At 52.2% G+C, this 54,071-nt stretch overlaps 2 protein-coding genes, 2 long non-coding RNA genes and 2 other non-coding genes across 12 annotated transcripts; 3 read left to right on the top strand and 3 right to left on the bottom strand.

The window, feature by feature from the left end:
- Positions 1-1,765: 1,765 nt before the first annotated feature.
- On the bottom strand, positions 1,766-8,268 carry LOC135280790 (uncharacterized). 3 transcript variants are annotated; one of them, XR_010347632.1, is made up of 4 exons: positions 7,187-8,268; positions 3,370-3,592; positions 3,228-3,275; positions 1,766-2,494 (listed from the first exon to the last, which is right to left on the bottom strand). It is a non-coding gene; the product is annotated as an uncharacterized LOC135280790 (long non-coding RNA). The 3 variants fall into 3 exon arrangements; XR_010347630.1 differs by lacking the exon at positions 1,766-2,494 and having other exon boundaries at positions 2,638-3,275; XR_010347631.1 differs by lacking the exon at positions 1,766-2,494 and having other exon boundaries at positions 2,638-3,275; positions 3,397-3,592.
- Positions 8,269-8,648: 380 nt separating this feature from the next.
- TRNAH-GUG (transfer RNA histidin (anticodon GUG)) lies at positions 8,649-8,720 on the top strand. Its single transcript has one exon. It is a non-coding gene; the product is annotated as a tRNA-His (tRNA).
- Positions 8,721-9,565: 845 nt separating this feature from the next.
- On the bottom strand, positions 9,566-9,637 carry TRNAH-GUG (transfer RNA histidin (anticodon GUG)). Its single transcript has one exon. It is a non-coding gene; the product is annotated as a tRNA-His (tRNA).
- An 884-nt stretch (positions 9,638-10,521) lies between these two features.
- On the top strand, positions 10,522-20,593 carry LOC135280596 (sodium/nucleoside cotransporter 1-like). 2 transcript variants are annotated; one of them, XM_064388666.1, is made up of 19 exons: positions 10,522-10,617; positions 11,470-11,591; positions 12,169-12,295; positions 12,552-12,643; positions 12,992-13,083; positions 13,459-13,648; positions 13,965-14,106; positions 14,847-14,960; positions 15,337-15,414; positions 15,744-15,824; positions 16,155-16,235; positions 16,367-16,492; positions 17,645-17,775; positions 17,948-18,116; positions 18,274-18,471; positions 18,959-19,040; positions 19,537-19,635; positions 20,076-20,187; positions 20,280-20,593. In XM_064388666.1, the coding sequence occupies exons 3-19, from the start codon at positions 12,227-12,229 to the stop codon at positions 20,401-20,403; spliced, it is 1,980 nt and encodes a 659-aa protein (XP_064244736.1). In that variant the 5' UTR covers positions 10,522-10,617; positions 11,470-11,591; positions 12,169-12,226; the 3' UTR covers positions 20,404-20,593. The 2 variants fall into 2 exon arrangements, with proteins under 2 accessions (XP_064244736.1, XP_064244737.1); XM_064388667.1 differs by lacking the exon at positions 10,522-10,617 and adding an exon at positions 10,703-10,823.
- Positions 20,594-20,861: 268 nt separating this feature from the next.
- Positions 20,862-53,577, bottom strand: ALPK3 (alpha kinase 3). Of its 4 annotated transcripts, none has more exons than XM_064388662.1 (13): positions 53,375-53,577; positions 40,447-40,568; positions 33,847-33,964; positions 31,817-32,831; positions 26,966-28,805; positions 25,949-26,096; positions 24,819-24,946; positions 24,524-24,559; positions 24,132-24,406; positions 23,336-23,424; positions 22,883-23,100; positions 22,638-22,686; positions 20,862-22,471 (listed from the first exon to the last, which is right to left on the bottom strand). In XM_064388662.1, exons 1-13 carry the CDS (start codon positions 53,515-53,517, stop codon positions 22,150-22,152), a joined length of 4,503 nt encoding a protein of 1,500 aa, XP_064244732.1. In that variant the 5' UTR covers positions 53,518-53,577; the 3' UTR covers positions 20,862-22,149. The 4 variants fall into 4 exon arrangements, with proteins under 4 accessions (XP_064244732.1, XP_064244733.1, XP_064244734.1 ...); XM_064388663.1 differs by lacking the exon at positions 53,375-53,577 and adding an exon at positions 44,047-44,229; XM_064388664.1 differs by lacking the exon at positions 53,375-53,577 and adding an exon at positions 42,002-42,607.
- On the top strand, positions 33,790-38,272 carry LOC135280597 (uncharacterized). Its single transcript, XR_010347470.1, has 3 exons — positions 33,790-33,898; positions 34,142-34,238; positions 38,061-38,272. It is a non-coding gene; the product is annotated as an uncharacterized LOC135280597 (long non-coding RNA).
- Positions 53,578-54,071: the final 494 nt, after the last annotated feature.

Genomic DNA, 54,071 nt, shown 5'->3' with positions numbered 1-54,071 from the left:
AGATGAAGAGACTTATTAAAATGCAGAAAAGACAGAGATTCTCAATAAATTTGCCTGTCCAGCATTTGGAAGGAAGCAGGGCTAATGGCACTTGAGATTGAAAGTGCTTCCACCCTCTATTAGTAACCAAGGAGGATGTTCAGCAGCAGCTGTAGGAGATGGCTCTTGTTAAATACTCAGGCCTGGAAAACACACGCTCAGTGTCTCCAGAGAGGGCACCGAGGAGGGATCTAGCTTTGTGGTGGTGTTTGTTTTCTTCCTTCTCATCCAGTCCTGGCACATCTCCCACATCGCTCCCTCCTGGGAGAGGCAGCTGTGCCAGGGCCATGCTGGGATTTGACAAAGGTCTGTGGTCATGCCCATGTAGGACCCCAGCACCTCCTCACCATTTGCTGGGCCTGTTTCTCTTTCAGGTTGGCCCAATGTAGCCCTGTTCTCTGATCTCTGCCTCTGAGGCATCACCTTCTCACCTCAGGCTTCAGCAGAGCTTGGAGGGGCATCAGAGTCTCTGGACTCACCTGAGCCCTCAGATTTGAGCCCTGGGTATTGGCTTCCCCTTGGCCCAGCCACCCAGGCAGCAGGTGAAGAGAGCACAGCTGAGGTGGGAGCCTCCTGGGACACTCCCTTGTGCTTGGGGAGCTTTCAGGGGCCTCCAGAAGGAGACCAAATGACCTCACCACCTGCATGGCTTGGCACAGGCTGCTCATATTCTTTTCTGCAGTCATGACGAGAGGCTGGTGACATCGCTGTGTTCACAGTGGCTCACTTCAGGTTTGGAGGAGCAGTGGCAGATTTCTACATTCCCACCGCCAAAGCCAGAACCTGTCTGCTGCTCATGCTGCAGCTGGTGCTGCTCCGATCCCAACTGTTTACACTCTCCACACCTTATTCCTGTCGGGACCCAGGTTTGATGGCTGCGCTGTAGAGACTGACCCCCACCACAGGGGTGGCTGTGATGCCGCTGTGCCTGCGAGTCACCGCGGCTGACTGTGACAGATGGCTGCCGTGGAGGGTTGCGGGTGTAGGGACTGGCAGGGGACACGGCGTGGGACTGGAAGATGGGAGAGGATGGGGGAGCACAGGCTGCACCGCTCGCGTGCCAGACTCCACATTTTAGCTTCTCTCTCATGCATCCCCAGGTGGGATGTGCAGCCCTGGGGGCTGCCTGCTGCTGGCACTGCCCACGGAGGCCCCAGGAAGGAGGGAAGGATGGCCATGAAGCCGTTTGCACACAGTCCTCAGATAGGAACATAACAACCCATGGCTGTGCAGAAGCGATTTGTGGTTCACTCTGAGGGACCACGGGAACAGGGGAAGCAGAAAGGCTTTCTGCAGTTATGTGCAAGGATGCAGGGCTGGTCCTCTGCACTGGAATCTCTGCTCTCACCCTCCTCTTCACCTCTGAAGGTTCCAGGAGCTCTTTGCTGAGATCTCCAGGCTGGTGCTCACAGCATTGCCCTTCCTCCTACCAAAGGAGCTGTTTGGCTGGGTGAATTCAGACAGGTCAGAGCACGCACCAGGAAGAAAAATCCAGGTAATGTCTTCCGGGCTGCTGCCAGCCCAGCAGAGAGCTGTGTGCATCCTCAGCCCTCATCCATCCTGTGGGGCCTGAGGAGCTGCTTTGGCTGCCTGAAATGCTCCTGGTACTCACCCCCAGCTGGGGACAGGAGCCCTGTTTGGCAGCCGCGCCAAGAACAGCACACAGCACCTTCCCTGGGCTGAGGAGGGATAATGCCACGTCTTCATGGCAAAGCTTCCCCTGCAGTTTAACCTTGGGTGGTGCGGACACAGCCCAGCGTCCCCCAGGCAGCAGCATCCGGTGACTCAGAGCAGAAGGTCTCTGCCCCTGCACACTCCCGCTGACTCAGCCCCAGGTAATGTGGGGGCTGATCTGACACTTCCCCACGTGTCACTTGAGTCAGGTGCTGGGTGGACTCCTTCCCCTGATGCCAGCATCGACCCTGGCTTGCAGGGAAGCCTTGAATCTCCAGATGCTTCCACAGCTTCAAACAAAAGCCATTTGCAGGAGCTTTGGAGTGCCTGTGTGCCTGCTCCTTTCCTCCCGGGAGCAAGCCACATCCACCCACTGTGCAGCACAGCAGGGACCAAGGGGATGTCACATCTGCTGGGTGACAGCCGAACCAACTCCAGGGTCTGGGTACAGCAGGGGACGTGAGGACTGGAAGGTGGCAACTGTGACACCAGAATTGCTTCCTGGGAGGCAGCCAGGGAGTCCCAGGCTGATAAATGACACATCTGTTCTCTGCAAATGAACAAAAATTGGCATACGGAGGAGGAAACTGGCATCGTTAGGGAACAGATGGATAAATATGACATATTGGGGAAGAGTCGATACAGCTCTCTTGCAGTGAATTTCTCTTTTTCATAGCTGGTGCTTTCTTGGAAAAAGCCAGCAGGCCCCTGAGGTGATCCAGCAGAAGTCCCTGCATTTCCAGACGCAGATCTTTTGACAAGATGAGGTCAACGGCAAAATCTGCAATAATATTGAATTATTCTGGAAATTGTGGATGCATGCTAAGCATTGCAGGAGGACTTTGAGAGGCTTAGGAAGTTGGCAATAAAATGAGACAAAAGCCAGTGTTAGGGAAGGGACACAATGGGGAAACCAAGCCCAGGCTCTTGTCCAAAGTGATGGGTTCTGAGATTGGGAGCTCTGACAGTCTGTGAAACTGTCCCCTCAGCAGAGGTCAAGACCTCAAAGACTCTCTGTCAAGCTGATAGGAAGGGTCAGGAAAAAGGAGAGATGAAATCAGAGATATCACTATTCCCTAGCCAGTCCCAGTCTACATGCATTTCTGATCCCCCTATTCCAAGGATACAGCAGAGCTGGAAAAGGTGCACAGAAGGGCAACAGGAGGATCCAAGGTCTCTGCACATGGGATCCCTGAAGGACCAGGGCTTTTTGGCACAGGGAAGAGACAGCTGGGATCAGAGCAGAGATCTGCACAGCTGGGGGAGGTGGGAGAGGCTGAAATAACAGTGATAACACAAGGAGGAGACAGCACACAGCAGCCCTCCCTGCCAGGGGCTGCTGCAGATGCTGTGTTCCTAAACAAGACCACACAAATCCACAGAAAAAAATCCATAAGTACATATTAAATACAAGGACTAGCACAAAGGAGACTTGTGAGATTTTAGGGGCAGGGATCATGTCCAGGGGAACCATCAAAGCCTGGGCAGGATATGCACAAAGCATGTGTCTTTACCAAATGGAGCAGATTTCTACAGGCACTTTTTGCAGCTCTCCAGCCTTTCTGTAAAAAAGAAAAAATCATTATGCAGTTGATAGTATAATTGAGCTAATTGACCAAAAGAAGAGATGACAACTTGCTGAAAGACATCTGCCACCTTGGAGCCAGATCCATTGGTCATCACCTCAGCCATGGCGAGTCTGGTCCCTGCCTCTGCTCTCTGCACTGACAGCCCTCTGCACATCAGGAGCCCGAGTGTCACAACTGCTCTGTATGTGGTCCATCATCTCATTAACACTTTGAGGAGGTGTGGAGAGCACTGGGGAACTTCATTTCCACAGGTTCAGGTGCAGCATCCTGGAGACAGGCCAGTGAGAGAGCTGGGTGACAAGAGAGGAGAGAAAAATGACTGCAGGACTGACACCCAGAGCGGGGGGGAAACACTTCTTTCACTGACAAATGCAAGGTTTGAGGGAAATTTCCAAACAGCCATTATGTAAACTCTATGATTTTTTTTTTTCAAAATCATTTTGTGTGGGCTCAAGTCCCAGAGATCTGAATTCTCCCCTCTCAGGTCTCATGAGGACAGGGGAACCAAGACACAGGAGGTTTCCTGTAACAAAACCAGGATAATGACAGGAAAACCTCATGACAGATGCTGGCTTGGTGGCAACAGCTCTATTATATCATGCAAATTGCATGGCCTCATCCAGCCACCCACTCCACACTCTGACAGCCAGGTGGATGCTCTTGGGGCTTCAACCATAGCACAAATTCAGTCCCTTCATTGCTGGCCCTCCATTTTTGGGTTTTATTTGCTTCTGCCAAAGGGTTTGATCCTGCAAGGACAAAACAGCATCCAGCTGGGATAAAATGCCTGAATCCCTCTTCTGAATGAATGAAGGAAACAGGACCAGCTGCGAGAGCATGGATCTGAACTCAATAGCAAGTGCTAAAGTGGAATTGATTGGAGCTGCCTGCCCTCATCGATCTGAGGCTGAGCAAACTAAGGAGCTGGAGCATTTGCAGCTCAATCAGAGCAATGTGCTGCTGGGGGCCTGTGCTGTGGGGCTGGCAGGGGACCCGAGTGCCCTGGGAAGGGGTTAATGGTGGCTTTGATTAATCCAGCTGCAGCAGCCATGCTCACACAGCTGGGTCCTTCTCCACACAGCTTTATGTTGCCTGTGGGCAACACCCACCCTGCTATCCCCTTATATCTCTTAACAGGGCTGTCATCAGCTGTCAGGAAGATGGGCTCAGTGCACAAGAGCAAAACAGTGGCCATTGCTCCCACAGAGAGGGGATCATTGCAATTGCCACCAGCCCAATTTCTCTGAAAGGGCTGAGGCACAAAATGAAGGTGTATTCAGAGATGAGTGCAAGAAATGGGGAGGTGAGGGCTGGAGGCTGCCTGGCAGCTCATGGTGGCCTGTTTTCTGCCCATGCAGCAGCACAAGCCTGGGTTAAGAGGTGGCTGTGTGCAGGCCATAAATCCCTGCAGCGGGAGGAGGCTCCTGCTGTGCACAAAGGCAGAGTGAGAGCTGGGGCTGGCAGCTGGAATCAGGCAGGGCACACACAGACATGTGGCAGCATTTATTTAGGGCTGCAGGATGGCTGGTTCTCCCCTGGGACATTTTCCTCACATTCCATCTTCAGCTGGATGCTGGACACACAAGGGAAGAGCTCAAGAGGCTGCTCTGAGCTGTGCTCCCTGGGTGTTGGACAGGACAGCTTTGATAAATCCCTGCTCCATATATTTTGGGTACCATTTTCTTTGATTTCTGAACGTTGGAGCCAGGCAAGGCAGGGACAGCTTCCACTATCCCAGGTTGCTCCAAGACCTGTCCAGCCTGGCCTGGAACACTTCTTGGGATGGGACAGCCACAGCTGCTCTGGGCAACCTGTGCCAAGATCTCAACACCCTCTCAGCCAAGAATTCCTTCCCAATATCCCATCTAACCCTGCCCTCTGGCAGTGGGAAGCCATTCCCCCTTGTCCTGTCCCTCCAGGCCCTTGTCCAAAGTCCCTCTCCAGCTGTTTTGGAGCCCCTTTAGGCACTGGAAGAGGCTCTGAGGTTTCATTGAGCCTTGTCAAGGTTAAGCCCCCCACTTCTCCCAGCCAGGCTCCAGCCCTCAGACTGTTTTTGTAGCCCTAGAAGAGGATGGTGGGGACAGTGTGAGGTCAGGTTGATTGCAATTGTCTCCCAATTCAGTTGTTTTGTCCTTTACTCCTGAAACCCACACAAACCTTCACCTTCAAAGTATCCCAGCCCCAGAACCTTTCTCTGCTCTTGCTTCAGCATCCAGCTCTGCCCCAGCAGTGCCTGTGGGCGAGTTGCTCTGATTTCCTTAGGAAGGAAGGAAGGTGGGATTTCCACAGCAGAGCAATTTCCAAGTTGGATTAATGGCCTCTGAATAGCCAGAGGGGACAGCACTGGCCTGCACCGCTGCTTTTCCATCACAGTAAAACACAGAGCACCTCCTCAGTGCTGGCATCCATCCTGCCTCCCCAGCACCAGTGCTGCTCCTGCGGCTGCTTTAGCAATCTGTGAGAAAAAGAGGAGGTGGTGGGGATTCCTCTGCCTCCCACTGCCTTCCTGAGAGTGGGGAAAGGAGACCAGGGGCTGCCCCGGTGAGGGAGCAGCTGGAGAGGCTGCTCGAGGGGCAGAGCAGCCAGGACAGCCGTGCAGTGATGAATTGCACTTGTCCCTCTGCCAGCTGCAAGATTTATATTTGTGCCACAGAGTGGCAACGTCTGGGCACAGCAGCACTCTCTGTCTGGCTGCACTGGTGTTTTGACATCCCAGGCACCTTTAAAATGCAACCCACAGGCATCAGAGGGCCCAGAGAAAAGACATGGAGGGGCAGGGCAGGATGGAAGAGCAGAGGAGCCTGGAGCAGCCATCCTGCCTGGGTGCTGATCGGTTACCCAGCAGACAGATGGGGCTCTCAGTGCCCCCACAAGCTCATCTCTTTTCCTTCATCCTGGCAGGTCCAAACCATCAGGACTAAAAAGCACGTGGCAAAGGGTGGTTTGGGCCGTACAGCCAGGCAAGGATCCCTTAGGAGTGCTCTCACCCCAGTTCTGTTGGGGAGGGCAGCCTACGGCAGAAAGTTGCTGGGACAGGCCATCACTGATGCCAGCGATGGGTGGCAGCAGTTTCTTGCCTCCTCCTTCTCATCCACACCCGGTTCCTTATCTCTGGGTCCTTTTGCTCCTCCCTGCTTACTTCCATGTTTGGCTGACTCTCCTGTATGGCTGCAGTGTTATCTCAACCATTCCTGCTCCAGCAGTTGAGGTCATTGTAATTCTGTCAACTTCCACATTCTAGAAACATCTGCCAAGAAGCCAAATCACAGGCCCCGCTGCCTCCTCCAGGCCACCAGGGAGCCCACACTGTGTGCCCTGTGTGAGCCGTGCCCAGCATCCCCCTACCCAAACATGGGCTCTGCGTCCTGCCAGCCCAGGAGCTGGGAGAGCTGACACCAGCCCCAGGGGTCACACTCTGCCTGCACATGCAAATCCCCAAGGAGGAATCTCCTGCCCATCTTGTGTGCCTCTGTAGGTTCCTTGTCCCCACCAGCCACGGACAGCATGTCCTGCCAGAGCGTGCCCCACTATTCCCGTGGGTCCCACCACCCTGTCCTGCCCAAAACAGAGTTGTCCAGACTAACATGGAGCTGGGCTTATCCCTTCACCAGGGACACGGCCCAGCTGATGGCACTGTGCCACTGTGGAGGAAGGCACAAGAGGCCACGCACAGGGCAGCACAAGGAGTTTTTCCCTTTACAAGCTCATGAGCTGGGATTCAGAGGGTGCAGTGATCCCACCTCTGCAGCTCAGCCACACCCGTCCTGCAGGAGTCTGTTGGCTGGATTTGTGTCCTTGGTGCAGTCAAGGGGATGATGATGATCTCAAACTCCTCGGACATGGGAGGAGAGCCATGTATCTCCTTCCAGTGTTGCTGCACCTACCTTGTTCACAGATGGTGACAGGGTTGGACACAGATGAACAAAAGCAGCATCCCTGCAGCCCCACTAGAGGCATGGGCTGGGATTTTGGCATGTGGTCAAAAGAGGGAGAAAGGTGGGGCTGGAGCAGGACAGTAGCACATGGACACTCAGGCCATTCAGACATCTGTTCAGCATCTCCTGGTCAGCCAGCTTGACATGGGGGAGCATTTCCCACTGCAAAGGATCCCACCAGTTCTGAGGGAGCACTGGTGCACACCAGCAAACTCACGAGGACAGGATGAAGTCAGCATAGACAAAGGCAGGACACAAAAAACCATTCTGTCTTCCTCTACCACTCTGAGATCTTTTGGGCTGGTTATGAGCAAAATGATCTCAGGGCGGCAGGAGCAATTACTTCACAGAGTAATCAAGGCACACAGGGCATTTCTCCAGTTTGCCCCAAGCCTCAGGAAGACTGTTCTAGATTTAGGATTTTCCATCTGCAGCAGATACACCAGGATGGATGGGGTGCAGGGACATGGCCAGCAGGGTTGCAGGAGTCCCCTGCCCCTGCCTGAACCCCCTTCCATGGGAGGTGCATGTGTATGACAAGCGATGAGCTCATCCTGTATGAGGGAGCTGATGTTTCTATGGCCAGCTCCAGCTCTTCAGAAAGAATGAGTCATGCTGCAATCACTCTGAAATATTTTATGTCAAGAAATCTTTTTGATCCCAGGTGCTTGGAATTCTTTGCATATCTGTGAAAATGAAAGAACCTCAATACTGGGAGCAGGAAAGCAGCAGCAGTGATGAGAGCAGAGCCATTAGGTATTGATATGTGCTCCAGCAGGAGAAACAAGGAGTCTGGCACAGACTGATACCTGTTGCTGTTTCAGGGGCATAAAATCCTTAGTCCCCCTATTTTCTCCCATCCCTCTGTGTCCAGTCGTTCATTTATCCTGTGGTTGGGAGAAACTTTACTCCCTGAGAAATACGCAGGGGAGTGAGAGGTTGCAGCTCGGGGAATGGTGTTACCCCAGGATACAGAGGGCTGGATGAGGGGACGAGTCAGGATCAGGGTCAGAGCAGGGAGCCGGGCCGAGGGCAGAGGATGAGGTGAGGGCTTCAGACACGGAGCGAGACTCGGGCTGGGGCCAGGGCGCGGCTGAGGGCCGTGACAGCGCCGGGGCCTCGGCCCGGGCCGGGATGGCGGGGCGGGCGCAGGGCCAGGCCCAGCCCGGGCCCATCACCAGCGAGCGGGGAACACGGGACGGGGCTCGGGCGCTGGGCCCTGGGAATGCCCGGGGGGCGAAGTGGGAGCGCCAGAGCCACCCCGCGTGTGGCAGGGGACAGCCAGAGCCACCCCGCGTGTGACAAGGGACACTCACGCCTCACCCTCACGCGGTCCCGCCCCACCTCACGTCAGCGCCCTCAGCCCCAACTGCCGCCGCGCCGAGCCGCCGCCACGGAGCCCCGGTAGCGCGCCGTGATCGTATAGTGGTTAGTACTCTGCGTTGTGGCCGCAGCAACCTCGGTTCGAATCCGAGTCACGGCATCGCCCGGCGATACCACGGCACACGGGCTCCTGTTTTTTGCCCTTTCCCAGAACCACCGCGTGCTCCGTTTTTTTTGTCTCGTCGTGCCAATATTTCATTTTTCTTTCTTTTTTTCTGGCGGTTGCCGGCGGGGCTGAGCTGGGCCCGGCGCGGGGGTCAGCGGGCGCCGGGGAGAGAAGGAGCGGAGGGACGGAAAACAAGAAAATAACATAAGATGAAAAAAACCCCATAAAAGTAGAAATAATAATAAATAAAATAATAAAATTAAATTTTAAAATAGACCAAAAGAAGACGAGAGGAGATGAGAGAATGAGAAACAAAGTAAGAGTAAAATTGAAACAAAAATATAATTTAAAAATTGAGTTAAATAAAACATGTATTAAAAAAATAATAAAATTATACCACTAGATTAAGTAAAATAAAAGTAAATATAATAAAATAACTACTTAATTAAATTTAAAGTAATATAAAACTATCTATTAAAATAAAATGAACTATTAAAATAAAATAGAAAAAACGAAAGAAAAATAACAATTGATGACATAAAGGTAAATAAATGAAAATTTAAAATAGAATAGAATAAAGAAAATTAAAGAAAATATTATTAAGTATAACAATAAAACAGTAAAAATTAGAAACTAAAATCAAAATTAAGTTACATTAAACAGATAAAATGCAATAGGATTAAACGAAAATAAATGAAATTAAAAAAATTAAATAAATTAAAATTAATACAGTTAAATTCAAAATAATAAAAGAGAACTATATTAAATTATTAATTTAACCAATGAAGAACCAGCGGTGGCAAAAACAGGAGCCCGTGTGCCGTGGTATCGCCGGGCGATGCCGTGACTCGGATTCGAACCGAGGTTGCTGCGGCCACAACGCAGAGTACTAACCACTATACGATCACGGCGCGCTACCGGGGCTCCGTGGCGGCGGCTCGGCGCGGCGGCAGTTGGGGCTGAGGGCGCTGACGTGAGGCGGGGCGGGACCGCGTGAGGGTGAGGCGTGAGTGTCCCTTGTCACACGCGGGGTGGCTGTGCCTGTCCCTTGTCACACGCGGAGTGGCTCTGGCTGTCCCGTGTCACACGCGGTGCTGGCTCCGGGTGAGCCCTGAGTGGCACACGCGGGGCTGGGGCACCTTGCCCGGGCGCTGTGAGGGCGCTCAGACCAGCGTCGCCCCGCAGCTCTCGGGGTTTGCCCCTTTGTCACCCGCACGCCCGTCCCCGAGCCGGGGCAGCTGTAGCGGCGGGATTGGCCGGATCCGCAGGGAGAAGGCGCGGGGCTGGCACTGCGAGGTTTGTTGTTTGTTTACGGCGTGTGGCACGTGGTGGCCCGAGTGCCCCGTGGTATCGTCGATCACCAATGTCTGAACTGATTCCTGCCAGCCCTGATTTGGCACCCGCGGAGCCACATCACCCCTCCCTGTGCAAACAAAGAGCGGGAGGTGCCAGCAGAGCGCACAAACCTGGGCGTAGGATTCCCTTCATCCCGCGTGAAAAGGTGGTTCCGGACACGCAGTGCTAGGGGATGTGTTTGTTGGCTTCCACCCCGAGGGGACCAGGGGACATGACTTCATGCCACTGAAACCTTGGGGCCACCCTGGTTTTCTTTGGGAAACATTTCCCGGGATGGGGTTTGATTTTTACTTTCAATGTCTCTCCTGAAGGCTCGTTTTGCCAGGGGGGAAAGTCCCGCGGCTGCCCTTTCTGTGGATGGCACGGTGCCCTGCACGGGCACGCCGCCGGGTCCCTTGCCCGCCCTTCCCGGCAGCCGGGCGGGAGCCCGGGAGGAGCCGGAGCGGCCCCGGCGCCCAGCCCAGCTCTTTGGACCGAGCTGTTAATGGGTAACCGGGACAGGGACCGGGCGCTGCGGGGCCGGCGGCGCTGGCGGGTGAGTGCCGGGGGACGGCGGCTGCCAGGGCGGGGGAACCGTGAGGCCAGGGAGGGCACGAGGCCACCGGGGCTGTGAGGACGCGGGGATGAGGCCAGCGGGGCTGTGAGGACGCGGGGTGCAGGGACACAGGGCACAGGGTCCAGCGGCCACGCTGCTCCAGAGGCTGCGGGGGACACAAGGAACAGGAGTGCGCGGGGACACAGGTATGCAGGGGACACTGCGGGCACTACTCCGCTCCCTCCCTCGTTATCTGCCTGTCCATGTGGTCCCGCTCCTGAGGGGACGGCAGCCAATGAGGCTGCACCAAAACAAGAGGTTTTGGGGCTGGCTGGGTGGGGGATAAGGAGGTGGGATCAGCCCTGGCAGGCACTGAGCAGCAGCACTGCCAGGAACCTGGGGTGGTCCTGGAACTCTGTGAGATCCTGGAGGGGTCACTGAGGCCAGATGGGCACTGGGGACTGTCCTTGGAGTGGTGGTGGACTCGGGGAGGGGGGATCAGCTCCTGATCTCTGCCAGGGTCCTGGAGAGACATCCCTGAGCACCAGGAGCACCAGCGATGCTGGAGGCCCTGGAGGGGGTGTGAGCTCCTGGGTTCCCATGGCCCTGGGTCCTGCCCTGCTGCTGAGGAGCCATGAGCCGGGGACACACGGGGCCAGGACACCCCAGTGATTCCCTGTGGTGGCTCTGCCAGCCTGTGGAGCCCTGGCCACTCCACCTTCAGCTGCCATGAGGTCCCATGATGGGGGGGATGTTCTCAAAAACTCCCCACCTTCACCTGTTGCATTTGGGGCTGAGTCTTTCCCTTCAGTGGGCACTGAGAGAAACTGGTGATGATCTTTCTCCACACAGAGCTCTACAATTCTCCTCAAAGCAAAGACAACATCTACTGCCTCTGTCCTCACACAGAAGTGCTTCTACAGTCAATCACTGCCTTGCCTGCAACTGTCTGCTCTTCCCTCATCCTTCTCCAGGTAAGGGAACTGGGAGGGTGTCGAGATGGGATGCTCGAGTGGTTCCTGCCCTGGCATAACACTGGTTCTTCTGGGTTTGCTGGACCAGTTCTCCCAGTTCTCTTTTAGGACCAGTCCCTATGCAAACTACCAGTCATTCCTACCCCTCATTCCTCCACTGTGTTAATTATCAGCATGAAAGGATCTTCTTCCTCATCTTACTTGGTTGTACCAAGACCTTTTGAGGATGAAGGATACTTTTTGAAAAATCCCTCTTGCAAAGGGGCTCACAGAGGCTGGTGGACACTGTCACCAGCTTGGAGGAGGAGTACCAGCACTCCCTGCTGCATCCAGTCCTCTCCTATAATTCCTTGGAGGCATGGCAGAGTAAAGACCTCTCTAGAGTTACAGGAGAACAAGGAATTCAGCCCACCAGCACCATGGCCTGAGGACCCCACAGCATGGTCCCTTGATGTGCTGGGGCAGGACCTGCTCTGAATACTGACTGCAAGGGGTGTTCTCCTCTCAGAGACCCAAAACTGAAAACAGAGTGGGACATTTGAGCTTCCCAGAGATTATCCCATTTTGCTCTCCCCAGCCAGCATTAGACCCTCCCAAGGTTTCTGACATACACTGAAGCAAAGGAGCTTCTGGAGATGGAAGGAAACCAGATAACCCTGGACAGCCTTGACAAGGGCAGAGACAACCCAGCTTTCAGCTTCGAGGTAAGTTCCCCTTCCCTTCCCTTCCCTTCCCTTCCCTTCCCTTCCCTTCCCTTCCCTTCCCTTCCCTTCCCTTCCCTTCCCTTCCCTTCCCTTCCCTTCCCTTCCCTTCCCTTCCCTTCCCTTCCCTTCCCTTCCCTTCCCTTCCCTTCCCTTCCCTTCCCTTCCCTTCCCTTCCCTTCCCTTCCCTTCCCTTCCCTTCCCTTCCCTTCCCTTCCCTTCCCGTTGGAGTATATTTCCAGTTAATGATGTTTTCCAGGGAGAGAACAGACACTATGAGGAATGTGGTGGTCCAAGTGAGAACCAAGAGGAGAGAAGAGAAGGGAAAGGGAGATTCTCCTCCTACTGCAGGTGGGACAATCTGCACAGATGTGTGAGCTCTGCCAGAGACAAACCTGGTTTGGGAGCAGAGCAGGGTGGTGTTGAGGTGGGGACAGTGTCTGATGGCTCCGTGTGGCCTTGTAGGGTGCCACTGGCAGGTGTCTGTCCCCAAAAGCAGGTGATGGTGAGTGCTGGGGCTTCTCACCATGGCCCACCTGCACCACCTCCTGCTGCTGGAAGTGCCCAGCAGGAGCCATGCTCATGGCCTGGCTCTGGTGGGTTGGCTGCACTTGGGGTGGTTTGGCTTGTCTTGGCTTGGGCTGATCTTCCACGTCCATCTCTGTGTCTCTCCCGTCTCTGGCGTGTGACTCTCCCCAGGAAGGCCCTGCAGCCGGCATCCAAGGCAAGGCATTTCTGCAAGGCTCATGCCAAGGTGTTGAGAAGAGTTGTCCTGGGGCTCCTTGGAGTAGGTGAGGATTTGCTGTCACTGAGACTCCACGTCCCCACCCCTTTGGCTGGCTGTGCCTCCAGACTCCACTGATTGAACACTGTCAAGTGTGTGGGGTTGTATCCACTCCCAGCAGCCTCACTGCACCACTGCTGCCCAGCTCTATCTTCACCTCACTGTCCCCCTGCCCTTCCTCCACCTGCCCAAAGGTTTACTGTGCCCCTTCTGCTCCCTGCTGGGGGGGTGCTCTTAAGGCCTCCTCACACAAAGCTGGGATCCTCAAGGGTGGCCAGGGAAGGACACTGGGAGGAAATGAACCTCGTGGTTGGCCCCAGTGAGTTATGAACCCATGATCCTACAGCCCTGATGTTTCTGACTCTCAATGTGCCTTCTCCAGCCTACCTGTGCTACTTCATTGCGGCCTGTTACCTCAACTTCCAGCGAGCCCTTGCCTTGGTGGTCATAACTGCTGTGGTTGTCTTCTTTATCTGCTGGGAGGTCTTCCAGAAGCACTGTGGGGCAAAGGTTCTGCTGCTCCTCCGCCCCGTTGGGAAGTGCTTCCAAAAGTGCTGGCCGTGGCTGAAATGGTGAGTCAGGAGAAGGAAGGGCCAGATCCTTCCCAGCACCTGGGTTCCCTCCCATGGCTCTGCGTGTGCCATGCTGGCACCTCACAAATGGTGAGCATGGCCCAGCCTGGGGACCACTTAAAAGCCATTGCAGAGATGTCTGTCTGCTCTGCCTCAGTAGTGGCTGTTCACAGCCCTTGCTTGTGGCTGAGCTCCAGGTCTCTTCAGATACATGGACCCTGGAGTGGCAATTCCATCACAATCAGCTCCTGCCCTTCATGAGCTTCTCTCCCTATGGAAACATCATCTTGCTGACAGTCTGGGGTTTCCTCTGCAGGATCCTGTGGGTGGCCCTCCTGGCAGGCCTGATTGTGTGGCTGGTTTTGGACACTGGCAGAAACCCAGAGCAGCTCATCTCATTAGGTGGCTTCAGCTTTTTGGTGCTGTTCCTGTTTGCCTGCTCCAAGCACCACGGAGCGGTACGTGTTCCAGGTGTGACCTGACCATCAGTCCCCTCGCAGGAGTGGCCACCCAGCACTGGAGCACAAGTGCTTTGTTCCCCTGGTATCCCCTTCTCTGGAGGAAGCAGAAGCCCAGCAGAGCTGGGCAGAACTGGGTACAGCCTGGGGAGCTGAACTGGTTGGGTGGATAGACCCCAAAACCACCTCACTGCTCTTCTTCCCATTGCTCTCCTTCCCACTTCCCACCCCAGGGCTGCCCTGCATTGCCTCTGTCCTGTTTTCTGCCATGTCCCTCATAGTGGTCAGACCCAGAAACCCAGCACCAGACCCACACCTGGGCTTCAGGTGCCTTGGGAGCCTTGTTCAGAAGTGATTGAAGTCCTGGTGCCTTCCAGCCCAAACTGCTGCAATGCTTTGGGCAGTCCCTCCATCCTGCTCCTCCAAAGGGTTATTGAACAGACAGTTTCAGTCTAGCAGGTCTATGCTAGTAGTCATCATAAGGTCTTTGTGCTTTTATCCCAGGTCAGCCTGGCAAGTTATGTGCCAGCCAGTTCCAGAGTCTCACCAACGCATTTCTGGCTCTGTCACCAACCCACGTTTGTCAGTTTCTGTGACACTCTATCCGTTTCCCCATGATTTTCACCCCTGGGCAGTGTGTGGTGTTTGTCATGTGCTGCTGTTGCAGCACCTGGAAACAAGAAGGGGAAGCCTGTAGACCTTGAAAACATTTCAGCTCCTGTTCTGCTTTTTGTCCCCAGGTGTCCTGGAGAGCTGTTTTCTGGGGTCTTGGTTTGGAGTTCTTACTCGGACTCTTTGTCCTCCGAACGACTCCTGGCACCCAAGCTTTCCAGTGGCTGGGAGACCAGGTCCAGGTACTGCATCTACTCATCCCATCCTGTGCCTGTGCCCTGAGATGAACAGGAAAAGCAGTGTGGCATGGGGAGGGGACATGGCAGGGATTGCATGCTCACAAACACTTTTGTTCAGGACTGGAGGGGAGCCAGCTCTTCTCTGGTTGTCTGCAGCAGCCCAGAGCTCTCGGTGTGCTCTCCCTTCCAGGCTGTAGCAGAGCCCTGTGGCTTTGGGACAGCCCACCAGTATCCCCATCTTAGGTCTGAGGGTCATTGTCTGGTGTGCAGTGAAGTGAGCTGTGGGACTGGGGGCACAGCCCCTCATTAGGCAGAATGAGATACCAGGGAAGGACCTGATGGAGATCGCTGTCCTACAGTGTAACTTCCTCCCTTGCAGTACTTCCTGGGCTACACCACAGCTGGCTCCAGCTTTGTCTTTGGGAACACACTCATTGAAGAAGTCTTTGCCTTCCAGGTCAGTCAAGGAATGGGGCATGGGGAGGTTTTCTTGTCTGCCTCTTTGCTGGGTCCTGGAGAACACAGAGCTAAATGCAGCCAGATGTGCTGTGGTAGAGCTCAGCCATCTCAGAGATGGATCTCCCTCAGCTGTGTATCCACCTGTGGACTTCCTCAGTGCCATGGAGGACTTGCAGTGGTCCCCGTCCCTCCTGCCAGCCTGGCTGAGTGTTGTGGCACCCCAGTAGTGTGGGCTGGCAGTGCAGTACCACACCATGCCCAGCCCGGTGCCCAGAAGTGCTGGGATGTGTGGCTCAGCTCTCCTTTAACCCTGTGCCTTGCCTGCAGACCCTGCCCATCATTGTTTTCTTCAGCTGTGTGATGTCCATCCTCTACTACCTCGGTGTCATGCAGTGGCTTATTCAGAAGGTAGGGCCTCATTCCTTGATCTGGGATGGCAGTGGAAAGAGGAGGAACCTGTTGGGTTCTCTGTCTATTATGGTCAGCTGAGAGATGTCCTAGGAAAATTGTCATGGTACTAATTTGGGATGATTAAAAGGATAGACACAACCCCTGTCTTTCTAGCATGTCCTTCTCAGAAAGCTGAAAAACCTGAACCTTAGAGCTGCTGTTTCCACCTGGTCTGGGGGTGCTTCCCAGGATCACCTCCATGCAGGGGCCAAACAGTGCCTGGCTTCGTGGGTATGGTGGCAGGGTGCCTGGAGCCTCTGCCAACACAGTGGCCTTGTCTTTCCCCAGATCTCCTGGCTGCTTCAAATCTCAATGGGCACCACTGCCACTGAGACTCTCAGTGTGGCAGGCAACATTTTTGTGGGACAGGTAAGGTCCTGGTCTGGCAGCAGATCCAGCTCCTCAGTGCTTGCAGCTGAGCCTGCCCTGGAGAAAGGGTCTTCTCCCTCTCTGTGAGACCTGTGGCCATGCTGAGGACAGCAGGGTTTTCTCTTCCACAGACAGAAGCCCCACTGCTCATCCGCCCGTACCTCACGGACATGACCCTGTCAGAGATCCATGCTGTGATGACTGGTGGCTTTTCCACCATCGCAGGCAGCGTGATGGGAGCCTACATATCCTTTGGGGTGAGTGCACGACCAGCTGGATCCAGCTGCTCCCTGCCACAGGGTACTGACATGCAAGAACTGCCCCGGACTTGGGGATGAGGGAAGACCCCCAGCAGGTGCCTCATGGTCCCCTTCCGTAAGCAGGATGAGAGCAGGGTGTCCAGGCTCACCTTGTCCCAAAGACACCTCCTCCAGCCCCACCTTTGCTGGCCTGGCCAGAGCCCTAGAGCCCTGCCAGGTAGAAGGCAGGACCCTTACCGTGTGTCCCTGCACAGAGAGCAAAGCAAATCCCACAGAATAATGAGATAATATAGCCTGGAAAGAGCCTCTGGTGGGGGTTCTCTGGTGATCCACCCTCCTGCCAACTGAGGTAATGGCAACTGAGGGGATGTCCAGGTTAGTGGTGAACATCTTATGGATGGAAATCTCTCCCAGCCTCTCTGGTTTCCCCCACAATTTTTCCTTATATTCAACTGAAACTGTGCCTGTGATTCTCACCTTTTCACTGGCTATCACTGAGCAGTGTCTCCCCTCCAACCCCCTTTTAAACAGAAACAGCAATGCCCACCCCCCTTCCTCTTCTCCCAAGGGAAGAATCCCTGCTCCTCCAGCACTGCCTAGGCACTTCTGGCACCAAGCCTCCAGGGATGCCCTCTCCAGTTCATCAGTGCTCCAAACAAACCTTTCCCTTAACCTGCTGCCTGAGCTCCTGCTACTTAAACATTAATTAGTCTCCTTAAATGGGGAACCAAAGGTGAAAGGTCAGAGAAATGAGACATTGCCAGCAGAGGGGTGAGGCTGGGAGCTTGGCCCTTGGTCAGCAGGTAGAAGGTAACAGTGTTATTCAAACTATTGCTCTGATACCAATAAAAAGGGACAAGGAAGGGACAAGAACCATTATGATTAAGTCAAACAGCAGGAGAGATTAACATCACCAAGGCTACAGTTGCTGCAGCTCCAGCAATTGCCTCCATGACAGCAAGCTGCCCCACGTGCACGGCTGCTTAGATGGGAAAACAGCCAATTTTCCCACCTTCAGCAAGAGGAGAGCCCTGAACTGCTCTGAGTGTCGCTGGCTGATGGCAGCCACGTGCTGGCACGCCCTGGGGTGGCAGGTGACGGGCACAGCCCTGCGCAGAGGTGCCTATGCCTCTGGTGTGCACGTTGCAGATTGATGCAGCGTCACTGATCGCAGCTTCTGTGATGGCTGCGCCCTGTGCCCTCGCCATGGCCAAACTTGTCTACCCTGAAGTGGAGGAGTCCAAGTTCAAGGGCAAAGCAAGCATCCGCCTCTCCCGTGGGTGAGTGTGAGGAGAGGGGCAGTGGAGTGGGGCTGCACGTGTCCGTGTTCTGCAGGGAAGCCGTGGTGGCACTTTGGGGTGCCTGTGGTGTGCACACATCCATGGAGCGAGCGCTGACCTGGCACGGGGGATGCCCAGCCAGATGAGTACCTTGGGGTCTTTTTCCATGCAGGGAAGAGCAGAACATCTTGGAAGCTGCTAGCAACGGGGCTGCCGCCTCCGTGGGGCTCGTGGCCAACATTGCGGCCAACCTCATCGCCTTCTTGGCCGTGCTGGAGTTCATCAACGCTGCCCTCCGCTGGTTCGGGGAGATGGTGGACATCCAGGGTCTTACCTTCCAGGTATCCCCAAGAGCTGACAGAGCTGCATCCCCCACCCATCCCCACCCTTGCCTGCTGCCTCAGTGGGCTGCTGAGGCCCTTGCTGGGTTTTTGGCAAACGCTGGCAGTGGCTGCGTAGGTCAGCTCTGAGTCGTTCCCTTCTGGGATGCTTTTCCAGGTGATCTGCTCCTATGTCCTCATGCCTCTGGCCTTTCTCATGGGGGCAGACTGGGCAGACTCACCGCTGGTGGCTGAGCTCCTGGGGATCAAGATCTTCCTGAACGAGTTTGTGGCGTACCAGCAGCTGGCCACATACAAGAAGAACCGTCTGATGGGCCTGGAGGAGTGGGACGGGAGCCGGAAGCAGTGGATATCTGTGAGGGGCACCTGCCACCCTGCCAGGCACAGGGCAGGGATAGAGCCAGCTGGAATGGGGCATGGCACTTGGCTAGACAGGCGGGTGGTGGGCAGGCAGAGGATCATTGAACCATTTAGTTTGGAAAAGTCCTCTAAGATCATTGAAGCAGGATGATGGTGCTGGGAGTGGGAGGGCACCTATATCCAGCTGGACTTAGATGTTTGCTAATGGCTGGGTGTGGGAGGAAGGAGTCAGTGAAGCCATTTCCCATTTATCCTGCTCCTTGATGGACAGATCATGGTGCTACAGGGCCCCTTGTTCCCCCAGCCCAGACTCTTCCAGGAAGAGCCTTCATCCTTGCTCCCAAAAATAGCTTACAGAGAAGGGGTTGGGGTGGGGGACTTCTCTCATGTCTACCTGGGAGCTCCAATGTGGTGCTCAGCTGTGAGTGCTCTGGGGCTGCTCCTGGCCAGAAGTGACTATCCCCTGCTGCTGTGCCCTGCAGGAGCGAGCCGAGAGCATCACCACCTTTGCCCTCTGTGGATTCGCCAACCTCAGCTCCATTGGCATCACGCTGGGAGGCCTGTGTGAGTGTGACTGACATCCAGAGTGCCTGGGCACTCAGGGAGTGGGGTCCTGGGTCAGGGAGCAAGAGCTCAGCTGAGGCAGGAGGAATTTGCTGTCCTCAAGCCTCCATGTTCAGTCTCTGCCAGATAAAAACCAAGATTTGCATGAGGCGACCAGGATGATTTTGTACTGAGCTCATGGGCAAGAGCAACACCAAGCCTGGGTGTCACCCAGCCACAGGGGAAGAGCAGAGAGTCTCCAGTGCTAGGAGTGCTCAGGGCTCTGGTGGATCACCCATGGGTGCAGGGTGGGCACAGTGCTCTGCCAGGACAGACACTGGGTGCTGGCTGGGATCACCACATCCTCCAGGCAGCAGGAGTTGGGGTGGGCAGGGCACTATGTGGCAGAGCCAGCTCAGGACTGAAGAAGCTATAATGATATCCCTATCTGTCCCCCACCCAGAGTAGAGCTGGAGCAAGGATCTGACTCACCCCCCTGTCTGTTTTGCCCCCACAGCTTCCATGGTGCCCCAGCGCAAGAGTGACTTTGCCTCCGTGGTGCTGCGGGCCCTGCTCACTGGCATGTGTGTCTCCATGCTCAATGCCTGCCTGGCAGGTAGGTCTCTGCCCACTGGCAGCAGGGCCAGAGGGATGGAGGGAGGGACAGGCACAGGGCTGAAGACCCCACGAATGCAGCATTCAGGGATGGAGGTGGCTGGCCTGTCTCCCCATGGCTCTGCCAGAGCCTTCAAACCCTGCTTCTCCTGTCATGGCTCTGCCAGGGCAGCCCAAGCCCAACAGCTCTCCTGGGGCCCCTCATCCTTCCCTGGGCTGGAACATTTCAAGGGCAACTTTTGGAGTATGGCAAGGAGCTCCCTGAATTCTTGTGGGGTGAGCTGGGACCTGCACAGTCCCAGGTACAGGATTTGCAAGCAAGTATAGTCAGGATGTGGGACTTGTGAGCAGGCATGGGGTACAGGGCTCACAGCTTGCTTGGGGTATGGAATTTGGATCCATGGTCCCTCTTAAGTCCCAACAGAAGACCTTGTCCCCCAGGTCTCCTCCACGTGCCAACAGAGGTGGGTGACTGTGCAATGTTCTTCAGCACCACCAACTTCAGCTCGACCAGCTACACCATGTACACCTGCTGTAAGCAGCTCTTTGCCAGGTGGGTGTGAAGGGCCCCAGAGCCATCTGGTCCTGCCCAAGGAGCCAGGTGGTGGGCAGCAGCTTGTCCTGACCCTGTGTCTCTCCTTCCAGCTCAGTGCTCCAGAATGGGACTCTGTCCTTCACGGGATCCTGGGCTGAGCAGACACAGAGCGTGCTGTGGCACAAGGAGTGCTGCACGTATTACAACCACACATCCTGTGCAGGGACATTCTAGAACTGGGGGAACACCAGGGACTTCAAGGCCTATCCCCAAAAGCAGAAAAAGCCCCAACAGAAACCTGAGCATCTGGTCTTCTCCACTCCAATGCTGATGGACAGCTGCGTGCCCCTCGCAACCTTCACCCTTAGTTGCTGGCCCTGTGGACACAAGGGAGCAGCTCCCAAATAAATTATGGCAGCCCTTATGTGCTTGCCCTCAGACTTCTTCTGGCCCCTGACTATCACACACAGCACAAGGACCTTTGCTGGGGCTGCACCCCATGCCCACTGCAGACCCTGCAAGCTGAGCCCCTGTCTGCTGCCAGCCTTAGGGTCTGGCCCCAGCCCCCCTCTTCTCCCCCAGGGGGCATGGATGGGGTAAAGCCAGTGCTTGAAGGTGTTTCCTTTCCTCAAACACAAAGGCAACACATCCCACTGTATTTGGGTGCACCCCTCCTAGAGGGACCACAGTGCCAGGGAACAGGCCAGTCCTTCTTGCTTTATTGCACTCGAGAGCACCCAGTCCCAACGCAGGCGCGTTATGTAAATCGGTATTTTACAGTCACCAAGACAAAGGAGCCCAGAGCCCAGAGCACGGCACGCTCCCAGCCCGGCCCCTTCCCTCCACCAGGCTGCACTGAGCCACTGCTTGGGACCCCATCCTGCAGGGTGCTGGCACCCAGCACCCTCCTGCAATGCCCTGAGGAAGGGGATGCTCTGCAGGGTGATGGAGCAGACAGCTCCTGTGCCTGTCCATCTCTGCCTCGAGCCAGGGGTAGCAGGATTTGGAGTGGGTGCTGCCAGCTGCCACTGGAGTCCAGCATGTGCCAAGCAGGGGTGATGCCGAGCACCAGATTGTGCTGTGGGGCTAGGGCATACAGGGTCTGTGTATGGCAGGGGGGCAAGGAGGAGTGATTCCTGTGGGATAGACACCCCCACGTACCAAGGTATGGAGGGGAAGTCACCCCTTTGCCCTGCTCCCTGGTATCCCATGTGAGGTAGAGCATCCTTACCGTAGCACCAGCCACCATCCAGAGCAGCATGGCCACTCTCAGCAGCCACCCAGCAATGGGGTGGGAGACTTCCCTGGGATGCAGGGAGGACAGGGGTGCAAAATCCCATCCCTATGCAGCTGCTGGTACCAGTGGCAAACACCCTGCCCTGGAACCAGCCAACACCCCAGAGCCCCACACCACAGCAGAGGAGTCCTGCAGCAACTGCTGGAACCCTCTGCAGGAAAAAGGGTGTGCCAGGGCACAGGGGACTGCCTGGGCACTGGTGGGGTTCTCATCCTTGACAGCACTGGCAAGGCTTGGCCCGGTCACTTTATGGGGACAGAGAGAGGGACATGAGGTGCTGGGAACCATGAGGGTGTCCATGACTCCCAGTTTGCAGGGGAGCCAGGCAAGGACGTTCTCCCTCGAGCCTGCAAAGCTTGAGGGAGAAGCTCTGCCCCTGCCTTAAGGAAGGCCTATGGAAAGTTGAGAGAGGAAAGCGAGTCCGAGCATGGAGAGGCACACGGCCCCGCAGGCTCCAGCAGCAGCTCCTCTAGAGAGGTACTGGGGAGGTGGCCTGAGGCTCACAGCCCCCGTGGCCCCGGCCCAGCCACTCACAATTAGCACACACCACACAATGCAAGCGCTGCGGGCCGGGCAGGAGCCCCACGGAGAATGACACTGCCAGGGTCTCCCCTTCCCACACCGGTCACGGGCTGGGCCCAGGCTGGGGGCCAGAGCAGGAATCTCAGCTGCAGCAGCTCTGACTACTGCGGGCAGCCAGCTCTGTTGCTCTCTCCTGACCTGGGTTTGCAGGCTGTTGAGGCCTCCCCTGTTTCTGCAGCTCTCCGGGAGCTCTTGGGGCTCACAGAAGCCTTGCGGGTGCTCTGAGGACTTGTCAGCACCTTCTTCTGGAGCTGGGGGCTGGACTGGGCAGACTTCCTGCCCAGGCAGGGACTCCTGGAGCCCTTGGGCTTGGCTGGCTCCAGCATCTTCAGGCCCAGGATGCTGCAGTAGTGATTGCACCTGTGAGCAGCTGGGAACTGCTCCAGCAGGGAGGGAAAGCAGCTCTCCTTCAGCCCCTGGTACCTGCCAACACAGCTATCCTCAGCTCCTGCTCTGCACCAGGACATGTCCCACCAGAGCAGGGAGGCGAGGATGGAGCCTGACCCATTACCACCATGGCCCTTGCCAGGTAAGAGGCAGGGCTGGGGACAGCCAGGGCCACCCTGCTCCAGGGCTGGAAGTCACTCACCCTTTCAGGTTGGTAGCAATCCGCACGTTGGTCAACTTCCAGCCCACTCCTGTAATTTAAGAGGACAACCAGTCTCTGTCCAGAGAAGAACAGCCACCAGTACTAAGGGCAGGTCATTGCCCTGGGTAGAGGGTTCCATGGCATGGGGTGGGAGAGAGGCAGGAGGGCAAGACTGGGGCTTTTTTTTCTTTCCCAGGCTGGAGGGTGGTGATGGGCCATGGGCAGCACACAGGAGATCTCCTTACCTTCCATGTCAGTCACGAGGATGTTTCCATTTGTCCACTGGTAAACCCAGTGCTGGAAGGTGCAGCATTTGAGCACAATCTCCGAGGTGCCTCGTGCCACCAAGCTGCCATCTCTCTCAGTGACACAGTACTGCTCGCAGGGCCTGCCAAGGTCCTCCTCCATTGTGGCATAAGGGATGTTGTTGGCAGGACGATAAATCAGGTACAGAGGAATTATCCTGTGTGGGAGTTCACAGACAATGTCAGCATGGTGAGCTCTCCCTCCTCTGCACATGGAGATTCACACCATGGCCTGCAACCCTGGTTTTTGCCTTCCTCCCAGTATCCCTTCCATTTGTGGGAGTAGAGTGCACTGCCTTGGGGATGCCCCAACACCCACAAGGAATCTTCCCACCGTCCCCTGAAATGCTCTGCCAGGGCATCAAGCCAGTGGAGCTGCAGCACATCACTTACTCAGGCACTGCTCCAAAATCAGGGACTGCTCGTGCCTCAGCAGCAAAGATCTTGCAGTACTCACGACTGGAGTTTTGGACTTTGCATTCCTGGAAGTACAAGCAGAAGAGTCAAGAACCTGTCCCATCGTGCACCACTGCCTCCCTGGGACCACTGCCAACTGTTTCCTTGTCCTGGTGGTCAAAGGGTGATGGGAAAGTCCTGAGCAGCTCCACATTGCTCAGATGGAAGAGCTGAAGCTAAGAATGGCAAGGACATGTCCAGCCCTATGGAGGGGCTTGACAGCTAGCTTGCAAGCAAAGCTGAGTTAATAGAAGAAGTAACAATTGATGATTTTGCAGTGCATCCATAGCAAAGAAGAAGACAAGGCATGGAAACAGATTAGAAAAGATACATGAAAATTTTTGTAAGCCAGACTACGTGCATAAGTAGATGTGTATACATGCCTTATTAAGTTTCTGTAAAACTTTTGCCAATTATATTGACACTAATTGCTTTGCACTTATGAATATAAGGTGTAGTTAATAACTTAAGATCATGCTTTGTTAAGACTATATAAGCTGGAGAACATGCAGAATAAAAACTTTTTTCTTCTTAGACTCTAATCATGTGTGTGTATGTCATGTCCCACCTACCAGTAACACAGCCCCCTGGCTAGACCACCCCAGAGTATTCCAAAAGTGGAAGGAAATAGCAAAAGTGGGCACAGAGCTGGGGACTGTCTGGGGACCAACGCACACACAGGTGGGAAGGGTGGGAGGGAGAAAGGTGGATGATGGCCCGCAAGGATACCCACCTGGATGGTGATATCATAGTTCTTCTCGACAAGGCTGTTCTCATTCTTGGTCCCAAAGACGATGAAATTGTGCACTTTGATGACGCAGGTGTGGCCGGACTCGAAGACAGGCTCCAGGCCGTAAATGGCTCTGGCACGGCAGGCCTTGCGCAGGAAACCAGCACCCACCTCCATGTCCTCACTCACCACGCGCCCGAAGAGCTTATCCCCCCAATAGCCTGCATCAGCCAAACCCTTGGCAAACACCATGGGTGTCATCTCGATCTCCTCTCCAACTGGTGGGAGGAAGAGCTGGTGAGGGGGGGACAACATGGGCACGTCCTGCTTCTGCCCCAGAGCTGCCTGCCCCACTCAGCAAGGGGCAGAGTCACAGCTCATCATGTGGCCCTTACCTTCCATCTCTTCCCGCAGGATAAATCCTGACAACACTGGAGGAGACAGAAAGCAAAGAGGAGTCAAGGTCCTGACAGGATCCCACCTTGCCCCATGCACTTGCACAACTAGGGATGGCAGGTAGGATGGTGGGAACCAGCTGGCACACAGAGGCAGAAGCACCTCACAGAGGTGGTGTTACAGAATGTGCCAAGGCTCCCCCACTGCAGCCTGGCACCAAGCCTTCTCTGCAGTTGGCCACACCACCCCACAGCACACCCAGGAAGCTGTGAGAGGCTGCTGAGGGCTCCTCACCTTCTGGGCTGAGCAGGAAGTCTGTGGAGTCGGTGCCATACTCGTTGCTGATCACACAGCGATAGACTCCGCAATCCTTCTGGGATGCCTGCACAACAGCCAAAGCTGCCTGGCCCTCATCGCCAGCACTGGAAGAAAAATGGAGCATGGCCACATCCCCGTGGGGTGGGGGGGCCACAGGGGAGCCCTGTGACAGGCACTGGGGGTGGGCAACATACTGCCCTTGGGGGCATGGAGGAAGGCTACAAAGCCATCCCAAGGGCAGCCCAGCTGCTCCCCCCGCATGTCACAGCACCAGCAGTCCTGCCCTGTGGTTTGTACTAACAGAGACACTTATCCTCCAGACAAGCCCAGCAAAATCTGGCTGGGATTGGGCTACAGACTGATAAAGACTTGTCCCTGAGTGAGGCTGGGTCAGGGCTTCACAGAGAGAAGAGGTGGGACCCTCATCCTGAGACCACTGGCTGAGCAGGCTCTGCTCTGATCTGCTGGAAGGCAATGGCCACTCCTGCCCATCTTCCCCAGGTCAAATATCTGCCCCAGGAGACAATTTCTGCCACAGAATCACCTAATTTATCATCTATTCATTATAAAGGGAGCTATGGGGACACTAACAGCATCAGGCAAATCCTGACTGATGTAGATGATGTTCCTGCACAAATCCTCTGGGCTTGAGAACAAGCTGCTCTTCACATTAGACCCAAAGGATACAACCAGCAACCCAGCTGTCTGAATATGTTCTCTCTGTGCAAGGGCAGTGCCAAGGGATAGAGGCACAGCCAGAGCTGCTTTTTCCCAGTGGTGGCTGCAGAGTTGGGAGACTGCCACCCTCACATGGATTCTTTGGGGCCCCAGTTTTGCAGTTCACATCCAGCTCTTGATTTCTGCGATGGCCATAACACCTTTTCTGCTCTCCCCAAAGCAGACACTCCAGATGGAGCATCAATAAGCTAAGTTTGTCAGCAACTCCCCATTGGGGCAATCCTTCCCTCTGTGGGCACTGATATGATAAAGTGCACAATGTGCCACGCTCTGAGCTTCCCATGCTGCCTTAGCAAGAGGAGCACCTTCACCCCAGGCAAGGCAAGGAGCAGGATGTGACAGGTGACAATGTGGAAATGACAGGTTACCTCCTCTGGGCTTCAGCCACAGGGATCTCATCCTTGTACCACGTCAGCTTGGAATCACTCAGTATATTGAAGAACTGGCACCAAAGTTTCAGGTTTCCTGATGCGTCAGAAAATTGTTCTGCCCTGATCTTACGGACCACCTGTGGAGCTAAGGGTGCAAAAGGATGGGTGGTGAGACACAGAGGGCTGGCTGCAGCTCTGGGGACAGCCAGCCTACGCCCATGCTGCTGCTCAGGGCTTTGGGTGTCATGTGTATGTCAGTATGTGTAACACTGCCTTCCCAGGGAAGGTCTCAGAGCTCCACTGGGATAAAGAGATGGGATACAAGTGGTATAAACATGTCCAACAGTGCAGCACTGCAATATCCAGTGAGGCCAGAGGGAAGGCAGAAAACCACTAGGGAATACTGGAGGAAATATTCATCTACTGAAGGAGGGATTTATCATGGTTACCCTTACTTTGCAAGAGTGCTGATTCCTGTGAGAGTATCACCTGGTTCCTTCAACCCCAGGATTATGCCTTTTTAATTCGATGCCACAAGGAATCAAATTAGTATTTACCACAGATGTGGAAGAGAAGTGTGTGCCCTGTGATGTCCACTGAATCATGGAATCACAGTTCGGGTTCGAAGGGACTTTAAAGACCATTTCATTCCAACCCTCTTGCCATGAGGAGGGACACTTCCCACTCAACCACGTAGCTCAGGATTCCCAACCAGCACCAGGCTTGATGAGGCCCAGAACACAGAGACCAAAACCAAGAGTATTCTATGATCCCTGGGGCTGGGGAAGCCCAGCTGTAAGAGACAGCCAGTGTCAGAACTGCTGCCTCTTGCATTCCTCATCCCTCTCTGTACTGGGATAGAAGTCTGGGGGAGACTTTTGGCTTTCACATAGCCAAAGGCTGATGCTGAAAACCCTACAAATGTACAAACTCATGTGGCCCCAGCTGACTATTACTGGTTCCCTTTGTAGGCAACAAGGGAATGAGCTTCATGGGGATTCTCCCTTCCCTCACCTTTAAATGGGTTATTTGTACTCTGGGACTCTGCTGGCTGTGCTTCTGGCTTAGCATCTCCAGGGCCCTCTTCATCACCACCGGTGTCACCTGCAGGCTCCTCGTACAGCTTAGGAACCTCCAACGTGGCCATCTTCCTCGTGAGGGTTGGAGAGCACTGATCTGAGGGAGAGGATGGAGCTGGGGCTGGAGAATGCAACAGGGATGCATTCTTCCTGGACTGCCGTGGTGAAACAGTCGGACTTCTTGTGTGCCCCAGGCTCTCTGGGGTTGCCTCCTCTTCCACCCCCACCTGTTTGGGTTTTGGCAGGTATATTTTGCGCCGGGCCCCCAAAGCGAGCTCTTCTGGTGTGGCACAAGGCAGCACTGCCAGAGGGTCAGCAGGGCCCTCTTCAGAGCTCACTGGAGGCAGATCAGAAGGATGAGGAGCCACTCCTGCTGCGGGCATGCTGCCCACCACGATGGAGGGTACTGAGAGCGGGGGCGGCCCCTCGGCCTCAGGAGCCCCCCAGGTGCGTCTCTTTGGTGGCACAGGCCTGCAAGCCAGCATCTCCTGGCTGGTAACAAATTCCTCATTAATCATTCCTGTGATCCGTCTGGACGTCCTGGGGGTCAGAGGCAAGTTCTCTGCTGTCTGGAAGAGCTGGTTGTTTTGTACTTTTTCCAAAACTTTCCTTGAGGTGCGAGGGCTAAGGCCAGCAATGCCTATCTCTGGGATCATGCCTTCCCCTGCATTCGGCTGCTCCTTGTCCCCAGAGTCAGTGTCCCCTTTTGTGGCATCCTTACTGCTATCTGACATTTTTAGAAGTAGCAGCAGGTAGTTCTTTAAGGAGGAAACCAAATTTTTGTGCTGCATTTTCTCCTCCACAGACATCTCCTGAGATCTCTCAGAGCCAGGCAGGACCAGCGGTACCTGTGGCTGAACCTCAGAAACTCCCTCCCAAGTCCCTGAAGATGCTGCTGGTTCCTGGCATGGAGCTGTGGCTGTCGGGAGTCCTCCCTCCTTCCCTTGAGGTCCCATGGGCACCGGCTTGGCATTCTGCTCTGAAGTGATAGCTGAAAACACCTCTTGTGGGGCAGATCCATCTGTTGTTGTGATTTCCGTTCCTCCTCTCACAGGAGGCAGCAGCTGGGCTCCAGGTGGGACCTCTCCTGCAGTGGCCTCCATCCCTGGGCTTCTATCAGATGCCAGCAGTGCCTCCTGAGCCACTGATGGCCTCACTGCAGGAGCAGGAAGCGGCTCTTCCTTGGCAAGAGGAACTGAAGCAGGAGCTGCTGTTTCATTTTGGGTGCTCTGATGGCCCAAAGTTGTCCCTCCTGCCTCCCTGTGCACAGCCCCAAGACACGGCTCTGCTGCATCACTCCCTCCTGTCCTCACACCAGGATGGCTCCCAGACAACTCTGCTCCTGCCTCTTTGCTCTCCTCATCCTTGACTGTCTGACATGGGATTTGTTCAAGAGGAGTGTTTGCTCCAGGTTCTGGAGGAGTCAAATTTTTTAGCAATGACTCTTCCCCACTTTGGCTTTTGTTCTCTTGATTTAACAGTCCTTGCTGAGTCTCTCTGTCCTCAAGAGCACGGGAATGTCTTTCTGCCTGTTTCCTGGGGGGTGGGTGCTCCTTGCCAGACTGCACATGGTCTGGAGAACGTGCTGGTGGCTTTGGTGGCTCCTGAGGCCTAAATCGAGGATTTGTCCTTTTCACAGCTCCCCTGGTTTCCTGGCAAGCAGGCACCTCTTTCCTGACCTCCTCTATCTTACTGGCTTGCTGACTGGTCTCTTTCGTTGGACTGGACACTGGATGCTTTAGGTCACCAGGAGACTGTCCAACTCTTGCTGCAACCTAGTTTAAAAAAAAAAAAAAAGAAGGAAATTAGCATCATGTTACTGCCTGGGTCTGTGCAGTCGTACTTGTGGACCACCTGTATCATATGGCACTGCCCAACTTCTTGAATCATGGGAATTACCCTGATACCATTGTTACTCTGTCATCCAGGGTCTTCTGGTTTCACCATCATCCCACAGGAGTGGGTCCCACCTGTCAGGCTGTACAAAATGTTTCTTCCTTTAATCAGCTCCAGCCCTTCTGCCTTTCAACATCCTCGCTGTGCACAGAGGCAAGAGATCTGCTTTTCTAAATCATTCAGTGGCTTTTAATCCAATCTCCTCTGACTCCATGACTTCCCAAAGAGCGAAACTTTCCCATTTTTACCAGCCACTGCTGACACCTTGCATAATTCCCTTGATGTTTCTAAAGACTGAGTGCTCCCCTATCTGCACAGTGAGATGGGGCAGCTGGCATGTCACACTCTATCAGGATAACACTGCCTAAATGATTTATTGGGAAACCGTACACCCTGACGTTATCAGCACTATTCAACCATTCTGTTTCTCTGACGTTTGGGAAGCTCAAATGTTTCCGACCGCAGCTGCACCCAGCAGACGTGTCAGCGAGCTGCCTGCTGTGATGGCCAAGCTTTATCCTTAGGAGAACTGCCCAGATCCTCCAGCCAAGGAGCACGGGCTGTTTTTGCAGGGGAGGCAGTGATGCCATGGTACACACTCTGCCAGGCTGATGCTCTGTGAGCACCACCAGGACAATGGCACAGGGAGGAGCTGCTGCTAAGGATTTTCTCCTGAGGTTCCTGACTTGAACATTAAGCCCCCCAAAATGAATGCCATGGGAAAGGAGGGCTGTGACACTTAGACCTGTATTTTGTGCTGCTTTTGCTTCATTTGGTAGCTCAGGGAAAAGAGGAAAGGTAGCACCATTCTCTCAGCAAGCCCATTCCCAAGCAAATAAATAGAATGGTTTGTGTTGGATGGGACCTTAAAGCCCATCTCATTCCAATCCCTACCGTGGGCAGGAACAACTTCCACTGGACCAGGTTGCTCCAAGACCCATCCAACCTGGCCTGGAACACTTCCAGGGATGGGGCAGCCACAGCTGCTCTGGGCAATTGGTGCCAGGGCCTCACAACCCTCTCAGCCAAGAATTTCTTCTCCATATCCCATCTGACCCTGCCCTCTGACAGTGGAAAGCTATTCCTCCTTGTCCTGTTACTCCATACCCTTTTTTGAAGTCCTTCTCTAATTGTTACAGCAACATGAGTATTGCAGGCCGTTAGAGGCCATTCTTACCAATACAATTCAAGAAATATAATCAAATAATCAGTTTAAAATTTAGGCAAGAGTGATTACCATGCAAAACTAGTTTCTTCTCTGCTCTTGTAGAGGATGATGTTCAGAGCCTGGCTACAATTTGGCATTTTGCTACAGATAAATCCAGCTCAGATGAGAAGTCCTGAGCACGAGGCCCAACTATGTCTCAAGGCTAGGAATACACTCACCTATGACCTTTCTTGTTTTAAAAGAAAGAATATAAAAGAAAAAAAAACAAGTAACCCCTGTCCTGGGGGGTGAAAATATCTTGAAACATGCCTGGAATCCGCCTTAAAGCTTTAAACCAGCTTATTTGCTCTCACAAAAGCTGAGGACAGCAGCACCAACCAGCTGAAGCATTCAAATTCAAATCAGAAGCATTCCCTTTTGTCTCCTCAAAGGCACACCAGCTGACAAGTCACGGGTTTCCTTCTGTGAGTGGGGCTTTTAAAGAGAAAAAAACCTTGATGCACGTCAAAGGCTCAGGGATGACAGCCCAAGTCTGCTGCACACCAGCATTTTTCCATCATTTTTGAGAGTGAGAGGTGTTAAAATGAGCACAGAGGGGAGAAACTAATGGCTTTGCCATGGGCTGGCCTGAACAGCAATAATTTGCAGCAGTCTGTGATACTGGTGGGTCAGGTTGAAGACGAGTTCAGAGCACTGTGCAGCAGCAAGGCCAGAAACCAGGTGTGTACTGCATAACACAGCAAGTTCTGAACAGCAAAGCTGCACCCACCAATGGCTAACGAAATTTATGAGAGGAAGAAAAGAGGGGTTTTTTTCCACTGGAGCACCCATCACTCCCTTAAGCCTTGTGGATTTTTCCACATTCTGAAATATGTGCATTACCTACCAAATGAGAGGTGCTGCACCCAGAGCCTTGTCTTTGCTGAGAGTGTGCACCTACCAGAGCCCAAACTCCAAATCCTGACAGCACCTGCAAACTGGACTCAGAGAATCCTTTATGATAGGAGTCATTAAAGAAAAATGGGGGGGAAATAGCCCGGTAGCTTCCAGTCCAATATTTTCATGGCAAATACTTCAGGTTAGGTGACAAAAATAGCAGCTGACTAAGAGATGCTCTGAGGGTCAGAAGCAGGTGCTGTGCCCTAGCACTTCATCACCACCACGAGTCTCCCAACAGAGTTTTTCCAGCAGGGATGGGTGAAAAAAATAGCCCAGACCTACTGTATACACGCTGCATTGTAAACAAAACTCGAGGTCCTGAGGGTGCAGCTCACACAGCACCTCATCTGCATGGGGGGCTCCTTAACTAAAGCTCCCTTGTTAAACTGAACAGATGCCATCACAAGGCACCCACTCCCAGCTATAAATACCCATTCAGTGCTCCCTGCCGACCTGATCTGAAAACATTCCGCATGAGGTCAGCCTGCTGATTAAACCGGAGAGCCCCAGGCCACCGGGACCAGCTGCTCGAATGGCCCCGACTTACATCTCTCACCACCTCAGCTGACATTTGCTTGGAGATGGGGTGGAAGCTCTGCTGTCTGGGCTCACAAAATCCAAAAAGCCCTTGTGGGTGCTTTCACCAGTGGAGACCTGCAGAGCCTCAGCAGCAGATCCCGTGGTGTACACGCAGCCTCCCAGGCCCAGTGCCACAACACAAATGCACAGCACAGATATTTTCTTGTTGCCACCCCTGTGTTGGCTGTTGTCTGTCCTAGTTACCTCTTTGTTTCCCTCCAACTTCTGCTCTTGCTGCTGGCCTCTCTGGCCCTCGGACAGCACAGGTCCTGCCTCCAGCACCTCAGAGGCCAGTGGAGCATCCTCCGTGTGTCTGCTGGTTGCCACAGGCTGCAGGGCAGCCTGACTCCCGGCCTCATCCTTGGCTCCCACCGCCTCCTTCCCTGCTGCTGGCTTCACCTGTTTATCAAAATACATGTCCTTTAAAGAGAAGTACATGTCATCACTAGGTTTAATGTCCTGTTTCACAGCTTTCCCAGCCTCTTTGAGTTTTGGACTGGTTTCCACTTCTTGATCACTTGCTGCTCGCAAACGTGCATTCCTGCGTAAGGGGACAGGAGGAGCAAACCTGGGATTTGAAGACTGATTGGCCCTGTCCCTCCCACTTTCTTCTCGCTTAGAAACCTCCTGTTTTGGTGCTGAAGGAGCCTCCACCTTCTTTTTCTTTTTAGCTGCAGAGTCTTTTGCCCCTGGCTTGGTCGCCAAGTCCTCCACTGTCTCATAGATGTACGTGAGAAAGTTGTTCTCCTCCCCACTTTCCAAAGTGGCATCTCCATTGGTGGTCACCTCTGCTTTCAGAGGTGCCACCAGTTTGTTTGGGAAGCCTGGCACGGCACTGAGCGGCTGCTCCTTCGTCTCAGCAATATCCTTGTGTAACCTGGACTGAGAATCCGCGACGTGCACTTTTGCTGCATCTTCCTTCTCCCATGAAGAGTCTCCTGACTGGAGATTCTGATCTCTAGCCAGCCTCCGCTTCCTCTGGAGCCGTTCGGGGCTCATTCCTTGCAACCTCTCCACTTCCACATTTTCTTTTCCTCGTTTCTTGCCCTGTTCAATTTCTTGCATCTTTTCTTCAGCCTTTCTCTTGATTTTGTCAAACCACTTCTGATGGATTTTGAACTCCGTCATGGTTCCCACTTCCAGCACACCGGAGCAGGACACGATGCCTTTGTTATTTCTAGCTGAGGCCTGGTAAATGCCTGCATCCTCTTCTCGACACCTGGAAATCAAAAGCTGTGTGTGAGACCTACCCATCTCCTCAGGATGCCCGCTGGACACACAGGCATGCATGTTCTCCTACTTCTTGCTCCACAGAGTCCAGAGATGTGGCCCATGAGGTGTCCACAGGACATCTGGAGGCCTTGGGCTGGCCTCCCACCCTGGCTCTGCCTGCTCTCCACACTAACAAACAAGCAAGTTTTATGATAAATTTGTTCTAGCTCCACCCTGGGCTGTAACTCTGGTATGAGGGCTGTGATGGAGGAGGAACAGGCAGCACCAGGCTTCCCAACTGCTCTTGGTCAGAGTCCTTTGCAGGATCTTTTTCTCTCAGCTCTACACAGCCCACAAGACACTCCTGTTCTTCCTCTACCCTACCACATTACCAAAGTCTTCCCACCCCATGTCACAGGCACCAGCACAAGCACCTGCCTGCATCCCTGTTGTCACCCCTCGAGGACACCTGACCCACAGAGATCCCTGCTACTGGAAGAGGTGAGCCAGCCTCTGATGGACACCTGGAGCACAGCTGGGGAAGCAGAAAAGCTCAGGCTAGAAGCACAAGGATGGCAGGACTATCAGCAACAGTGATATTCTGCATTTCCAGTCAGTGCCACACCTGTCTGACACCCCAAATCCAGGACTCAAGGTGTGACAGGTCTGTGCCTGCTGGGGACAGGGTGTGCCTGGCTCTCCAGAAACCTGATTCCCTGGACCATCATCTTAGAGGCAGACAGTGCTTTCCCCTTGCTCATTTTTGTCATCCCTAATGCTCAGCACTGGAAGGCTCCAGAGACAGGGATTTCTTCTTCCCTTCCTCTTGCTTCCAGCATGGCAGCTATCCTTGAATGCAGTAATGGATCTCATACTGGTGTGACTGGGGAGCCACAGCGGGAGGGGAAAGGCCAGCTGTGAACTCACAGTGGGGAGCAGAAGGGGCCAGCTTATCCAGTCACTGAGAACACACTCACAGCTCCCACGACCAAACGCAGCCACTCTCCAGCTCCTTTACTCACTTGTAGAGCTGCAGGGTGTGGCGGTTTCCATGACGGAATATCTCATACTTGGGTAAGCCACAATAGCGATCCATCTCCTCATCATCCTTGTACCACGTCACCTCGGGCTGTGGATACCCTGGGGAGGACATGGAAGACATCAGAGAGTGAAACATTCCACACAGAAGCACAGACAGCATGGTATCAGCAGCAGCACACCAGGACAGATGCTATTCTGGGCTCACTACATTCCTAAACGACACAACAGAAACAGTGGAAACTTAATGGGCTTATCTCAGACTTTTATCACTCCTAGGAATAGGGCTATTTTTGAGAAAAAAATCCCAGCACTTCATTCCTGAGCAGAGGGGAGTGGATCACACGCTCATCTCCTGTAACACTGGCTGGAGAAGGTGAGCATGCCATCACTTTTATGTGAAGAGGGATGTTTTGATGAGGCCAAGGCTATGGCTGGAGAACAGGCGTTCGCCCCTCCATGGAGCTCTCAGCATTTTGCACAGTGTCACAGCCTGTAAGCTGATCTGAAACTTTCCACTGAACAGAAACAACCTTGATTGCATCACAGTCAGCTCAGTGTCCTACAAATGTCACTTGACAACAGATGTCACCTGCCTTTTCAGTACAATGACATCATGATGTGTGTGACTGGCTGGCTGGCAGGCTGGGCACACAGCCACGTTCTCCACCGCTTGCAGAGGTGTTGGATCAGCATGTGAGTCCCATATGGACCAGTGCTAGCCACAGCCTTCACTGCTCACTGACAGCAGCTCTAGTTCAGATTAAGTGCAGTTTTCATGCAAAGACTGCTCAGCCCAGCAGCCAGCAGGGGTTGCTGCACTTCACTCAGGGCTCACCACCCAGCCAAGCTGACCCCCAGACATGGGGTGAAAGTGTTAATGATCACATCATGCCTTGGCTATAGGCTGTAGCCAATTGCTCAGGAGCTTCTCTGCTTCAAATGTCCCTGCAGGCTTTCTGTGGGGCCAAAGAAAGGAGTCCAGCACTCTCCTCAACTCCACCAGACCCCAAGCATCACCCACAGCACCCCAGAATCTGGCAAGGGTCAGCTCCTATGAACATCCCAGGCATGGGGCTGATGAAGGCTTTCCAGGAATATCCAAAGGTCCCAACCCAATGGCTCTGGAGTAAGGAGAAAGCAGGGACAAGGTGCTCTCTGCATACCAAGCCACAGGTTTCAAGGCTAACCAGGACCTCAGCTGTCCTCCTTGCACCAGCCAAAGATGTTGTCAGCCCATAGTAATGCCTGAGCCCAGCTTACTCCTGGTCTTATGAAGGTCCCAGAGCAGAACTGACAGTCCAGAAGCAGAGACTCATCAGCAGGAATTCACCCAGGCTTTGTTCAATCCAGTATGCCTTTGCCCAGAAAAGCAGCATATGCCAAATCTCCTCTTGTACTGCTTTGGCTCCCCCGTCCCCACCCTTTGCCTGTGGTGGCTCCTCAAGGGATTTAGTCCACTGGGACCAGACAGGGCTGGGAAGATGAGTCTCAGCAGCTTTTCTTTCTCTGTGAGAAGCAGTGACCCCCACAGCCCAGACACCTCACAGACTGGATTTTACCCTATTGCTCCTTCTTCTCTAAGGTCTCTTACTCTGCACTGCCCCAGCATCCCTGCAGTCTGTACATCTCCCACATGCTTTGCTGCCTCAATCCCCTCCCACTGCTGCCATCAGCAGCTTTGGCTTTCTGTTGGGTAGTGCCTCATCTCTCCTCTTCTACAGGAAGCCAAGCCATGACTTTCTCCCAACACCCTTCCTGCAAGGCTCTCTGTCCTCCCCCTCTGCCCCACTCTTGTCACATCCCGTTCTTTGTTGCTGCCCTGACCCCCAAACCAGTTTCTAGAGACATGCAAAGCCCTCAGGTACTTGTAGCTGAAGAAAGTGAGCCCTGAACTGGGAACTGGAGAAAGCCATGAGAGCATTCCAGGGATGGGATCATCAGGGATTGACACTGCTGCTTATATTTTTCATAAAACAAATATTGGCAGCAGGAGCCTGGGCTGAATGAGCCTGTGGTGAATTCTTTCTGCTCCAGAGATGACCAAAACAATTTCCATACACAAGCTCATGCAGTGCCCAGAGCAATCCAACCCTTCCCAAGGGCTGTTCTGCCAGCAAGATCTTCAGAAGGCCCCCACAGTCCATCTTGCAGGGAGCTGGCAGGTAGATTTTCCTGACCCCCTAAGAAACAGCAATCACAGCCCTTCATTCTGGGAACTGCCAGCAGACAGTTTCCGAGAAGCTCTGCGATGTTCTGTCCCCCCCTCCCCGCCGTGGCCTCCACAGCTGATTTCCATTCCCAGCTGACATCTGCCGGAAAGAGCTGCCATTTCCACAGCTATGCAGTGTCTCGAGGAAAGGCTTTTCCTCCTGCTAAGCTTAAACTCCCTCTGACTTGCAGCACTTGTGTCCTTGAGCTGCCTGCTCCCTCTGAGGAGCTGTGGCCACGAGAGCCCAGCGCCAGGACCAGCTCACACTGCACGGTGTCGCCTGCAGCCCAAGAGAGCTGCAGGCAAGTTCTGGCTGGAATTCCAGTCTGCAGGCAGGCGGATGCTGAAAGGCTTCCCACCTCCCACGCAGGTACAGTGGCCCCAGCTGCCTGTCCAAATACCATCCATCTCTCCCCAGGGGCTGTAATCAGAGCCAAGATGGAAAGATGCCTGGGCAGGGATGAGTCTCCCTGGCACAGGGAGGGGAGCTGCTGCTGATGCTGCTGACATCCATCTTTGGGTTGCTGAGTGAATAAATTCCCCCGGTGCAGGGTGGAGGGGAAGAGGAGTCAGGCATCATTTGCAGTAAGGCACATCCCCTGCAGGCACAGCATCCACAGCTTGCCCAGTGGGATGAGGTGGAACTGAGGGTTCCATCCGTGAGCATTGCCAGGCTGCAGGCACCAGATGCCACCCTTAGCATGAGACACCCTGACACAGTCATAGATCCACACTCATCCTTCCCAACCCTGCCCCTGCTGCAGCCCCCAGGGATTTGGGGCAGCTGGGCCCCTGCAGCCCCCAGGCAGAGCCCCAAAGCTGCAGACAGAGTGGGGCTGGGTGTTCCTGGAAGAGCAGGCAGCCTCTCCACATCTTCAGTATGTGTGCCTGCCAGCAGCACTGCTCCAGCGGGATGGCCAGCCACCACAGCATCCTGGAGACTTTTCAGAGCAAGGATATTATTTTCATGGAGATTGCCAGGTTTAGATCAAACATTCTTTTTCCTAAAACTGTCGAAATCTGAGAAGTCTTCAAAGCTTAGTGATTGTAACCAAAACAGTTCTTAAAATATCTATCCAAAACAGTTCTGAATTTATCTATACAAAATCACCCAGAGATACTCTGTTTCAAGTTGCTTTCTATTTTTTTTTAATTATTTTTTTGGGAATGGAGGGGGAGTTAGTCTTCTGAAACTTGGGAAGGTGCTAAGAGTTTAGAACCATTAAACAATATCCACAGTTTCTGCTCTACACAAGCTAAATAGAGTAGGGGCTTCAACAGTCTTAGGAATACAATTTCTGGTAAAATGTTACCCTTCCTGGCTTCATGGATTTAAACCCCTCCAGTACAAAAATACAAGGAATCTTCTGGCAATGCTGACAGAAGGGATAAATACTAAGAGCAGTAGCTCCCCATGCAGCTGTGCTCATTCACCATCCTTCCCTTGTCCTCAGCCCCAAAGCCAAACCTCCTCATCTCCCAGCAGCCTACTCTCTGCTCTTGTAGTCACTATCCCATCCCCAAATCCCTCTCACAGCCCCTGCATGTCTCCAGACATTCTTCATCCAAGAACTTCAGTCTCATCCTTCAAACATTTCCCTCAGGGGGTCACCACAAATGAAAAGTGGAACTCCTTTAACCTGATTAAGAACCACATCTATAAGCATGTGACTGTCTACTCACCCCACCCCAACTCTCCTCCCTCTCCCCTCTGTGCTCTGCAATAAAACCATGGAGGCAGTGATGGGATCAAGCTCCCAAGACGATGATTTGTGAAGGCAGATCAGAGGGGTTGAACCTGGCTAAGGAGGGCTGCAATGGCACTGAAGAGGCAGCTGTACAGCAGTGGGCTGGTGCTGACATACAATGGTCTTGGCTAGATCCAGCCATCCCCTGTCCTGGCTGGACTCATTCCCTAACAAGAGGTCCCCTCAACCTCCTCATCCAACTTCCCCCATTTCATCAGTTGACATCTCTCCTTCCCAGGCAATGCTACACAGAAGTGACTAAAATGCTGGAAAATCCTTGTGGCAGCACCTCCATGAAGACCCACCCTGAAGAGAGAAGCTCAATATCCACTCAGTGCAAATGAGCTGTGATGACCCTTGAGACCATGAAGTCCAGACAGAGTCACCAAGGAAAGCACTTGGTGCAGAGATGTGGGATGAAACTGCACAATAAATGGAAATGTTCTTGTTTTCTTTTTCGCATCTCTTAGAGAACAAAGGATGAAACTAAATTTATCTGAAAAAAGAGAACATCTCATAACTGATGCAGGATCTGACCCAAAAAATCAAATCAGACATAGCAGGGACAGCAGTAGCAGGCTGAAGTAGGCATCAGGAGGAAAGGAAAGTTTGTGCCTTCATACACAGGAATCTGCCTCTGCCTGACCTGCTTTTTTCCCTGCCTGTACCACTCATCACATTCTGGAGATTGGTTCTTCAAACACTTGCATCATTTTGTGTTCCTAGGACAGGCCCAGCAAGTCCTAGTCCAAGTACTCCCAGATGTGGGACTAGTCTGTAATTCTCATTATTGGTCAAGAAGCAGCAAAAAACAAACAAACAAAAAAAAAAAGTAAGATGCTATTGTAGGTCACACATCCATATTTGTGGCTTGACCGTCAAAACAGGAGCAGGTGACTGTCTGCCCTTTGCCTCCATCAGTGTCCCTGGAGTCCAGCCACAGAGCTGGGACTGAACTGGTTCCACTCTGGTCACTGGCCAGGGATGTCACTGCCATTTCCTTGCTCCCAGCAACGCCTCCCAGTTGAACACAAACATCACGGCAGGGCAAGATACCTGAACTGCCAACCAGACTCTGCAGCCAGAGCTTGCTTTCCACCTCCTGCCCCTCTCCCCCAAAGAGATCCTGAGCTCCTAAAGCAGTCCAAAGGACCACATACAGGAGATGCCCACCTGGCAAAGGTGGTCCAAGGATGATTTTAAACACACTTCCACGAAAATTTCCAGGTGCATAGAGACATCCCCCAACTTAGTTTACCAAGCACAAAAATATCATGACATATGCTGAAAGAGACTCACTGACAATTTCCTACATTTGAGCAGGAAATGAGGCCAGTACCAGGTCAAGTTTTCTGCTTGGTGCAACACACAGGAAGAGATGGAATTTGTTAGAAGGAACCATCAACCTCAAAGGTGCAGCTGGTGGAGATTTAAGCCAGTGAGAGAAGCCAGGACTTTTACTCTTGATTTCCCAACACACCTAAACATTTTCTCACCTCTGACACTTGCAGAATGGCATGTTCCATGGTACTGCACAGTATGTCAAGCTTTTGCTTTCATACAGCTGGAATTGGGAAGATCCCTGCTAATGACCCCCCAAATAAAGTGGTTTGGAGGCATCTCCAAGCAGCTCCCTTTGACTCTAGAAGCAGCAAGAAGGGGTCTGCTGAAGCTAAGCCTCAATAAAATCAATACATCAGTTGTGCCCCTGTAAGTTCAGAAGGTCAGCCTTCAGAACAAGAGAATCCATAAGAGAAAAGCCAAGAATTCATAGCTGCCAGTTCTTGGAAAGACTGAGACTGTGCTTCCTTATTTCCAGCCTGTTTCTAACAGCAAACCAGATTTCCTTAGGAAAGCTTTGGTCCTTGTGCCTAAGGGGCTCACTGGATACACTCTTCTCCTTCCAGAACTTACAAACTTCTTTGTAAGTGTCTCTCACTGAGTAACCTCTTGGAGTAATTAATACTAGTGAGGTTAGGAAGGATCATGGAGTTGTTAAAAAGTACAGTCTCCACATTTAAAGAACAAAATCTCATCAGCAAAGGAGCTACCTGCCAATGTGCTCCCATGTCACAAGGCCTTAGCACCAGCCCTCTGTTTTTGCCTCTCCCTCCTCCTCATCTTCTTTACTTAACCCCTTCCTGCCCAAGGGGACATTTTACCTCATTGGGCAGTGACCAGCTTTTATTTCAGATGATGACAGACACAGAAGTTCATCACTGGTACAAATGTAACTGTGCTCTAACCATCTACAGCCAGCAGTATTGCTTCCAGCAGGAGAGTCTTCAAAACTGCACATTCCTGAGTTATGGAGGCCAGGATTAGAGAAGCAGAGATTAGGACAATAAAATGTAGCTGGTCCAAGCAGTAACCAGCATATCCCATTTTCTGGTCTTTCGTTTGCCTTGTTTGACATGTTAGCTTATGCCTTTGCCTCTTTACACAGTCAGGTGTTTCCCACCTCCCTTAAATTGAAGCTAAAATCACCATGCAATTGCTGAACTTCTGCTTGGCATTCTGACAACAGTGGGCTTGTTATCCTTGTTATCACTTGCTGCAGAGTTTAACTGGCACAAGTCCAGCAGGTGAGGCAGGACCAGGTTATTCACTGAAGACACTGTTACCTGTCACTATGCACGTGAATTTAGCATCAGAGTCCTCGGACACAGCACGGGATTTGATAGTGGTTTCAAATAGTGGCTGTGTTTCCTCCGTCAGCTGAGAAATGATTGCGCAGAAGGTGCTCCTGGAAGATTCAAGAAGCATTTCTTAGAGATAAAAGCACCAGAAAAATCAAAGGGTCCACCTTGTGTCTCACCTCAGCAGCCTGTGTTCTCATTGTCCATGCCCTCTTCCCTCCCATCATCCCTACACTTGCTCACAAGTCCAGTCCAGTGCCAGGGGACTGGACTGATTTCTCCCTCCTAAGATGACTGTCATTTTGAAGTGACATTTGGGAGCCATTCCCTACTCTTAGCTCTTATGGCTATCTCAGCAATGAATGTTGACCCACTGGATGAATGACGACCCATTTTAGCTCTTGATTATACCAAAACATCTCTTTGGCCAGCCAGCAAGCTTAGAGCTCCACCTTACAAAGTCAATTCCCAGTTCTGAACCATAAATGTTTCAAGAGTTGTTCTGTTCACTGGGATTTTCTTTTATTTGTGAAGAATTTGTGCCATTTAAGGCCAAGTGTGAATGGAACATGTCTCCTGAACACAGCAGCCCTCTTAGAATGAAGAAAAGCTGCCAGCTGTGGGACAGCTCACTGAGGAAGATCTGAGTCTGGCCAGCAGCTTTCTGAACCCAGGAATTAGCTGGGAAGGAACTCCCTGTTTAACCCCTTACAGCTGCAGGTAGGTACTCACACTCCCTACTCCAGGAGTTCAGGCTCTGACCTCAAAGTTCATGCTGGGACACCCAAATAGCCAGAACTATGCTAACAGTGCAATCTGTAATGCTCAGGAGCAGACCATGGATTCTCCAGGTGTTTCAGCACTGCTCAATGAGAGCAATAAATCACCATATTCATCCAGCACTGCCAGCCCTGCTGCAGCATCACTGACAGAGATCACAGAAAATCTGGGCTTTCTTAAATAAAGGGAAATTATTTAATTCCAAATTGGGTTTTCATTCAGATAATGCTGAAGCACTTGGAAGGGAAGAGCTTCTTATTTAATTTTTCCCTCTGCAATTAAAACACTACACATTTACAATATGAGAGGGGCCCCCAAGGTCTCAAGTGCAAAGACACTGGGAGAAACAGCTAATACTGCAAGAGCTGGCAGCTCTATTTATATAATTTTCAGCCGTGAAAGACATTCCTTAAACAAGTGATCAGCTTCCAGAAACATGCAAGGGGTGGAACAAATGCCCAAACCACTCCTGATGCAGCTCCACCATGAGCAGAAGGGCTCAGAGTGTGTGGTGAGGGTTCCCTGAGGAGGACCCCAGCCCCACAAGCAGCTCCAGTTTGCAGGCAGCATGCTGGTGCTGCTGCCACTAATGCTCTACCTGCTAAGGAAGCAAACTGGGTCAGGACAAACCAAAAAACCCCACGTTTAGCATGACCCAGCAGGGGCAGGTGCACTGACAGGGACTAAGCACACATGGCTGAAGGTGTCAGGAGAGCTACAGCCACAGCAACTGCCTGTTTTATCCACCCTGGAAACTTACCTGGGGCTGCAATGTCATTATTTTCCCTCTGCCTTCCTGCAAGAATGGGTTTGTAAGAGATGCAGGGAGATGAATCCCTGAGTAAAAACCTACTGGGACCTCACCCAGCTCCCAGGCACCTTGTGCTGGATAAGGGTCAGGACAGGGGAAGCTTGTTGCAAACCTGATTAATCTACTGACTGAAGGTTATAAGCATGGTCTGTATCCAAACACGTGTAGGATGGGATAAAAATAACAGATTCCACAGCTCAGACTCTTTTCTGTGGAAATCAATGGTTACTAGGACACTGGCCCTGGTAAGCAACTCTTCCCTCAACTGTGGGGCCAGGAATGGGCTGTGGGAGTCAAAAGCTGTTTCAAACCAGAGCAATCTTCCCAAATTCCAATCCCAGGAAAAAAAAGTGCCCATTTCCACAGAGCAAGGCAAACAATCCAGTACAAGGCAGTTACTGGTAGGGTTTTGATGCTCCCTTCAATACAGATCCCCCTCTCCATACCAGTAAATGCCTTTCAGAGCCACATAAAAGAATTTCCCAAGCATCAACCAACATTTCATACCCCAGCAGGAGGGCAACTGGATCAGCATCTTATAATCAAGTGATGCACACACACACAGTGGCTCTTGGGACCCAGTTTAATCCCAGCACCATGCCACCAGCACCAGCAGGCAGCACCAGGAATAAGTCTGGTCCACTCAGTGCAAATCCCACAACCAGGTGAAATACATACAGCAAAGGCTACTGAATGGCTTTGAAAGCAGCTGTGGTGGAAGCTGGGGGCTCCACAGGCTGGCAGATGAATCAGGGACTTGCCCAATGGCACTTGGCAGGAAGCCTGGAAGGTCTATTGAGCCTTTCAAAGAAACCATTGTGTTGGCCACAGCAGGATTTCAAGGCTCTGGCACTGTGGGGCTCTCAGCTGACTCACTGCAGCTGCAAGGAGGCTTGTCCAATTCAAATTGCTTTCTAAACCAGTAATTCAGAGTATTCGAGGAACTGGACACAAAGCACTAGCCACTTTTTCTTTGGGCCTTCCTGGAGCTGCAGCTTTGGGGCAGAAAAAGCCCTGGATCCTAGAAGAGACCCCTTGCAATTCAGTAGCCTTTTCAATTAAAGAGGGATTTCCATACAAAAGCCTGCTGGAAAAGGAGATTTGAGAAGTGTATTCCTCTTGTTATGATTTTCTTTTTCTGACTTTTTGGTTAGAAATCCCAGAGCTATAGAGCTGTTCTGGAGAGACCTTTCCCTCCATGGTTATTCTTCTACCTGCCACTCCAGCAAACCAGAAATGCCAACGGATTTCCAAATGTGTTCTTTTGCCAAAGGCAAAGTACAGCTGTACAAGTGCCTTTTGGGGCAAAGTCCAAGTGAATGAGGATCCTCACAACAATGGCAGGGGGAAGAAATTTTTTTCTCTGGATGTCTCAGGGCAGTCACATCCAGTTTTTAATGTCTCTGTATGGAAGTCTCACTTTAATATAAAAAAGTAGCTGAACACCCATCCTTCGGCTAAGAAAAAAGGAATATTTCTTGCACCTTAATACAGGAATTATGATGAACATTCACTTTTCTTTCTGCAGTTCAAGCAAGTATTAGAAATCAAATCATGCAGAATGAGACTGTTAGATCACTTCAGGGCTCTTGACTGATTAATTAAGTAGTACATTACAGGTTAATGACGTGCAGACAGATTCAAAAAAGTGTTTGGTCAGAGCAGTTTAATGCAATGTAGTTTTACCTTCCTAAACTGGAGGGAGAGAATCTGCTGCTTGATAAGCTAAGCAAAAAACAGCATAAAAACCATTAGAGAGAGAAGCACGGAAAGGAGCTGAAATAAACAAACCGTTACAGAGACATATTAATGATGAGTCATTTTGCAGAGGTCAGAGTTCCTATTAAAAGAAGGTACAGCTGCCTTAGGCTGCCTGCCAGGACGAGCAAGCCACATTGTCAATTGAAATCAAAGGCTGTAAAAATGAAATGGTCGTTAACAGCAGAGAATCAGTGTCAGGACATTTATACAAGTAGGTTTCCAAGAAGCAGCACCTTGAGCCTTCCATGCACCATCTGCAGCATTGTGCTCAAAGCAGGCAACTCCACCACAGGAGACGTCCAGCCCAATTCTCTGCTGGCAAGCAGCTGGCCTGAGCTGGGTGCCCTCTGTGCTTCCAAGGACAGCTCCTGGGAGAAGCTGAAAACTCTCTGATCACATTGCTTTCCAGCTTGCCAATCAAATCACTGAGGTCTGGCAAAACATTAAAATAAAATAACAGAAGCAGACTTGACAAGAATCTACAGGTTTTGCTTTCTTTGTGGGAAGATGTAGGAGCATTAACCAATTCAGGGAACAAAATCAAACACGCAGGTCCTGCACAAGACATCTGGATGAGCTACTTACCAGTGGTCACCAGCTCTCCCAAAGAAGCATCTTCAGGGAACCATGTCCTACCAAAGGGCCACACTGCTGGACTGTGGCAGCAGCCCCTTGCAGGCTGTAAGAAACAACCTCTGTGCATTGATCTGCAGCAGTCAGGAACAGTTCCTCAAGCCCTGACTCACCCACATGGCAATCAAAAGTCCAAAACTAACAGGGACAAGCTAGTAAGCAGCATGTAAGCTCAGTGATTTAATTGCACTGAGGTACACGTTACACCTATGCAACAACCTCACCATACAGCCTTGAAAATGACTGCAGCATGGACATCCCCTCTGGGATGTACCAGGCCAGACTGCCACACCCCTGCATGGAGAGAGATCAAACCTTTCCAGCCTCCATGAACCACCAAAGTTCAGTGTTCTAGGATGGTGCTGCAGAAGACAGCAGAAAGAACCACGTGGAGGGCCACCTGCAGGTGCACCTCTTCAGGTCTCCTACTCAAATGTGTGAGTCCCAGTCCTGTGGAAAACAAAAGGACTCCAAGTCTTGCCCTAAAAATGACCGCAGAGAGACCCTGAAAACCGGCCCTGCCAACTGTACATTACACCTGTGGAGGCAGAACCTCCACGTGAACACTGAGAAAAAAAAGTAGTTCAGCTTCAAGTCCAGACACTTTGCACAAATAATTGCATATTTCCTTTGAGAAGAAAAATCTGAAGGGCTCACTGACTCTTCTCCTTCAGGAGAGCAAAGACAGCAGAAGTTTTGGGCTGTTGCTCAGGAGCAGCTTTAACCCAACAAACATGGGTGGCACTTGGCCTTTTGGCAGCAGCTTCACCCTCTCCACCCCCAGCCACACAATCCTGGTCCATTCCCAGTGCCAAGTGCTGGTCATGCAGCCAAAGGATGTGCAGGTTGGGCGTGATCCAGCTGGGGAAATCAAGTGCTCACAGTAACAGGCTGAAGATCACTCACCCACCTGATCCATCCTTCATGTGCTGTGCTGGTTTCTCTTTTCTTCATGGCTTCTCATGGGAGAAGCCAGACAGAGGAGCTTGTCCTTTGAGCTGCCTCCTTCCACCTCCTGCAACATCCCTGTGAGCTCCGTGCCCTTCCTGGCACTGCCAGGCACAGCTCTGCATTACCTGCCTTACTGACCAGCACCTCACCTTGTCCTCAACCCTCACAGACACCCTCAGAGCTTCTAGAGCTCAAATTGTACCTCGTGCTGCTCTCACCCCATCCTGACCTCCTGGGGATCCAGGTTCCTCCTCCCAGACTCCTTGCAGCACAACCACCCCAAGGGATCCCAGGGGCAGCAGTATCCCTGTGCTCTGGGCTGCCCCCAGGCACCTCTGTCTGTCTGGAAACACAACCCACTGGTTTAACTTGTCTCAAAACATTTTGCTTACCACTGCAAGGGAAAAACATCTTTTTACCCACCAGGAATACTAAAGACCTTCTTAAAAGGAACTTCCCAAATTCCTTACTAGCTAGAATGCTAGTGTAGGCAGTAGTGTGGTTTTAATCATGATTTCTTGCATAAGACAAACAGGGATGTGTCTTGGCTTGGACGTAAAGAAAATAGCAAGAGTCAGAACAAAGGCTGCTTGTGCCATGAACCCATTGTGCTCATGGATGTGATCAAACAGTAAGCACTGACAGTGCTTTTTTTTTAATCCCCAGTATTAAGACAACATGGGCTTTATTCACTGCACATCCTGAGACAGTGCTGAACACTGAACTGAGGGTCTCTTGAGGGTCTCTCGATATTACCAGAAGAAAAAGACCATCATGTATTAATTGAAGTTTAACCTCAATATGCTAAATTTGCTTTTCAGACTAGAGCTTTAAGCCCCAGAGAGCATGATCAAATTGTGGATCCTGCAGCCAGCAGAGCCCTGCCTGCAGGCAGCTGGCGCTTCACTTCAATTACGTCTCAGCATATCCATGTAGAGCTGTGACAGCACAGCTACATCAGAACCCAACCTACCCTGCTGGAAACGTGGGGCTCCTGAGCAGGACAGCAGCTACTCCAGCATGCTTGCTCTGATCCTCTCTGGGACTGGGCTGTCTGCGCCCTGGGCTCCCCAAGGACTTAGCAGCACACACAGCACAGGGCTCTGCTAATGAATTGCAGCATCAGCAGTGGATGTGCTTCCCTGGAGCAAGCTCGGGGCTGTTACAGTTACTGGCTAAAGGCAAATGCTGATGTTATCCTGAGGAACACATCTAAAGCACTGAATCAAGGCCTCAAGTATAACCCTTCCTTCTATTGGAGAAGTGGACTTCAAAAACATCTGCTCCAGGCAGCCCAGCACTGGTGGGATGAAGTGAAGCCTCCTCAGGCACCTCTCATTAATGAAGAGAAGCTCAGCTTTTTATAAGCTAGTTCTGAAAATACACAACTGTTCTCAAGTGCTGGACCACAGCACTATACCTCTCCACCACATCCCCTCTACCAGTCTCAGTTCTTTGTTAAATTTAATTTTATCACATGCTTTCAAGCTCCTTTGGCCATTTATCATCCTCATAGGTTTTAGCCCTTCAACTACTCCTAATTTTCTTTGGAAGTGAAGACAGCCTTCGTCATTTTTCACACACTTGCCAAATTTCAGTCTTGCAAGGGCAGGAGGCAGAACTGTCAACACCACTCACATTTTTAACCACTCAAGTTGATGGTCTGGGCTGGCATCCACTGGCACCAAAAAGTTAACTGCTTGAAAAACATAGATTTTCAGTCTGGCACCTTTTTTAACCCTCTCATGCAATTATCCATTAAATTATTCTCTTTCTGTATTTCTTATCATTGAGATAAAGAAATCTTTCTCCTTCCAGTGCACTCCTCACATGGAAGTGAACAAGAGCTCAGGGGACCCTGAAATAGGCTTAACAGTGGCTCCATCCTCATATGGACAAGCACCTGGACTCGAGCTGCTTGAGCTGCAGCAGTGATCAATATTTTTCAGTGCTCTTCCACAGCGTGAAAACTGACCCACACAAGCTGTCCAGTGAAGGAAAAAAAGAGCAAAATGTGTCCATGACAGCAAAGCTGCCAGGTCCAAGTTATGTTTTGAGGGAATCAGCATTGCACCAAAGGAAGCTCATGAAGAGCCTGGCAGCCTGTACATCCCAGGAGCTGGATAGAGGGACTGGCAATTTCCTACAGACATTCCCCCTCGCTGGCTCTCTGATCCCTGGCATTATTGGGCATGTTTTGCACATGCAGACTTCCAAAAGTAAGGTTTGCTATGAACTTCAAGGTTAACACTACTTGAGACAAATACAAGCCACTCAGAATCCCACCTCAGCTGTCAGCAGAGAACCCTTTTCAACGTTGAAAAGCAAATACTGAGGCTTTCATGTAGGCATGGCTGTGCTCACAGCTGCTTTCCTGCCACGTGTCCCTCTCCTTATCAAGCACTCCCTGCACACACAGAAGGAGCGTGCTGGTGTTCATACACCATGGCAGGAGCTATCAGCAGGCCCGTGATAAAGCAGCTCTGAGTGCTGTGTTGCTGTACAAGGCACATTGTTATTTCACAGACTGGAAAACAGATGTATTGAGTCTTTGCCTGTCAAGGTCACAGACCGAATCGATGTCAGAGATGCAGAAATGTGGCTTTTTTTTCTGAAGGTAATTTACTTTTAGCTGAGATGAACACAGACTTGTGTATAACAATTCAGGCTAGATTTCATTAACAGAGAAGGTGGAAAACAATAAATTAAGTTACACATTCCTGTATCAGCCTCTGTAATGCTCTGAAGATGGCTCAGATTTGTGTATTTTAACTCTGAATTGTTGCTGCCTCCATGGCCCAAATTAAACTTAGAAACATACCAAGGAATGAGAAATGGCCAAAAAAAAGCGCAAAATAAATATTGGACAATGAGATGCCCAGGAAAGGTGACATCCTCCTGGCAGGTTACTATGCAGAGAAAAAAAAAAAGAAATTAAATTGCCTGTAACAGCCCTTCCATCTTCCTCTTCTTGGACCAGGCAATGCTGTCAAGTGTGAGACAGTCAGTGTGAGATAACAACCTCACTCACTCAAGATCTTCCTCCCCTTGTCCAAAGAGTGCAAGGGTAGAGTAGGTTTTAATTCTATCTCCTGGGAGCTGCCTCTGCTGTGGCATGAGAGGGGCCCTGTTTGGAGATAACCACACTCTGCCCTCCACACAGTGGTGTCCCTGGCCTGGGAAACATCCCCTTTCAGGAGGTTTCCTGAGAAGTTCTCACACATTATATACTCTGTGTTTTTATAGTGACCCTGAAGGGCATCGGCTCATCAGCCTACACACTCATCTCCACTTGGCTTTCTAGGGGATATGGACACGTGGACAGCAGGCTACAGGAAGGGAGCTGAAAAATCTCCCTTTGGAATTGTTGAGGATTGTTATTTGGAGTGCACAACTGCTGAGCAGCCCCACTCAAAGCAGACACCTCTGTGCAGGGAGTTACAGCAATGGGAAACAGCCACCTCTGTCCTACAGGTCACAGGGTGTGCAGATGAGTCATTGACGCCCTAAACTTTGCCTTTCCAGTAGGAACTGGCTGTCCCTCCTTCCAGAGTTTGAGACACTTCCATCCCACAAATCAAACTGACTGAATGCTCTCAGCTGCCTCAGCTGGCATCTGACCAGGGGCTTGCAGCACTCCTCGCCAAAAGCAAAGTCCCACTGGACATTACAGGTACCCAGCTGCTAAAGAGGGAACACGACTGAACTAAACCTGCTTTTCAGGAACCAAGGGCTCCTCAGCTTCCAGCACACTTTATTATAGCAACAGATCTTTCTCCTTCATTTGATATTATGTGCAAAGCAAGAGGGACAAGATTGGGAATGGTTTCCAGCCAGAAGAGCCAGGTGGCAAGGCCCTCTCCTGAGCTCAAGTGCCACCCTGAGCAGAGTTATCCAAGAAAAGATCAGAGGCAATGTCACTACACTCTATAAATATCTGTATATGATGTAGCTATGACAGTAGAAAGATATTCAAGCAAGGAAGCAATGCTCTAATGAGACTGAGGAGCAGACAGCTGCATTAGGTAAGAGGTGCAGATCACTTCCAGCAGAGGTTTGCCTAGCGCTGAGATGAAGGTTTTATACAAAATTGCATCCCTCTGCACAATACACTCTCCAGACTTGCTTGCTCTTACAAAAAGGACATCTAAAAAGATGTCTTGAGGGTTGTGGCCCATGAGCACAGCTAAGGTAGACCCTGAACAGGACTGACAGCTTCTCCTTATTTATTTATTTGTGAAATAATTACTTGCTTGAAATAATTGCTTTGAGACATAACAGGTTTGTTTAAAAAAAAAACAACCCCAAGAAAAAAAATCCTGTCAGCAGCCAGAGCAGAGGCCATAAGCTGCTCCTGACACTGTTCAATATCAGGTATGTTAAAAGACCAGCAAAGGAAAGACACTGAGCTGTTTGCTCACATCCTTACAAAAGACTAGTTCCCAAGGGCACAAAGAGTAAATACCCTGAGTATTCTGTTTAATGAAAGGATGATGTTCTATCTATGGCCATTTTCAACACCTCTATTCTTCTGGCTTTCTTAGCATCATCTCTGGAAAATTCTACAAGCTAAAACCCAGAAAAATCATGTTCTGGTTACCTAATTCATATCCTCCAATTTACATGATATCCCTTTCTTCCAACAAGATTAGGGAGACCAAGTAAGACATCCAAACTGCCCTCAACGCAGAATCACAGAATGGTCTGGGTTGGATGGGATCTTAAAGCTCATCTTGTTCCATCACCTGGCATGGGCGGGTGACCTAGACCAGGCTGCTCTAAGCCCTGTCCAACCCAGCCTGAAACACTACCAGGGATGGGGCAGCCACAGCCTCTCTGGGCAGCCTGTGCCTCAATACCCTCACAGGAAGAATTGAATCCTAATAGCCCAACTAGCCCTGCCCTCTGTCAGTTTGAAGCCATTCCCCCTTGTCCTGTCACTCCCAGCCCTTGTAAAGAGTCTCTCTCCATCCTTCTTTTAGTCTGCCTTCAGGTACTGGAAGGCCACAACTGGGTTACCCAAAAGCTTCTCCAGGTGTACAATTCCAGCCTTTCCTCATAGCAGAGGTGCTCCATCCCTCTGACAACCTTGCTGCCTCCTCTGGGCTCGTTCCAAGAGCTCCATTCCTGTGCTGGGATTCCCAGAAGCAGGGATTTCCAACCTCACTTTCTTTTCTTAAAGATCTCTCCATGTCTTTGTGTACCTCTACCATGTTACTACACTTTCTGCTGCTAAAAGAATCAGTGAAGAGAACAAGCAAATATTTTAGTTAAACATACTCTATATATACATATAAAGTCAGGAACAGAGAAAGATGAAAAAAAATGCCTTTTTCTTTGGATCAGAATATCTATTTTTGTTTCCTAACCACTACAGCAGCCTCCCACAGCAATCCTGTGTGTGCATCACTTGTCCCATTGCCTTTGTTAGCTTCAAACCCAGCAAATCCAAATCCATTCTGTGTTAAAGAGCTGCTCAGTGTTATCTGCTGTTCTGCATGTTGCTCATCGTGCTTTTCAAGTTCTCCCAGGTAAGCTCTCCAGATGTTCCTGGATTTAATTAAAGTCATAATTGCTTTCTGAAAGTCTCCTTGCTGCACCATTACACTAATTTGCTTCCCAGAATTGTTATGATACATTTTTTAATTACGACATAAAAAGCCACACTTCATTCAAGCCCTTGCCCTGCATTTTAGACAACAGTTTCCAAAAATCCCAGCTCAAGTCTTCAGCACTTGCAGGGCTCTGCAGGGAACCAGACTTCTATATGCCTCCTCCCTAACTCATTAGGGAACCTAGAAGTTGCCATGAACCCAGGGAAAGGTCAATTTTGCCATTTAGTGATTATTTAGTCACTGCTTCTTACAACAGAAGGAGCAGACAGTGGATTTAAGAGACAAAATTAAATTGCCTTGCCACAGGCTTTGACGATCATGTACATAAGTGGTTGGAGAAATGATTGGAGAATTTGTGGAAATTGAATGTGCTGCTGATTTAACTGGAGGAGCAGAGTCCCTCTGCCAGCACTGGGCTCCCACAGATGGAAATTGGGGTGCAGCCACGGCAGCACTAGGCTGGAAAGCTCAAAAGGTTCAGGGCTCAGAGCTCTGTAGCCATGGCCAGATTTACCATGCCTGAGCCACAGCCTCAAGTGGTGGTACAGCCATAATACACCAGGAGCACTGCCTGCAGGGGGGCTACAATGCTCCTTGCCTCCCCAACAGAGGAAACTTCAGGAATCTACCTGGGAATACTGAAGGTACTTCTTGCTGGATGGATGAACTCTCCTTTACGGTTAAACTGATTAAAGCTGCACTTTGAGAGCAGAAAAGGAAAATAAAAGTTAAGCTGTAGGCAATCCAAACACCTCAACAACTTCTTTATTAAAACCTCTCTCTGCTTGTAATCTGCAGAATGGAGCCACTGGGCTCAGTTAAGAGATTTCCAGTCCATGGCATGATCTGAGGCTGCAGGCTGTGGACCCCGTATGGACATTTGGTGGTGCTGAAGATGTCACTGTGTGCAGCCAGTCTGTGATTAGCTCACACCCCAGCACGACATGATACCACCAGAGAAGAATTGAATTTAGGCAACTTCACTTTGGCGTCACCCCAGTTTTAACACCTGACTTCCAAGCAGCAATTTTTATCTCTTTTGGTCCTGCATTTATTTTTATGAATGTCTGACTCCTTGAGGCATCAATGCTTGACACGCTGGAAATGGATTATTTATAAACCATCAGCAGGGAAGAGGCACACTCATTTGGAGAGCTCATAGACTGAAGAGCATTCCCAGTGAATTCAAAGCAATTTCAAGGCTTTTTTTGAGTGCCTCACACAATCACTGACACCTTGGGCGCTGCTGGCACATTACCCTGTAATTCTGTGTTTGCTAACCTCAGTCAGGCTCAGCTGACAGCATGTTTATCATACCTTCCCCCTGCGAACAAAGCCTTATTCCTACCCCAGACCCTGTGCTGGAGGCCATTCCTGACCCAGGAATGCTGATCTCATTGCTGCTCAGCCCCTATCTACAGTGTAGAAATGCCTTTTTGACAATAAGATAAGGCACCCGCGCACAGAGCCCAGCGGGCCCCTCGCTCTGTCTGGTGAGGCACTTCACTACAACGAAGGCAGGAAGGTCAGGGCTGTTCCCTGAGTTTAACTGGAGACACTGGTGTTTGTCAGGATCTCATAAGGACAGCTTGGACTGAGACTTCCCTGGGGTCTGCAGCTTTCTCATGAGGGGAAGAGGAAAGGCAGCACCGATCAATCTCTGGTCTTTGGTGACCAGCGACAGGACCTGAGGGACCAGCATGAAGCTGTACAAGGGGGGTTGAAATAGATTATAGATTATTGGATATTCAGAAAGGGTTCTTCACTCAGAAGGTGGTGGGTAACCAGAACAGGCTCCACAGGGCAGCAGTCATGGCCCCAAGGCTGCCAGAGCTCCAGCAGCGTTTGGACAACCAGCTCAGGCTCAGCATGGCATTGATGGGGCGTCCTGTGCATGGCCAGGAGCTGGTCTCGATGAGCCTTGTGGATAGGACATTCCACGATTCTATTCTATGATTCCACCACCACTTCACACACCCGCTCAGCCACACACAATGCAGCAGGCCCACACCGCCAGCTCTCTTTGGGGAGGTCAGGGACTGGTCTACGGCACACACCAGCTCCTCTGGAGAGCCCGAGCCATGGCTTGGCTCTCTCCCCTGGAGCAGGCCCCCAGGGACGGCCAGGCCCGTTGGCCACACCACTTCCAGCCGGCCGGCCCCGCGCTCCCTCCGCGGCCTCACGGCTTGGGCGAGGGCCAGCCCGCCCTCCCCGCTGCCCCCACGGCCGGCCCGGCCCGCTCCGTCCCCGCCTGAGGCCGGCGTGTCCCCCGCAGCCCCGCGCCCGCTGTCACCCGCACCCACGGCAGCGGCAGCTCGGGGACAGCGCCCAGGGCAGCGCCTTCCCCCGGGCCGGCGCTCACCTGTTCTGGGGCCGGATGCCCAGCAGGTAACTCCGTCGGTCCGGCCGCGAGGCCCAGGCCGCGCTCTCGGCCTCCTCCGCGCCGTCGATGTGGCTCGTTCCCCGCCCGTAGAGGCCCGCGAGGGCCCTGCGGGTCGAGCTCATGGCCGGAGTGCGGCTGCCCTGCCCCGCGGCCGTGGCTGCCCTGCCCGTCACTCAGCGCCGCCGTTTATAGACCCTCCGCACATGCCGCTGTCAATCGTGACGCGGGGCCGCTGCCCGGCCTCCCCGGGCCGGCTGCCCGGCCTCCTCCTCCTCCTCCTCCTCCTCTTGCCATCGGGTCCAGCTTTTGAGGAAGAAGTGAACTTTTCGTTATAACAACCGCCCCACCACGGGGGATTTCTCACACCTCAAAGATCTCTCTGGTGACCACTGACAGAACCCAGCGTTGAAGTTGTGTCAGGTTTTCGCTGGATAGCAGGAAAAGGTTCTTCCCCAGGGGATGGTCGGGCACCGAACACACTCTGCAGACAATGGTCACGGCCCCAAGGCTGCCAGAGCTGCAGGAGCTTTTGGACAACGCTCTCAGGCACAATGTGGGGTTGTTGGGCTGTTCTGTGCGGGGCCAGAAGTTGGACTCAGTGGTCCTTGTGGGTCCCTTCCAGCTTGGATTATTCTGTGATCTCTCAGGATCAGCTCCAAAATCCCCCACTTCCTCG

Source organism: Passer domesticus, chromosome 14, assembly GCF_036417665.1.
Source record: "Passer domesticus isolate bPasDom1 chromosome 14, bPasDom1.hap1, whole genome shotgun sequence".
Lineage (NCBI taxonomy): Eukaryota > Metazoa > Chordata > Aves > Passeriformes > Passeridae > Passer > Passer domesticus.
Note: the sequence above shows the minus strand (reverse complement) of the source record. Positions and strands in the feature narration are given on the sequence as shown.

Bases quoted from the DNA above. Each gene is read 5' to 3' on its own strand.
- ALPK3 (XM_064388662.1), bottom strand. From the start codon at position 53,517: ATGAGCTCGACCCGCAGGGCCCTCGCGGGCCTCTACGGGCGGGGAACG. The intron at 23,425-24,131 runs GTGGGTATCCTT...TTGTACTTCCAG, and splicing joins ACTATGATATCACCATCCAG to GAATGCAAAGTCCAAAACTC. The intron at 22,472-22,637 runs GTGAGTGACTTC...CTGTGTTGGCAG, and splicing joins ATTGCTACCAACCTGAAAGG to GTACCAGGGGCTGAAGGAGA.
- LOC135280596 (XM_064388666.1), top strand. From the start codon at position 12,227: ATGGAAGGAAACCAGATAACCCTGGACAGCCTTGACAAGGGCAGAGAC. The intron at 14,961-15,336 runs GTACTGCATCTA...CCTCCCTTGCAG, and splicing joins GGCTGGGAGACCAGGTCCAG to TACTTCCTGGGCTACACCAC. The intron at 19,041-19,536 runs GTGAGTGTGACT...TTGCCCCCACAG, and splicing joins CATCACGCTGGGAGGCCTGT to CTTCCATGGTGCCCCAGCGC.